At 31.9% G+C, this 72089-nt stretch overlaps 6 protein-coding genes across 10 annotated transcripts; 3 read left to right on the plus strand and 3 right to left on the minus strand.

Moving 5' to 3' along the window:
• Positions 1 to 10866: 10866 nt before the first annotated feature.
• Positions 10867 to 13576, plus strand: LOC105771983 (homeobox protein knotted-1-like 3). 2 transcript variants are annotated; one of them, XM_012593363.2, is made up of 5 exons: positions 10867 to 11932; positions 12307 to 12427; positions 12534 to 12859; positions 12926 to 13062; positions 13130 to 13576. In XM_012593363.2, the coding sequence occupies exons 1-5, from the start codon at positions 11210 to 11212 to the stop codon at positions 13152 to 13154; spliced, it is 1332 nt and encodes a 443-aa protein (XP_012448817.1). In that variant the 5' UTR covers positions 10867 to 11209; the 3' UTR covers positions 13155 to 13576. The 2 variants fall into 2 exon arrangements, with proteins under 2 accessions (XP_012448817.1, XP_012448852.1); XM_012593398.2 differs by having other exon boundaries at positions 10871 to 11932; positions 13138 to 13576.
• Positions 13577 to 19187: 5611 nt separating this feature from the next.
• Positions 19188 to 19556, minus strand: LOC105803306 (uncharacterized). Its single transcript, XM_012635412.1, has one exon. The coding sequence runs from the start codon at positions 19554 to 19556 to the stop codon at positions 19188 to 19190; it is 369 nt and encodes a 122-aa protein (XP_012490866.1).
• Positions 19557 to 27138: 7582 nt separating this feature from the next.
• On the plus strand, positions 27139 to 30255 carry LOC105771913 (hydroxyproline O-arabinosyltransferase 1). The gene is made up of 8 exons (XM_012593307.2): positions 27139 to 27778; positions 27998 to 28065; positions 28160 to 28361; positions 28449 to 28546; positions 28636 to 28705; positions 29120 to 29191; positions 29328 to 29441; positions 29852 to 30255. The coding sequence occupies exons 1-8, from the start codon at positions 27377 to 27379 to the stop codon at positions 29909 to 29911; spliced, it is 1086 nt and encodes a 361-aa protein (XP_012448761.1). The 5' UTR covers positions 27139 to 27376; the 3' UTR covers positions 29912 to 30255.
• Positions 30256 to 34925: 4670 nt separating this feature from the next.
• LOC105771716 (uncharacterized) lies at positions 34926 to 46832 on the minus strand. 4 transcript variants are annotated; one of them, XM_012593180.2, is made up of 21 exons: positions 46654 to 46832; positions 46309 to 46454; positions 44878 to 45541; positions 44696 to 44784; positions 44490 to 44588; positions 43808 to 43956; positions 43260 to 43663; positions 42100 to 43137; positions 41887 to 42001; positions 39821 to 41637; positions 38830 to 38968; positions 38578 to 38698; positions 38420 to 38503; positions 37785 to 38231; positions 37409 to 37504; positions 36915 to 37079; positions 36645 to 36824; positions 36277 to 36390; positions 36016 to 36198; positions 35629 to 35673; positions 34926 to 35281 (listed from the first exon to the last, which is right to left on the minus strand). In XM_012593180.2, the coding sequence occupies exons 2-21, from the start codon at positions 46399 to 46401 to the stop codon at positions 35147 to 35149; spliced, it is 6177 nt and encodes a 2058-aa protein (XP_012448634.1). In that variant the 5' UTR covers positions 46402 to 46454; positions 46654 to 46832; the 3' UTR covers positions 34926 to 35146. The 4 variants fall into 4 exon arrangements, with proteins under 4 accessions (XP_012448634.1, XP_012448678.1, XP_012448597.1 ...); XM_012593224.2 differs by lacking the exon at positions 46654 to 46832 and having other exon boundaries at positions 43260 to 43660; positions 46309 to 46647; XM_012593143.2 differs by lacking the exon at positions 46654 to 46832 and having other exon boundaries at positions 46309 to 46647.
• Positions 46833 to 60626: 13794 nt separating this feature from the next.
• Positions 60627 to 62385, plus strand: LOC105771494 (phosphopantothenoylcysteine decarboxylase subunit VHS3). The gene is made up of 3 exons (XM_012592979.2): positions 60627 to 60966; positions 61681 to 61739; positions 61823 to 62385. Exons 1-3 carry the CDS (start codon positions 60847 to 60849, stop codon positions 62175 to 62177), a joined length of 534 nt encoding a protein of 177 aa, XP_012448433.1. The 5' UTR covers positions 60627 to 60846; the 3' UTR covers positions 62178 to 62385.
• A 1662-nt stretch (positions 62386 to 64047) lies between these two features.
• Positions 64048 to 66693, minus strand: LOC105771446 (ER membrane protein complex subunit 7 homolog). The gene is made up of 7 exons (XM_012592920.2): positions 66557 to 66693; positions 66250 to 66296; positions 65646 to 65754; positions 65296 to 65359; positions 65082 to 65198; positions 64881 to 64989; positions 64048 to 64475 (listed from the first exon to the last, which is right to left on the minus strand). Exons 1-7 carry the CDS (start codon positions 66619 to 66621, stop codon positions 64384 to 64386), a joined length of 603 nt encoding a protein of 200 aa, XP_012448374.1. The 5' UTR covers positions 66622 to 66693; the 3' UTR covers positions 64048 to 64383.
• Positions 66694 to 72089: the final 5396 nt, after the last annotated feature.

Genomic DNA, 72089 nt, shown 5'->3' on the forward strand with positions numbered 1-72089 from the left:
AATTAGATTTTTAGATTTTAAAGGTATTTTCATTTTTTTCTTATTTTCTCATTTTATGAAAAAAGACTACAATTTTCAAAATTTATTGAAAATACCCAAAAAAAACTTTTAATTTTAATTTTTTATGTGCATTTTATTGAAAACACGTATAAGTTGAAGCATATTAGTTGGGCATTCATCGTTTCCAAGAATAGTTTGAATTCAAATTATCATTGTACAAAAGAAACGAGTAAAATTAAATTGATTAAAGTTATAAACGTTGAGATTGAAAAAGTCATTTTACCTTTTATAAGCTAGACTTTTGACTATAGGCTTCACTGTTGATAATGTTTCTTATAAGGAACTCTTGATGAATATGTTCTTATGAAACAACCACTAAGATTTAAGGATTCAAATAATCAAAATCATGTTTTCGATTTATTAAAACAAATTATGGGTTCAATGGTATAAGAAACTCACAAAAGTTTTTTTTCCAAATGAGATTTCATCGGTCTCAATTAGATGCCTCCTTGTTTATCTTTCATATTCATGGTAACTATTTGGATTATGTTGATGACATTGTCATCACTGGTAACAGTCCAATTCTTTTTTGTAATCTCATTTCATCTTTGGAAAGTTTCCTATTAAAGATCTCAGTGAATTAAATTTCTTTTAGGGTATCGAAATCATTCCTATTTTTTATGATTTAATTTTATCACAATGAAAGTATGTTTGTGATATTCTTCAAAATACGAATATGCATGAAATTAAACGTGATCCGGCTCTCATGAGCTCCAACCAAGTTTTGTCCATCAATGATGGCATTGCACCTGTTGCTGGGGCTGAGTTCGGTTGTTGATCAGTGAATAAGTTACCCAAATTCATGCACTATCCTTCACAGTGGATTGCTTTCCTACTTGCAAGCAACAACCTTTGGTCTCCATATCTCTAAACAATGTGATTCTAATCTTTACATGTATAACAATGTCGATTGGGCTAGTGACCTAAACGATCGCATCTCAGCCGCAGGATACATTCTTTTCCATGGTCTCACTCCCATCAACTGGTCTTCAATAAAAAAAGAAAAAGCACTGTTGCGAGATCTTATATCGAGGCAGACTACCGAGTTGTTGCTGTAGCTGCTTATGAAACTTAGCGAGATCTTATGTGCGCTGTCAACATCCTGTTTTACACACCAAAATGAAGCACTTAAAAAGTCGACATACACTTTCACTATTACTGCTATAAATTTCTACAAAAACATCACACGAATCATAAATGAATAATCTCATCTTAGTCATATAAAACACAAATGAAAAATATTCAACAAGAAGTCTCTAAATTCATAATGAATTAATATGGTTTCACCCACACTTTGCACTCTATAAATTATTTGTTTGCCTCGAATTATAGAGTAAAATTTTTAAAATTAAAATACGTACTTAATCTCCATACTGTACATTTAGAATTCAGTTTTCTACTTCTATTTTTAAGAATTAATTAGTACGTTTACTTTTGTAAATCTAAAACGTAGGTCAAACTGTTACCATCGATAAAATTCTTCTCTCAAACTCATTGGTGTGACATTAGAAATTAAAAGTATATATTCATTTGGCAGCCATGTAGCAATAAAAACAATATTGAAAATGTTGATTAAGATATTTTCTTAAAACACTTATTTGAACTCGTCATGAAAATATTGATTAAAATATCTCTCAAAAAGTTTATCAATTAAATTAAGATAAATTAGAAAATTTTGAGATAATTTGAGATTAAAAATATGATCCGATAGAATTAAAACATGATACACTCTTCAATGTACGAATCAATCACTTTATAATATAATTTAAAGATAAAATAACAAATGAAGTGATAAAATATATTTATCTTTATACAATTACTATGTAAGTTATATAAATAACGCTTGAAAAGAATTAAATTATGTCAAAAATTAAATATAGAGATAAAATTTTAAATTTGAGTGAATTATAAGAATTAAAACTAAAATTTGGCCATTGTTTTATAATAATAATAATAAAAAGTAAACGGATCAAAATTAAAATTGGACTATAATCTTATAATATAAAGAGAGAACAACAGAACATGTGTCGCTCGATATCATATTATGTTAAAATTAAATATAAAGATTAAAACTCAAATTTGGAAGTAATATAAAATTGTAAATAAAATTTAATCATTTATTTAATGTCAGCAAAAAAATAGCTTCGTGGTGGGTGTGCCACTTGTCAATGAAAAGAAAGTCACACTTACTTGGTGAAAAATAAAATTATATGATAAATATATATATAAAACATTGACACAAATAACAAATGATGATTTAGTTGGTCAAAAACTCAAAATGCTAAAAATTATAAAAGTTTTAGTTTAAATCTAAAAACGTGTACATATTTTTCTATTTTTATATAAAATATATATTAAAAATAATATTATTAGAAGTTGTGTAACCCGAATCTCGTCATTTGTTGATAAAATAAATATAATGGCAAAATAAGGGATCTGTGGGGGGGGAAAGCCAAAGGTTTTTCAACTCTTAAATAAATATAGTTGAAGCTCCTCTTATACCATTTGTTTTTCAACATTAGTGGACTTCTCTTCTTCTATTCATGATTTTTTTCAAAAGGGTTTTTCACATAAAATCTCTATGTGTATGTGTGTGTGTTTTTTTCTTATTGTTTTGCAATCGTTCTACCTTCATTATCAATATTTACTATAATAAATATTTTTAAAATAATACAATTTACTTCGTAAAGTAAAAATATTATTATTATTTAACTAAATTAATGTGGAATTAATTTGTCCTACCATATGATAATATAGATAAGGAAAGTCTATACAACTGTTGATTGCTTAAATAAAAACGAGTTATTAAAAGTTACTGAAAGGGACACAGTTGAGATAAATAAAATTATGCCTTAATTAATTGATTAAGTCTTCCACTTCCCCTAATTCCACACTTTATTATTAAAAGGATTTTTCGCGGCAAATGCACAGAAGACTACAAGTTTTCAACATTAATTAAATATTCTTCAATTCCACAGTGAAGTCATTCACCTAAACCGACCCCTCAACTACTATTATTTAATTTCTAATAATAATTATGATAATCTATCATAAAACTATTTTTTTTTAAATTATTATAATAATGGTAAACTATATTATTAGTCACTAAATTATGGGTACATTTTCGTTTTAGTCATTAAATTATTCGAAAATTTTTATTTAACTTATTGGGTTGTTAAGTTTTGCTTTTAATAAATTTGCTAGCGAGGTCCATGCAATGATTCGACGATCAGTACGATGAATCAGTACCCATTGACGAGTATAATAACATATCTTAGATCCAAGTAAATCTGATAGTCAATGTCAGAGATAAAAAAAAGTTATTTAAATTTTGGTTCATAGATTCGTGGCATCCAAAACTATTTCATAAAAAAAAACTAAATTATAGAAGAAAATGGAAAAAAAATTGATTAGTGCAAGCAGTACGAATAGAAAAAACTATATAACATCAATTTTAACAATCCGATGACTTAAATGAAAATTTTCGAATAGTTTAATGACCTAATTATAATTATTGTAATTAAATGACCAAAACTAAAATTACTCATAATTTAGTAAAGAATGTAGTTTACCCTAATACTAATTTTTGATTTACCAGACAGAAATCAATTAGAACTGTTATTTGGGAAATTGGTAATGAAATATTTTAACTTCATAATTAAAAAATCGGTCCTATGTTTAATTAATTAAAATTTTATTTTATATACTATTTATTAAGCCTTATCTAAGTTGGTATTAACTTTAATCGGGTCACTAACTCAGTCAAGGAAATTACGAAAATGTCCAATAAAAAATATGCATATGGTGAGTTTTTTTTTTTTAAACATTAATATCATTTTTAAGTTCTTATCATATATGCTCTTTTGATATGATATTTAGAACTATACATAATTCATCCCCAACCTTTAAATAGGAGGATAACCGCTTTAGTGCACTCGAACCCACGCCTTTCTACATTGGTGACAATGTTGATGTCAATCGAGTTATGACTCATTTGGCATTCATACGGTGAGATTTGAACCCACACCAATTTGATTACTAAAGTCTTAAATTCAACACTCAATCAAATCTTCATTTTGATGTATTTTATACATTTTTGTTTTAATATGCACAATTTATTATCTCCATTAGTTGCATATCTATCCATGCTTGCTATCTATTAGGCCCTGACTGAGTTGATATCACCCTCAATTAGGTCGCCAACTTAGTCATGAAATTACGAAAATGTTCTTCCTTAATTTTTTTAAAAAAGTCATATTATTCGAGAGTATTTTAGTCTTCTCATTTTAATAAAAACCAATTAAAATATACATATAACGGAATTTAAGCCCGCACTAATTAGATTACTAAAACATTAAATTCACTGCTCAACCAAAGGTTCATTTTAATGTCTTTTTATACAATTCTATTTTAATATACACAATTTATTATCTCCATCAATTGTATATCTATACTATTTATTAAGCTTTTGACTTAATTAGTGTCACCCTCAACCTGGTCACCAACTTGGCCAAGAAATTAGAAAATATTCTTCCGTAATTTTAAAAATGTTAAATTTTCGAGGGCATTTTAGTATTTTCATTTTAATAAAAATCAATTAAAGCATATATATGGTGAGATTTGAATCGCACCAATTAAATTACTAAAACCTTAAATTCACCATTCAACCAAAGCTTCATTTAAATATATTTTGTACATTTTGTTTTAATATACACACTTTATTATCTCCTTAAATTGTATATATTAATAATATGTTCATTGAGTTAGTATCACAAATCAACTCGACACTAACTCGAGTTGATAAGTAATTGCAGTGCATTTAGTATTGTTTATATGATGTATTTATGTATTTAAATATTGTTTTACTCATAATTTAATCTAATTTTTTATTTTAATATCATACATATTCATGTATTATTATGATTAATTAATTTCAAACCATATGTTTCACTGTTTATTACAAGTTATTTTAAATATACATTTATATTTTAAATTCATAATTTTTACATGCATACGCGTGTGATAATATTTATAATATATATTAATGGTATCTTAATTCTATTTATAAAATAAAATAACTGCATGCTATATAATTATTAATTGAATTATTGTAAATAATATCTCAAGTAGTTTTAAAAAAACACTTAGTAATCATCATCATCTTATCAACCCATATTAACTATTGATTACTGAAAATGTTAATAAATAGGGACACCATTAGGCGAATCCTTGGGTTGCCTGCCTCGTGTTAAACGTGTGGGTCCACGAAACATTTTAATAAGAGTAGCGTGGCAAAATGCCGTTGGTTGTTATTAACTGCCAATTGTACGTTGGCTTACGAACGTAGGTAGCAGATGCTTCTCGAAACCTAGGCTTTCTCGCACCGGAGATTCTTTGCGTTTATACGTTATACAAATCTGGTAGACATCTTTCTCCTCTTTTAAAATTTAAATTTTAGTTTTTATATTTTAATTTTTATGTATAAAGTTTTTATATTTTTTTAAATATAGTATATAGGTTTGTTTACTGTTTGGGATTTATCGTGGACAATTTTGATATGATTCGCAAGTGTTTGAAAATAAAATTTTTAATTCTCTTGTCCCAGGTCTCGAGACATACGACATATGACTCGAGACACAAAAACTTTGAAGGCATAAGTGACAGTATCAGGGTCTTGTCTTGAGACATACACCCATTTGTCTCGAGATATAATAACACATCTAAGCTCTTGTCTCAAGACATATAGACCTAGAACTTAAAATTTTTAGTTGAGCCAAAAAAGACCCGAAACGAGTTTAAAATGAAATTAAACTTTATTGTTAGTTTAATTAAATTCTAAAAAGAGTAATGTGATATTAATAAAGGTCCAAATTATAAGCTCCTTTTATATACATATGGTAAATGGTTTGAAGTTAATTAGCAACCTGGTTAGGTTACTTGTATTTGCAATATAAGGAGTAGCACCGACATTATCTACTATTATTTAAGGTTTATTTCGAGTTAAAATATAATCTAGCATTAATTTAATTGTAGAATTTATATTTATATTAGTAATAAAATTTTTAATTGAGTTGGTATCACGGTTTAATCGGTATTTATTCAGTTAAAAATTACTAAAATATCTTTTGTAATTAAAACAAGTCATATTATTCAAAGCTATTTTAGTCTTTTCATTATAACAAAAAAAAATATACAACAAGATTTAAACCTGCATCAATTGGATCAGTAAAACCTTAAATTTACCACTCAACCAAAGTTTTATTTGAATGTTTTTACATTTTTTTTATTATCTCCCCCAGTTTTATAACGTTCTTAATTGAGTTGGTGTCACAAGTTAACTCAATACTAACTCTGGTATCAATTCACAATTGATGACAAAACCGTTATAAATAATTGTAGTGCCTTTAGTATTGTTTACATGATGTACTTATGTGTTTAAATGCCATTTTACTCATTATTTAATTTAATCTTTATTTTAATATCGTATATATTTCACGTGTTACTATGATTAGTTAGTTTCAAACCATATATTTTATTGTTTATTCTATGTTATTTTCAAACACACATTTATATTCTAATTATTATTTAATCTCTTAACACCAATTCATTTAAAATAAACATACAAAAGTATTTTTACATAAAATATTACTATGGTAAAATTGAACTCGTGACACATTATCTTTAAAAGATTATCTTAACCGTTTTAACCAAAATTTCATTAGTTATGATATAATTTTATATAAATAATTCTTTTTATAGAAGTTTTAGGTTTTCCATCTATATTGAGAGGCGCGACACATTTAAAAAAATTAAAATATTGACCGTCAAATAATCGATTAAATCCATGTCGGATTTTAAAATAAAATTTATGAAATATGTGAGAGTATTTACTTAAACATGAAAAAATCCTATTTAATTAAAAATATTAATATGTCTCATAAAGTGAACCGGCGTCCTGTAAATAAACAATTGTAGGGGATATTAGGAATAAATCTGAAAATGAAATTAGTTCATATTTGATCATGACTCTAACAATAATAATTTGAGTTCATATTTGATAAATACAACTGTAAATTCCGCCGAAAAGAGGAGCCGACAATTTAATGTTGATGTATGATTTAAAATAATAATAATATCAGACACATACATGCGGGTATACGTTGATATTGATGTGATTTTTTTATCACATAATTTATTTATTAATATTCAAATTATAAATTTCAAATAACTGAAATTGATATTATTATTATTATTATTATTATTATTATTATTATTATTTTGGATGAAATTATGAAAACATAAAATCTCATGAGGTAAAAAAATTGAAGGGATGGATAATACTATAGATGTGCTGGGTAAAAGAGATGAAAAAATAGACGGAAAAAGTAATTTATTACTTGGTGGAGTTAAAAAATGGAAGGAAAGAAAATAAAACATTTGAAAAATGTATATTTTTGAACTAGCATGCACATCTCTCTCATTTTCTCTTGTCTCATCGTTCTAGTTTGGAAGAATCGATTTTTATTCATTAAGATGTAAAATGATAATCTCTCTTATTTTCTTTCTTCTCACTTTTCTTTCCAACCAAGCACGCCCTAAAAAATTAAAATAAGTGAATGGATTAAAAGAAATTATGTTTTGAAACGTTTTAGATCCATACAGAGGTTGGGGTGGCCGAAATATAGGTACTGTAGTGGGATTAGAGAATTTAGAGAGTTAAGAGTGTCAGACGAAAGAATGCTTTGACCTTTTGTCCTAATGCACTTGAACTCTTAAGGGGTTGTCTCCGACCATTTTCAAGACGATACATGTTACCTAGGTGTTGGTTTCGGACTTTTTAGGATTTAGTTGACTTGCTAATTTCTTATCCTGGCCTGGTTGTGGACTTAAGGAATGGATGTATATAACATTTGAGTGGTAAAAACTCTATCCTGACCAGGTTGTGGACTCGTAGATCTTCAGCTTGTAAGAGAATTCTTCTTAATTAAGAGCATTGACCTGCAAAGTCTCAAGATCGCAGAAAGAGCTTGCATGGTATATATAGATATATCAATACCCATTTCACATCTATTAACAACAAATTGGAATAAGATTTTGAAGTTAACATTGTTGTAAGAACTTTACTTAAGTATCACTCTTAACATGAACAAAACTAGACTCGAACCACAAAACAAATAAAGAGAATTCTAGTGAAAAAAAAATCCTATTTCAATATATATTTGATAAATTTTTCAACATATTTGTCATGTTATATTGCCAACCCAATGAATGATTTCCTATTCCTTTTTACCTTTACTTATATATATATATATATATATAAAATTCAAAATCGAATAGAAAATAAATTAATTGTGGCATGTAAAGGCGACGATTCCGAAATTCGTCGTAAAAAGTAAATGTTATAATGAAACAAAAAAAAAATTGCGGAATCATTCAAGTCTTGTAAATGTCAATAACTATACTAACTACTTTAATGATGTTCATAAGTTAAACATGGCCTCAATCTTTGATGTGAAATTAGACAAAACTATAAATCTTGTTTCAAACACTATTACTATAATGCCACTTCACCATCTCATTTCTTCTTTTATTTTCCACCCCAACAGTTTTAAAGGTAAAACAAAACTCTTCTCAACCCTTCTCTTCCTTCAAATACATAATATTCATATTTAATTTTTAAAAATTAACAAAGTATTTTTTTATTAGTGACTAAAAAAGGTTGAATAATTTTGTGAACATTTTATGAAAAAAATATTATGGACAATTAAGAAAGGGTACCCTCAAGGAAATAAATAGGGTGGGCCTGAGATGGGAGGGAGAGTGACACAGAATCAGATATTTCCAAAGAAATTGTATACGCGACTCTCTTCCCTTTTTACCCTTACATAGATATTTGTCACCCTGTGACCGCCTTTTGCCAGACGGCAGGTCTATCTCCCACCTATCAAAATATCTGAAAAATCCTGTTTATTTTTTATTTTTAATATTAATTAATGCCATGTGCAGGTTTATTTTCTTAATTTCGGTTAAAAAACTTTATCATGGATGCATTAAATAATTAAATTTATATCAGTAATGTTTTTTAACTTCTCCCACCAGAGATCAGATTTTGTTTTTATATCTAATAACTTACATTAATTTTTTATATTTTTTATTATATCTATTTCCGTAATTAATATAAAATTTTCGATTTTGTTTGTTTATAGATTAACATTATTAATTTTTGAGACCAACTAGGTAGGGGGACCACCTTATAGCTGGACAGTTTGCCATATACAGCAAACAGTACCTTCTCCTTTGAGGGCCCCATTTCCTCTTTTTATTTTTGTTTGGGACCCGCAGCTTCTATACAGTTGGAATTGATTAAGCCGGCGGCTACCAGAGAAGTCAAAATTCCCGGTGCTTCCCAATCTCTCCTCAACCCACGTGTACGGCCCCGATACGCTTCAACCTAAGCGCGTGCTTTTTAGCTGGGGACCCTCTTGTGGTCCTAAGAAACCATCTTTCGACGCGTGTCTACCGCGTCGTTTTCCCGCGAGTGGCGAAGAGAGAAGGGACGTAATTTATGGTCCCCCCTCCCTCCTTCACCGGCATTAGCTTCTTCTTCCTCTTCCTTTTTCTATGTCCTCAACCGCCTATCGCCGGTAACAGTCAGTTGAAACCGTAAAAAAAAAAAAAAAAACTGATAACTTCCACTGCAAGACATTCCAGTTTTTGCAACAGTAATGTATTTGGTTCCCAGTCGGATTTATTTTATTTTATTATTATTTTACAAACTGCTAAATTTTGTTACGCAAAATCAGGTGACGTGGAAAGCACGCTCACAGTTTTAAGGATTAGGTTATTTGGCTTCCCTGTCCTTCATGCGACAATGTACTTTTTGTTGTTCTAACTTCTAACATGCATGGTGCCGGTGGTATTCTACGTAAATATGTTTTTTCACAGTACAAAACAACATCAATGCATTAAATCATCTTTCTTTTTTTTACTTCAGTTAATCTTTTTAACTTCATTTATAATAATAATAATAATAATATATACAGATATTTTCTTATATTAATTACTAAAAACTACTTTATTATTGGTCTGACTGTGAATCCAAGCAAAACCCGCATTTCACGTTTCAACTTAAGAGTCTGGTCCCCCCGTCCCCGCGAGAGAGATCGCCACGGTGACAGATTTGAACCGTCAGATCAAAATCAATCATAAAAGCCTTTCAATCGATCAACGACGCAGGAAGTTCCACGCAAATTCTCCATACCTTTTATTTCTACCCACCTAGTCTTTTCGGATTAGGAAGAAAATGACAAAGCAATACTGTTGGTAGTTTATTTAGCAAAGACTAATATAAAAATTTATTTGTAATTAAAAAAAAAAAGATCACAATCATGTAAACGCTTTGATAATACACACAAAAAGTCAAAATAAGTTTCTATATTGGAAAATCGGTTCTAAATTGTTTGAATTTTACATTTTGGTTGGCAAATAATATTGTCTAATTTTTTTAAAACAAATATTCATATTTTTATAAAATATTTATTTTAAGTCATAAAAATAAAATTAATTATAAATTAAATAAAAATAACATTTAATTCAATTCAAATAATCACAATTTTTTAATATTTATTTCATAAATCATTCAAAGATTTCGATCCGAAATAATTTTTTATTTCTCGAATTTTCTTACTCAACCCTAATAATAATAATAATAATGGTCCCCCACCCCTCCACATAAACCACCAGCATTTTATTCATGATAATAAGCTGATTTCTTCACCTGAAAACCGCTTTTTCTTCAAAACAGCTTGTCCTTCTTCCCTATCTCTCAAACTCTCTATAGCACGTTTCTTACAGTAATTGACTACTAATAATAATCACATATTTTCTTCCTTTCTCTGCCAACATATATCCTCTCTCAAAGCCCTAGCCTTTATTTTTATTTTTATTTTGCTAGACAAAGAGTGTATCTTTTAAGTTAATGAGACTGTAAATTTTTTTTTAAAAGCTGTCTTTGTCATCATTTTCTTCGTTTTTCTCTCTCTCTCTATCAGACCATGAATTCATAATCATCGTCGTCGTCGTCTTCTTCATCGATATATCTCTTTCGAATACGTTTAGAGGAAAAAGGAAAAGGAAACAGGGTACATACATGGCGTTTCACCATAGCAGCACCCACCTTTCTCAAGACCTTCCTCTCCATCACTTTACCGACCAGCAACAGCAACAACCCAACCAAACCCAGCAAGGCGACCAACTTCAGGAAACCGCCGCTCCCAATTGGTTAAACTCCGCCCTTCTCCGTCCCCAACAGCCGCAACCACCGCAACCCCACCCGCACTTCTCCCACCCTAACTTTCTTAACCTTCATACTACTACAACTGCTTCCGACTCCACCGCGGCTTCCCAAGCTCCTAACCCGATGCTCTCCCGTTCATCCTCTTCGCTTCTTCATCGAAACCACAGCAACGTCATCGACGACGCGGCTGCGGCGGCAGCAGCTGCGGTGGCAGCAGCTGCGGTAGGAGGAGGTGTTATGGCCGTGGAATCGGGTGATTTGAAGAACAGCATCAGCGAGACTATGAATAATAATAAGAGCGAAGGCGTGGTGGTGGAGAGTGGAGGAGGAGGAGGCGGAGATGGGATTGTGAATTGGCAAAATGCGAGATACAAGGCAGAGATTCTAGCTCACCCATTTTACGAGCAACTATTGTCAGCACACGTGGCGTGCCTTAGGATCGCCACGCCAGTGGATCAGCTTCCGAGGATCGACGCTCAGCTGGCTCAGTCGCAGCATGTGGTGGCTAAATACTCAGCTCTCGGTGGAGGGTCGCAGGGCTTGGTTAGTGATGACAAAGAACTCGATCAGTTCATGGTATGCCGCCACTATTATTCAAGCTCCTTCCATTCCATTATTATTCCCTCTTCTGGTTTTCGTTTTTATTTGAAATTTAATTCACCTTTACCCTTAGTGGCAATCAATAACTCATTAACTCCATGCCAGGAGAAAAAACACAGACAATTAACTGCTTCTTTGGGTGTCCACTGATTGTTGTTGTTTTTAAGGCTGTCTGAATTTTTCAGCCCTTTTTTAGCCCTTTTTGTTCTTGATTCAACTGATGATGACACTCGTTTTAGCAATTCTGTTGACATTAATGGCGATTGATTCATTGGGTTGGGATGCACCGACAATTCCTTTTTGTGATAAGCAGGACATTTTTTAAAAATTTCGCTTCCTTGGTAATGCAGACGCATTATGTTCTGTTGTTATGTTCGTTTAAAGAACAATTACAACAACATGTTCGTGTCCATGCGATGGAAGCAGTGATGGCTTGCTGGGAGATTGAACAATCCTTACAAAGCTTAACAGGTAATTATGCATTTATGTCTATAATCCTCTGCTTTCATATTTAAATTAAAAACGTGAAACGCTGAATCATGTTATATATAATCTCTGCTGTGATTACGTAAAACAGGTGTTTCCCCAGGGGAAGGAACAGGTGCTACAATGTCTGATGATGATGATGACCAAGTCGACAGTGATGCCAACTTGTTTGATGCAAGTTTGGATGGTACAGATTCAATGGGGTTTGGACCTTTGATCCCAACAGAGAGTGAAAGGTCTTTGATGGAGCGTGTGAGGCATGAACTCAAACATGAACTCAAACAGGGTTACAAGGAGAAGATCGTGGACATAAGGGAGGAAATTTTGCGAAAAAGAAGGGCCGGAAAACTTCCCGGCGATACAACATCGGTTTTAAAAGCTTGGTGGCAGTCACATTCCAAGTGGCCTTACCCTACTGTAAGTGCTGCTTCACCAAGATCTCTTTAATTAAACTCTAAATGTTAACTAATTTTTCTTTTGCAGGAGGAAGATAAGGCAAGGTTGGTTCAAGAAACAGGTTTACAGTTAAAACAGATAAACAATTGGTTCATCAATCAAAGGAAGAGGAACTGGCATAGCAATCCATCGACTTCCACCGTCTCCAAGAGCAAACGTAAAAGGTAATGCTCAACAAAGCACATCTTGGTTTTGAAAGCTTTAGCAACAACCTAAATTTGAAAACAAAAGTAATGCAGGTGAAAACATAAGGTGATCGGTTCGTGTTAAACCAAATCAAAGATTAAACCCAACATTACTTCTTATATAGATCACAAGATATATAGGCTTTTAGTGGAACTGCAGCAGAGGCTTATAAGGCGAGGATCAGATTTTGCTGCAACATGAGAAACCGGCTAACACGGGCGATGAAGCTGATATTAGGCCATTTTGCAGGTATGCGAGATCGGAGGTATTGGTAGGGAAGTTTAGGAAAATTATAACTAGTGTTACTTTTAATTGGATGAAATTGTAGTTGCGTTGGTAGATTATGATTTTTGGTATGTATGTCTCTTTCATATAGATGTGAATAAATTGGGAGTGTACAGTGTAATAAACTTTATACTTGGTTACGGCCATGGTAGATCATTGTAGCCTTTTTGACATTGTAATGCAGAGTAAAATTAGGTCTTTGCTCTCTCTCTTTTACTTCATTCCTTTTTGGCTTTTAGGGTGTAGCAGACTGTGCATGATGATGGCTTATAAGCTTTTTTTCATCAATTTTCCAATGCCATGTCAGACACTTGTATTTCTAAACTCCAATTTAATTCCTAATCTCTTAATTACGCTTCTACTCTTTATACTTTTCTCGCATTTGAAATTTAGTCATTTGTCCATAAAAATTAAATCTTTCCATGGTTCATGGTTTCCGCTATCAATAATGTAGTCTCCAATGTTCGAACACAAGTCCTCCCTTTAAGAATACAATGTGTCTTATTATTTATTATAGTTTCTCTGCCTTTAATCTTAGGAATTTAATCTCTTATTTTTGAATTTAATATTTAAAACTCAATTGATTACCGAACCACGTGGCACTTTTAAAATAATTTTTTATCATGTTACTAATATTACTTAGTGTAGAAAGCAAAAATAAGCAAATAAAATGTTTGAATAAAATATTTTAAGATTTTTGAACTTGAGGTTATAAAATTCTTTTAACACTGTTTTAGAGGAAAAAAGTGAATGTTGATACGTTTATCTAGATGGCTTTAATGCGATTAAATTAAGCACATAAGCTCTCTTTTTTTAATTTTAAAAATCATTAATTTAATTTAACAAAATTCCTTTATTATATTATTTTAGGTAAACTACATAAAAATCATTAAAATTATTAGTAAGTTTATATTCTGTTCACTCAACTTCAAAAAGTTACAAAATTATCACTAAATTATTCGAAGGTTTTCATTTAAGTTATTCAACTATTCAACAGTTTTTATTTAAGTCTTTGAACTGTTGAGATTTTTTTGTTTTAAATTTGTTAGCGAATTCTAAGCGACGATTCAATGATCAATAGGTTGGATTAGTACCCATGAGTCAGTGTTGGAGATTAGAGAAAAAAACTATTTGGATTTTTGGTTCGTAAGTTCATGATATTCGAAATTTTTTCATGAAAAAAAAAACTAGAACTATAGAAGAGAATGAGAAAAATAGCTTTCGACTGATACAAGTTAAAAAGATATTCCCTGTTTATTACAAGCTTTTAATGCAAATTTATTTAGGTGCGTTATTTAGGTGATTCGACTTTTGTGCACTCACTGCATCTTCCGCTTTGATTTCGGTTTATCATCATTTTTGGGCCTATTGGACTTCATTTTGGGCTTTAAACTTATAAACATGCATCCATTATATCACCCTTTTATAACAATTATCATTTATAATACAAATGGACCATCTCACTACTTAAAAATGATAACAATTTTTTTATATTTAAATTTAATTATAAAAATAATATTGATATATTTTTAATTTTTTTTATTATTAAAAACATTAAAATGGGCGAAGCCAAGCTAGCCCAAAGTTAAAAATATAGGTCATAGCCTGCTCCAAAACGAGTCAAGCTAATCAAGTTGGTTGGATTACACGGCTATGAACACTTCTTATTGCTATTTAAGAATTGACTTCTTCTTCTTTCTTCTTTTTTTTTTAATTTTGTAATTTATTTTTTGAAAATTTTAATAATTTTAATTTTTTAAAAATGATTCTTTCAAATATTTATTATTTTAGAATTTTAAAGAGTGTTTTATTTTTCATAATTTTTATTTTTTTATGCTTTTATCTAAAATATGAAGAAAAAAATAGATTTAAAAAATGTAGGTTAAAGAATAAGGACCATTTTTTAACTACTACATTAATAACTTTAACGACAAAAATAGACAGAAGGACCAAGGTTCTTGGATAAAAAAAGTGTAGAGACTCAATGTCTCGAAATCAAAGTATAGAGACTAAATTTCAAGAGAACAACGAGATCTGCAGCCAATTATATTAAAATCTCATTTCAATAAATTATTTGAGTTTCGTATTTATTATAAATTTGAAACATTTGAATCTCATAATTTCATTAATTGATGCAACTGTGATTTGAACCCGAATTGTTTTTGAAGAAAGTGAATGCCTAGCCAATATGACACAACTTGGGGTAAAAGATATCTTTAATAACTTTGTTGATAGCCATTCAATAAAATATTAATATATTTGAAGTTTTTAATTTAAATATTTTTATTTTCTATGAGGTGAAAAATTAAGTAAAAGTTTCAAGTAATTTTCACTTATAACAGTCAAATATGATTTTAAACTTCAAATGTTACTATAATTACAAATTTTTAAAATAATTTTTTAAATTTTAAATTTCAAATGTTGCTATAAATATATAATATATAATTTATGATCATAATTGAAAAACAAAAGCACTTAAAATTCAATGGATTCAATCTTAAAACTTGATTTATAATGGGCTACAGTAAGTTGGATTCGAATACTACTAGAATTTAAAGCCCGCTTAGTAGCTGTTGTTTATAAATTATTTATAATTTTTCACTTAATTAATAATAGATTAAGTTAAATTTTATTAAATAATATAAAATTAGATTTATAAAAAACCATTTATTCTTTTGAAAGATTTAAAATTTTAAATTAATTAATAATAGATTAATTTCAATTTTATTAAATAATATATAAATTAAATTTATAATAAAATTTTATTTATATATCATACCATTCAAATTTATAATATGTATTTGCATTCTAAAATATATTTTAATGTATAATATTATTGATAAATATTAAAATTAATAACAAAAATATTATGTTGTACATATGAAAACTTAATTTCATTCTTAAACAATTTCATTCCCTTTTCAATTATTAAAAAAAAAGTTAAAATTAATAAATAATACATAAAGAAGCTTGAAATGTGTCAAGCTGTAATCCCTTAGGAGTTGAATAACTCTGCATACAAGTTTTGACTGAAATTCTATAATAGATTAAAAGGGATAAATATCAAAGTTGTATATGAATTTTAATTTAGGGTCTGTTTGATTGACGGAATTAATTTTTTGGAAAATCATTTCCAACTTTTTCAGCCTTTGATTGACGGAAAACATTTTCCATTTGGAAAATGAACTCCAAAACAAGGGAAAATGGGTTACATTTTAGGGAAAATGTCTTACCCTTTCAATTTCCGTAAGACATTTTCCGCTCTCCTCTCTATCGCCTCATTCATTCCTTCCTTCATTTCCGTAGAAAACGCTTCATTTATCGATTTTCCAAGAACTTGTTTTTTAATTATTCAATACTTGTTTTTTAACACAATTACAAATAATTTATTTGATATTAGTTTTTTCAATTTATAACGATTAATATTGTAGCTTAATAATTGAATATTATTATAAATAAATCATTGCAATATATGTTAAAACAATTTAAAATATAAAATTTATTAATATATATTAATAAATGTAAAACAACTTTTCCTAAAAATAATTTTGAAATCACAAACAATGTAAAAATATTTTCTAGTAAATCATTTTATAGAAAAGTAAAACATTTTCCGAAATCATTTTACGGAAAACATTTTAATATGTAATGTTTTACATTGATTTTAATTTTGTGTAATTTTATATATAAAAATTTGGTTTGATTCGATTTTCACAAACCACTAACAACATCATTAAACTAGCACAATTTTATGTTGATATATTGTCTACACACAATTATATTAATCCGATCCGAAAATGAATGTATGTATTCATTTCTTTAAATGTGCACAATTGAATCAAAATTAAAATTTTATGTATAAATATGAACCATAATTCAAGTGCATAATTGTATCAAATTGAATATTAGACCAAAATTCATGTATAAATTTAATATTTATACATAAAATAGAATAACCTAATTTTATGATGGGCTAGAATAAGTTGAACTTTAATTCAATCGAATTCCCATGAAGGATTGATATGATTTCTTTTAGCGGTCCACTTCACTAATTGCAAAGTTTATGTAAAAAATATATATTTGCAAAGTTATATATGTGAATTTATTTATTGATAAAACTAAGGCTAAAAGAACTATATTAATGTTGGATGGGTCTTAGTTCGATCAGTATGGGTATTATTGTTAATGCAGGAGGACGTGAGTTCGAGTACGCTGAAGCGTATTATTCTCCTATTTATAGGTTAGGGAGGGGTTATGGATAATTTTAGATATTCTGTTAAAAAAAGCAAATATGATTGGCAGATCAAAGATAGAAAATGGTTTGAAAAATACCATCTTTCTTTTTAGTAGACAAATTCGACCCATTGGTTGATTCGAACAAACGATTTTGTTCTTGGCAATATATTCACAATACAAATATCGAATTGCAGTTGCAACTTTTCATATTATGATCTCTACATAATCCACACGATATGAACGATAGTCAATTTTTTTTTACTATCACACGAGAGATTTTTGAATGAATATCACGTGTTCGAAAAGATAAGAAATTTTAAACGTGATTTTAAAATTTCATTAAAATCTTTAACGTAAATTTGAAATCATATTAATAGGTTAATAGGCCAAATCCATGAAACTAAACCTAAACATTTAACGATCAAAATTTCAAGACTCAAACAATCCTAAGTACATGCTTCAATTTAAACTTTTATGAACGCTAACTAAATCTTGTTTTATCAGGCAATTCTTTTTACCAGTACATAAACTCCATAAAATCTCAAATTCATTCGCAAAAATTCGAGCTCCCTCCTCTCTGATGGATTTTCGACAATGGGGCCGATTAATGGGTGGGGATGATATCTTAGGTAAGTTCAATGCAAGCTAACATATATCCTACTCTAGATTTAACACATGTTTATGCGATGTGGATTCACCTAACAATAGCATGTGAGCCCACATCTTGGGAACCCATGATGTTAAGCAACCTTGATGTGCAAACTTGATACGTAAATAGTGTAAAATCTAACCGAGACCCAATCGAATTATGAGTACGTAATAGTGAGTATGATAACAATTTTTCTTTTCTAAAGACTTTTATGGTTATGAATCATGTAAGAAGAACAAAAACCGAGTTTTCCTCTCTCGAATCTAGTTTTTCAGCAAAAGGGGAAATCAAAAGGATGAAACTACGGCTTCTACTCTTAAAAAAAAAAATGGAACGACAGCTCACAGCACCCAATGGAAAGAAGTCGTGATTTCTTCTTCTCTTCTCTTTTTGGCTATTAAGCCCTTGGGCTAATAGCTTCATAAAGACTCCAAATTTTTCTCTTCTTTCAATCAAGTCCTAGGCTTACACTTTCTCAAATTTCCCTTTTATTTTCTATTCAATCCTTGGCCCAACAATACCCATTATCAAACATTATGGAATGGAAGCTCATAAGCTTGGCAAATATTCTATTTCTTTTGACAAGATTCAGGTTTGGATTCTAGTCCAAGTTGTATTTATGGTTAATAAAATACAACACTGTTTTATCAAAATAAATTACCCCTAGTTTAGAGTAAAATAAAGAAAGCCACGTATGCTATAAAACTCTAATCCAAAGATAGTGCTGAGGTTTAAATTTAAATTCTATCATTTTCCTTTAAACTTCAATTGGCCGTAGAAACTTCACATTTTAATCTTAAAATCTGTGTACATAAATTTGCAGGATGAATTCGGTCACCCTACCGTACTTTACAATCTCTAAAATATCACATAGTTACCAATAGAAATTAGAAATCCAATCTAATCCAGTTATAATTGTTGTATCGCTTTTCCTCAACTGTACGCACAGACTTCCCGCCTTACCGGCACCTGCGTTTCACCTAAGTGCTTGATCGCCGGTAACCGGTCCGGCGTAGATCGGAGTCGGGACGAGAAGTTGACGAAAGGAAGCTCGTCAGCTCGACTCGACTCGTCCTCGAAATTTAGCGCGTAGCTCATGGGATCGTAACTGAAATCAGAGGAGGCGTAGTGCTTGTGCCCTCCTTTCCCGATCCAAGCCATTAGGTTCCTGCATTTTTCCTTAATCAAGTAAGGCGATCTAGGCGTCGACCTCGAGGACTTCACCTCCTCCAACTGCTCAAATTCATCAACGTCTTCGGTATGCGGCACCGTCGAACAAAAGCAACAGATCGACGATCTCATCTTCTCTTTCAATCTCTCTCTTGCCAATGTTGAAATGCAGTTTTCGTTGTAAACTTTGCACTAGATTTGCTTTGCTGGTTTGATCTGATAAATTTGGAAATGGTGATGGGAGAAATGGGGGCGGGGAAGGTGAGTATATATAGGTTGAGCGGAAAAATAAAGAAATAAATAGACGGATAAGACTCCACTCTGGTGGCGAGTATAAAGTAAAGGCAGTTAGCTGGAGAGTGTGACCAAAAAGTATAAAAAACCGTGGGTGGAGCGTGGTACCACTGGCTAGTGGTTTTTTTTTCTTTTCCCGTTTTTTTTTAGGTATCAAAAGTTAAAACCGCGTGAGATTTTCCTGAGGATAAATTGGTAATTATGTATGGATCAAATTGTGATTTTCTCCTATACATTTAAACTTAAAAATTAAATGCTAAAAAAAATAAGTTAAAAAAAAAGAGTATTCAAAATTAAATATGAAATTGCAGATTGTGTTTTAACTCGATTGACATAATCATTATTGTCAGTACAAGAGGACATGAGTTTTAGTACGTTGGAACTCATTATCCTTCTATTTAAAGGTTGGGAAACAGCTATAGGAATATAATTAGATTTTTGATAAAAAAGGTAATACAATTTTAAATAAAATAAAACAAATCATTAAATTTATCCTCTGTTAAGTGATAAGTAGGTCCCTATCTACTTATCATTTTTTACCTTTTTTTTTCAGAAACTTTATCTAATAGTTTTTATTGATGGTTATCAAACATGTTTAAAAACTGGAAATATTAATTTTCAATTAATTGAATTTTTAAATATTTTATCAAACAGGTCTTAGTCTTTATGTTTTAATGGGGATAAATCTAAAAATATACATGAACTTTAGTTTAATGTGTAATTTGATACATAAATTTTGATTTGATATAATTATACACATGAAACTTTGCTTGTGGTTTAAAAGTATATGTGAAACTTTAATTTTGACTTAATCATACACATTTAAAGAAATAAATATATTAATTTATTTTTATATTAGATAAATATAATTATTTATGTATGCAGATATAAACATAAAATTATATTATATTAATAATTATGTTAATAATTTAAAAATTTAAATCAAATTAAAATTTCATATTTAAAATTACATAAAATTAAAATTCATATATAATTTTATGAGATTAATGAAAAGAAGCAACCTTCTTCGTTCAGATCTCCAACTTTTGCACTGTTTTAAATACTAAATTCATGGGTTGTATTTTATATATATAAACTGATTATCCATTTATATGCTTTACCAATAAGGTGGCTCGGTTAATATACAAATTGAATTTTTATGAATTAAATTATTCGAAATGCAATAATTTTAATTGTTAATCAAAATAAAGTTTTTTTAAATATATTAATCGAATTGAAAATTTTGGATGTTTGGTAGGTTAATCGAATTAACCGAATTTTATATGTTTTTATCTTTTGGTTAAAATAAGTATAAAACATATTAAAAATACATTTTAATATTTATTTTCTTTTATTTAATAGTTCAAAAACTTTAAATGGAGGTGAAAACAACAAATAAGATATTAGAAACATTATATGAGTCTTGAAAATAACAGATATTTGGGTTAATTGGTTAATTCGGTTAATTACCTGATTTTAAACCGAATTAATCGATAACTAAAATTTAAAAAATCATTAATTAACTTCGACCACACTAATTTCAGCCACTAATCGATTAATTGAATTAGATTGGTTCAGTCGATTAATTTAATTTTAACCGAATTATAACCACCGTATTTATAAATGTAGGATATTATTACACCACTAAAAGGTATAGATCCTTGATATTGTAATTGTTGATTAATAAATATAGAAATTAAATTAAATTATACTATTTGAACATACACCTGAAGTTTAATGGTTGAAAGTCAAAATTGCCCTTAAAATGTGCTATATTGTCCTCGGCTGAGCGCAGCAATAGGTTAGAAAAAGGAGTCAAAATAGTAAAGTGAAGGAGGAGGTGCTTTTTGATTAACTTATATCCAAGTACTGACTGAAATGAACAAAAGAGGACGTAGGCAATGCGTGGATTGAGGATAAGGATGCGAATGCAATGCGTGGACCGCTGATTTTACTCTCTTTACAGATCATTTAATAAACTAATGAAAGACATAAAAGTGAAAGGTGACTGGATTCTTCGACGACAATAAAAAAAAGGTGAATAGATTCGGGCTTTTTGGATTTTGGTGCCCTTTTTAGGATCACGAGTTTGGGTGGGGAACGTGGCATATGGTCAGGGAATTTGGCATGGATCCGTTGTGAAATAACAGTTACGGTTGAGGTGTGGATGCATGCACACAGCATAGTCGAGGAGGCGAGCCGTACGTGGGGTCTCGATGCCCGCCGTCCACCGATGCTCTATCTCCTTTTCTTTTTGCTTATACATCACCCACCGCTTTTCTTCTTCCAATATTTCCTTCCTCTTTTTTCGCGGATAAGGTAGAAACAGCTGGAAAAAAAAAAAAAAAGAGAAAATGACGAAAGGGAGATATGATTACTACCATAAATCTTAAACCTTAAATTCATTAATTAAATTATTTATTTTGATCTGTCTAGTCTAAATCAAATAAATTATTAAAATTTTATAATAGTTATAAAATTAATATTTTATATTTGGTTATAAAAGAGAGTTGACTTAATTTATATTTGAATTTTGTACAAAATATCAATTAATATTTTAGTTTTTACTCAAACCCAAACTTCCACCCCAAAATGATTTTACTGATTTCGTCCTTCATTTTGAAATTTTTATAATACTAAACTAAATATATGACAAAAAACTAAAATGCATATTATAAAATTTTATAAAGTTGAAAAACTTAATCAAAATATATTTAAATTTAACATATATGTTATAAATTTAGCAGAGCAGGACAAGGGTAAGATACTTTAGGAGATAAGATTTCGACATATGAATGAGCAGTTGATGTGCCGATGCTCATTGATCAACACCCTATCAAGCTTCTTCACAAGATACCTTTCTACGTGAGGATTTGACCAATTGAATAATGACAAATATCCCCTGAAACCATAACTCTTGTAAATTGAAGTCTCCTGTAAGTATTTATAGAATCCTATGTGTTGGTCTGATGATCAAGGTGTTTATTGTCTTAAGTGTTATCTGAGCTCAAGTCGCATTAATTGTGTTTCTTCTCTTATAACTCACTCAAAAAAGAAAAAGAAAAATAATAATAAAACAAGATTAAAAAAGAAAAAGAAAGGAAAGTAAAGAAAAAGAATCTAACCTCTCTTATCTGTTTTATTTTTCAATAATTTTTCTTATTTGGCTAAAGTGTGAAAAGGAAAGGAATTATTTTAATCTTTACATAAATAGTTTATAATAACAAAATTAAATTAAATTAAAAGTTATAGAAAATATCAATATTCTGCATAAAATCGTAGTCTAATGATATTAAGTGAGACATGGTAAATGATTTTGAAATGTGATTGAATAAGAAAAATAAAATGAAATGCTCCGGTAATTAGAATGAAGAAATCCTTTGAATTGGGGTGAGCAGGGAAAGATTATGGGGCCAAATGTAAAAAAAAAAAAAAAACCAAAATAAAGGCCCTCTTTTATAAAGACTATGGGTTGGGGTCCAATTGTAATAAATGAAAAACTTGGATTGAAATGCTGAATGGGCCCAAAAGTATGCACTCCTGTTCGAAAACTGCGCCTCTCACTGCTGGTTTGGGCCTTTCTAGAAAGCAACGGGCAAATTAGAGAGAGACGCCTCCAAAACATTAATCAATACAATTATTTTTATTTTATTTTATTAATAAATAAACATAACATTTGACATGAAAAATTAATTCAAATATAGCATAGCATATGTCAAATTTGATACACTAAAAAAAATCTAATACAAACCCATTCGGAAGGTGGAAGGGTTTGAGAAAAACATAGGCTTGAACAAAAAAAAATAAGGCTCGTTTTATAAACGATTCGAGCCTCGAGTAAGCTTTTTTCCTCGGGCTTGACCCGAATTTATAAAAAATAAAAATTATTGTTGTTTTGTCATAGTCTTGTTGTCATTTTGTTATTATATTTCTACGATTTTGTTGTTATTATTTAGATATTGTATAACTCTTGTTTTATTTCTAATTTTGCTATTATTTTAGAGACATTTGCTTACTAAGTTGCACCTATCTTAGTGTTATTTAAGTATAAATATTTTTTAATTTATTTTCAATTTGTTAAAAAACATATATTTTAATACTTTTAGTGTATTTGATATATTATATTTTTATATAAAAATAAAAATATAAAAAATTTTAATACAAGCCAACTGGGCTCAGATTTTAGTTTTTTTTTTTTATCCTGGCTAAATTTGAGCAAAATATTAGACTCATTTTTTTAGACTGAGTCAGACCTAAACTTAAAAATCAAGACTAAAATTTCACCTCGATCTGAGCAATGAACAAGTCTAGTTTCCATTGTTTTTTTCCCACCAATTTATTTCCCATTTCTTATAATTTTATTATAGCTTTCTTATCCCTGCCTTTCTTTTTTTCTCTAATCACCATTTTAAAGAAAAAAAACACTTATGAATATTTAAGGTTAGTTTATCCACAGTGCTAACATGTTTGTTGTTTTTATATATGTGATACTGATACTAATAAAGGTTAAAATGGGTGAGATCTGATTTTCATTTAACCAAAAAATAAAAATAAATTTTAATGAAACTGATTAACATATAATATATTTATGATAAACTAAGAAAATAGAAGTGTTAGTGAATTTTTTAATCCCATATAGAACAGGTATGGATAAACACTGAATATATATAGTTGGGAATTTGACTTGCTTATTTTTAGTTTAGTTTATTTAAGAGTTGGCATGTGAATTGATTCCTTTACCAAAACCCTACCTCACCTCCCCAATCTAAACCACGTTTCCCCCATAATTAATTTCAAAGATGTCCAAATTATGTATTTGGTCTCTTTCATATGTTAGCATTTACGATTCAGTCCTTAAATTTTAATTTAATAAGAATTATTTTGATTGAAATATTGACGTCTAAAGAATAGCTTATGTTAGCCTTTTAACCAAAATAGTTATAAATGTGAATTAAAGATATAAAGAGACTAAAATCATAATTTTGTTTTTAATAAAGATGTTATAAAGGTCATTGATTGAAGTTGTCCTCCATTTTCTTAAATCCCACCTAATGTTTTAAAACGAGTGGACCGTTCCATTTATCATCATCCTAACTTCCAAACTTACTCCAATTCATTTTACCTTTGGATTATTTGCATCTTTTGTTATGTTTTAAATCAGTCATTAAAACTTCATTTCAAACCTTCAAATCATATTAGTTTAATTTTCAGCTTTAGTATTCGTTATGATACTTGTTATCATCGATTTAATACTAAAATGGGTTCGGCTCAAATGAGTTGGTTTCCATCGATCTCGCGGACCGAGCTTGCATGATGGGTATTTATGTTTTCCTGTGAAGTCATACATGAGATCGCACGTAGGACTGCATAAACACGTATTAAGGTTAGAGTAGGATACATGTTTATATGTATAGAACCTACCTAATAGGTAATATCAATGAACGATACCCATATAATATAAATAGGTAAATACCACCATCTACGGGAGACACAAAAAAAATACTCAATAATATTAAATTAAATATTTTTTTATAAATCCCACATGAAAAAAAAAAAACTAGATGCGAACTCACATTTAATATCAAAATTAACAGCTAAATTGAGTGAAGGGTTAATTGGAATGATATTTTGATTTAAAGGTTTTGATGCAATTAAGCCTTTTAAGTTTACAAAAAATTATTTTAACCCTTTATTTAATATCTGTTAACTTTGTTGAAGTGGTAGTTCATATATATCACTTTAACAATTAATTAAGCATTTTAAATTAAAATATTATTCCTTTTACTTTTTAATAATTTTAATAAATTTTAATTTTACAAAATAATTTTTATAATTTTAATTTTTAAAAAATTAAGTACTTACTAATATTTCATTCACATGACAACCTACATGTATGCCACGTCAAGAAAGTTAACAAATAGTAATTTTACTCATCAATTTTGGATGATTTGATAAAAACAAAAGGAAGAAAAAATTATTTTTTTATAAAATTGTACTTTTAATAAATTATTATGCCAAACAGTTAAATGCTTTTATTAATGATATATTAAAAGTTGTTGTTTGATATAAATTCTAGGGGTTCCAGTAATGTAAAATTTTTTATTAGTAAAATATTTCTATTTAATTTTAATTATATATAAAATATTTAAATAAAAAATTGGATTGATAGATATGTCCGGACCCGGTCTTGAAAGAAAAACCGGATCTGGTCTTTATGAAGCAATTTTGGTGTTTGAAATAGTAGCATGACTTAATAAAACAGGTTTAAGTTTGTTATTAACAATTGAAAATTTTATGTTTAATTAAATAAAGATTTTTAATAATCTTATTGTTTTTCAATTAATATCACTTAAAACGTTGCAAATGTTGAATTAATTTTATTTTTAAAAATAAATTATTTTTATTTTGTAAAACAGTAAGATATTTAAATTATTGTATTTAAATTTTATGACAAACTATACAAAATAAGATAATAATATTAATAAGATTAGATTTAAGAAATAATTAATTTAATAAAATAAGATTAATTTTATCAAACAACGTAATTATTTTTCATACTTAATTTTATCAGTATACCAAAAAACTTTCTAAAATAAATTTAGTAGTTGTAAAATTCAATACAAAAATTTCAACACCTATTTTTTTAGCACTTAATTTTCACCGAACATCTCAGCATGTATTTTTTAATTTGGTTAATTTTAGTTGGCTAAATGCTCAAATTAGTGTTCAACCTTTTAAGAGTTGCTCACATATGCGCCAAACTTTTATGGAAGTAATCAACTAAGGGCTTTTTACACACTTCAACCCAATTTTGTAAAAATTAGGTAAATGATGAAGAATATATGACATTACCTTAAAAAGAAAAGAAAAAAAAAAGAAAATCATAATTTAAATTTGATAACAAGATTTGAAAAGCTCTTATTTGAGCTATTTTGAAAAGGTTTTGCTATTGTTCCGACACTATCGTAAAAGTTTGGCCTTATATGATCATTTTTAACAATTAATTAAAGGTTAAAATATGATGTTAGCCTCTGTACCTTGACAAAATTTGAGATTTGGTCTTTATACTTAAAAAGTTGAAAATTAAATCTTCTTTCTTTTCTGATTTAAAAAATCGTAGTCCAATCACTAACATTGTCAGTATTTCCGGTCAAAGTTTATCAATTTGGCACATTGATTAGGCTATTTTCATATTGTGTGACATTTGGCTGACAGAAAATAAACATGTTATGTTGATAAATTTGACAAAAATTATCAATAACGATGATGATTAGACTAATGTTTTGAAATTGAAAAAAAAAAGAGTAGAGACTAAATCTCAAATTTTACAAAAGTATAAGGACTAATGGCATATTTTGACCTTAAATAAAATTAAAGTCAAAATTTATAAACGAAATCCATAAAAATTTTGGAAGCAAATTGAGCTTAAAAGTATAGAAAAAAGGCTGAACATTTCTTCAACAACTCTACTCTGGCTGGCGGCTTTCAGCAGTCGACACGGTGACTTTCTTCACCAACTCTCTCCCGTGACAGTCTGTCACCTTCCCAAATACCGCCACCGCTTTAGGCGGCTTCCGCCGCTCCATCACTTGCCGAAGCCGCCCTTCACCAAGTGCCATAAACAAAAGAGAGAGGTCATTAAGCAAATAGAGTGAGAAATGGGGTGTGGGAATGTGTTCTTCACGTTGATCATAACATTATCAGTAGCTCTAATCACCTACAACATCCTCATCTCAGCCAATGCTTCTTTAAAGCAAGAGCTTCCTGGGCCTTCTACCTCATCCATCATCGACCCCATAATCCAGATGCCGGTAGAAAAATCCAGAAAGTATGGGTCAAATGCAGAGAAAAGGTTGTTCCACACGGCTGTGACAGCTTCTGACTCGGTTTACAACACTTGGCAGTGTCGAGTTATGTATTACTGGTTCAAGAAGCATAAGAATGGACCCAATTCGGATATGGGCGGGTTTACTAGGATCTTGCACTCTGGTAAACCTGACAACTACATGAATGAGATTCCCACTTTCATTGCTCGGCCTTTACCAGCTGGAATGGATCAGGTATTTCTTTTTGAGGGGCTTAGCTAGTTGACTTTATTCAATTTGTGAAAAGGGCATCTAAGTTTGGAAATTCTCGAGGTTAATCTTCATTCATTGGATTTCTGCTATGCTGATTGAACATTAATTGAACCAATCAAAGTTGTTTTAGATTCAACAAGTATCAGTGAAGTTGATGATTCTTGTTTCTGTATGTATGTATGTATAACTTGTTAATGGCAGGGTTATATAGTCCTGAACAGACCCTGGGCATTTGTGCAATGGCTTCAAAAAGCTGACATCAAAGAAGAGTATGAGATCCCTGATTTCCTTATTTTGTATTTGATTCAATTAACTCCAGATTTGGTTGATTTTACATATCCCATCTTTATTATGTATATGCAGTTACATACTGATGGCAGAGCCAGACCATATTATTGTGAAGCCTATACCAAACTTATCAAAAGATGGGTTGGGTGCTGCATTTCCTTTCTTTTATATAGAACCTAAAAAGTACGAGTTAGTTCTGAGAAAGTACTTCCCTGAGGAAAAGGGTCCAATAACCAACATTGACCCCATAGGAAATTCTCCTGTTATTGTTGGAAAAGTAAGCATTTTGGTGTTTGCTTAGTTTACTATAGCAGCAGCAGCTATTTTGGTTTTGCCTTGGCTTGATCTTTCGTTGATTGTTTAGGATTCTCTCAAAAAAATTGCTCCGACTTGGATGAATGTGTCATTGGCAATGAAGAAAGATCCTGAAACAGATAAAGCTTTTGGTTGGGTGCTTGAAATGTGAGTTTTATCCAGTTTCCTCCATACTTTTACAATGGTTCCTTAGGTATTGTTGACCTTGAGTTTGGCTTCTTGTTCCATAACTGTAGGTACGCTTATGCTGTTTCGTCTGCCTTGCATGGTGTGGGTAACATCTTGTACAAAGATTTCATGATCCAGGTTTGATGAGATTGTCCATTGTTTCCCATAATTTCTTCTTTATAAAACAATAAAAGATGCCACATTTGAGAATTTGGGATGCTAGTTTAAACCCAAGCTTTCGTGCCATTCAAGCTTCTTTTTATTAGGCCAAGAGGCTGTTGGTGGGGATAAGCTCTAGTTTAGGACCCACCTCTGCTATGCTTCTAAGAGCAAAAGCCAAACTGAATAAGCTTTACTTGTCAGTAGAACAGATAGGAAATTTGCAACTTGTCTGTTATGTAACCATAATTTTAGTAGTTTGTGGACAGTGACTTTTCTCCTCCATTCTTATGCATCATATTCCTTAGTTCTTATTATTTTAAGAAAAAAAAAGGGGTAATCAGTCCTGAATTCTCCTTACTAAACACTTGCTTTTTTTGGGATACTTATCAGCCTCCTTGGGATACAGAAATAGGTAACAAGTTCATCATTCACTACACATATGGATGCGACTATAATTTGAAGGTAATCTATTGTACTAAAATCTTAATCATTTTGTTGTAGGAAAATGCTTCTTGGTTATGAACTTTCCAATTATGATCCAACATATCTGTCACCTTTTTACTCAATCAATAGCTGTAAATTTTCTTCCCCATTTCAGGGTAAATTAACCTATGGAAAGATTGGAGAATGGAGGTTCGATAAAAGATCGTTTGATACTGAAGCACCACCAAGAAACCTTCCCCTGCCTCCTCCTGGTGTTCCGGAAAGTGTGGTAAGTTTAACAAGCACCCTTTTATAAGCACACACAAAATGCAAAAGGGGCATGTCTCCCTATATGAAATTTTAGACCATGCAGTACAATTTGGGAGTATGTTAGGTTAAAATTTCAAAGCAGTCCTCCCTACACTATAATCAAAAGATGCGTCGTAGTTTGGTGCCATAGAACTGAATAAGTTAATTAATCCTTTGTACGTTTGATATTAATGTTAACGAAAAACTATCTAATGCTGGCGTGGAGTTCAAAACTTTAGATAGAAGTAAAAGCAGCAAAAGAATTCATTGTATTAAGAACATATCAATTCATACAAGGATTTAGTTTTTCATTAACAATGTAGTAAATTTTACTTGTTAGCAATGACTACCAATATGATGTTGTAATAAAATAGAATGTAATTGTGGCAGGTGATACTGGTGAAAATGGTAAATGAAGCCACTTCAAACATTCCAAATTGGGGTTCATAGAAAAGGGAAAAAGGAAGGTTAGGGGTGCAATTGCAAGATATAGGCAAAAAGGGCTCCCTTCATTTCAGTTGTCAGCTGCAGATATTGGGTTGGTCATGGTGGGGAAGAAAGAAAGGGAGTGTTTGGTTATATGTTGGTGTTTATTCTATGCTGGTAGTTAAGATTGGGATTAAGATACACCCTGAGCCTGAGGAGAATAGAGATAAAAAAAACAAAGTTATATATACAGGCGGTCCTTGTGAGCCCATATGCTTGTTTTAATTAAGATATATAAACTTGTTACTCTTTAACTACGTTTTTTAACTTTTTGTCTTTGGAAAGAATTGGCCTTATTTGTGATTTCATCTTCGGAAAGAATTACTTTAATTTTAAGTGAATCAATCCTCAATAATATTTATACACTAATGCAATTTTAAAATTGTTTTACATATGTTTGTAACTTTTTGTGTAATTAGCCCTGGCTTCTGTTTCTCCCTCTTCACAACCAGCTGCAAGTTCTTCAGAGAAGATGGGCAAAGCATTGATTTCCAAATTGTGAAAGTGGCCTCTTGCATTATCTGCATTATCAATAACATTTATGAAGCCAATATCCTCTTCTCTATGACTGCCAACAGCATCAGTTTCCACCACTTTATAACCAGCGATAGCCACCTCTGGAGGACCAGGAAAACTTTCTGCCACATCCTTACCCATCTCTTTAGCATTTGAAGAATCTTCTATAAGCTTTGACATCAATTCAACGTTCTCCTCCTCAATATTCATATCTATCTCTTTAGTACTTGGAGAATCTTCTATAAGCTTTGATATCAATTCGATGCTCCACTCCTCCATATTATGACCCATCTCTTTAGGACTTGTAGAATCTTCTATAAGGCTTTGGTAACAATTCAATGTTCATCTCCATAGTCTTACCCATCTCTTTAGGACTTGTAGAATCTTCTATAAGATATGGTAGCAATTCAGTGTTCACCTCCATATTCATACATCATACCCATCCTGTTGGCAACTGTAGAACCATCTAAAAGCTTTGGTAGCAATTCAACGCCCCCCTCAGAATTATAAGATACAGGAGATTCTGACAACTGCACCAAGGGTGGAAGCTCGGCATAACTTGGTTGAACATTCAATGCAGCCATTGTATAAAACATACCATGATAAGGAAAGCTGGGAGCAGTAGGATTTTCCAGCTTCAAACGCTTTGGCAAAAGTTGCATGGCTTCTGAACTACCCTATCTGGGCTGCCATAGTCTCCACTACCAGTAACTCTTAGAAGACCTCCTTTTACATGTTCACAGTCAGGATGAAATGTATCGACGATAGCATTATACCGAACAGTGGTGCAAATGCCACATCTAGCATCATGACAGCCGTCATAATGGGATGCAAGTGAGAAGAATTTGGTGCATCTACAGGCATATCGACAGCAGACAGTCGAATGCAAATAGTTTGTAAAATAAGCCGGAGCATCATTCCCCGAAAATGCCGCTGAATTCTTGCACTTGATATAAGCAAGTAAAACCTTCCGTTGGATAGCTCGATTCAACCGATTATTGGCATCTGCCTGCGATTCTTGTAAAAAAAGCGGAGGAAGATAACAATGACTCGCAGCTTGTTCATTTACGGGACAAAATGATAGATTCTGTCCGGCGAAAGGAAACCTAGCATCAGCCATAGACAGAAGCAAAGCCAGAACAATTGTTTGGGTCGAATGAAATTTTAATTTTTTATATTTTCTAAAGGATTAAATTGAATTTTTATAATTATAGGAGAGCCAAAGTACAATTTGACCTTTACCAATTTAAAATTTTAAAAAAAATTAAAGGCCTAAATAGTAATTTTACATTTTAGGGGGCCGGGGCCCCTGCCTGCCTCCTTAGATTCGTCTTTGGCCACAGATGGGTCATAATATGTCGAATTCGACATTCTCGATCCCACGCGAAGCGATGTATTAGGAACCATCTCACTCACAACTTACGGCCCTAGTTGTAGGACTCTTTATTTCCAATCAGAATTCCACCCAAGTGAATATTACCAAAAGTATTAGATATTCATTTATTTAGATTATTGCAAATTGGTAATTAGATAAAAATGAAAACAACAAAAACCTCAATTAACTTAAAGTATAAAAAAATTTACATAAAATCCCAAAAACATCATTTAGAGTTTCAAATAGTGGTGGAGTAAGAACGAAAATAAAAAATCAAATATGAAAGTGAAGTAGATAGCTCGAAATCTCACTACTCAAGTAGAAATCTTCAAGTTATGTTTAGTGTTTCGAAGATTAACTTCTTTACGAGGGAAGGAAAAATTATGAGGGAGAGAAATACGAGGCTAGTTAAATTAAATTTATGTAGTTTATGATTTTATACTAAAATTTGGGGTCATACTTTTTGTATTATAATTTTTTAATAATTAAATAATAATGTAAATATTTTTATAGTTTAATATATTTATATTTGTTAATATGTGATTAAATAATAATTTTTATATTTAATAATTTCAAGAAAAATTATATTTAATAAATAAAATGGCCATCATTTTCCTTTGAGTAAAAGAGTAATAGAGAGGATCTCAGTCCATAAAAAAATCAAGCTTTTTGTAACGATAGTCGTCAAATCATTTAAATTGTTGGGTCTAATTCTAATTAAATTAATTATTTAAAAGTCATAAAAATTAAAAAATAGAGAATTAATTCAATCGGTTTTTAGTCCAACTTAATTGGTTCTGAACAGTTCATTCAAAATCAGGTTCAAATATATATTGGCCCGTTCATTTCGTTACAAGTATATATTATATTTGTAGTATATAAATTTCTATTAAAGGGATAAATCTCAAAACTATACATTAACTTTGGTCTAATGTGCAATTTTAGAAAGGAAATTCTGATTTGATACAATCAGAATTCTACACAAGTGAATATTATCAAAACTATAATATTTTCATTCATTCAGATTATCACAAATCCGTAGTTAGATGAAAGCGAAAACAACAAGAACTCCAATCAACTTAAAGTACAAAAATATTTACACAAAACCCCAAAAACACCATTTAGGGTTTCAAATGGCAATGGAGTAAGCAACGATAAGAAAACGTTTACTCCTCAACTAAGTAACCACAAAGAGAGAAAGTTACAAGCAGAAAAGACGAAAACAAAAAGTCAAATATGAAAGTCAAGCAGATAACTCAAACTCTCATTATTCAAGTAGAATTCCCCAAGTTAAGTTTAGTGTTTTGAAGATTACCTTGTTTAATATGAGGGAAATAAATACGAGAAATTTAAGTAGTTTATGATTTTATATTAAAATTTGGTTGATATTTTTTCATTTAATATTTATTTATATTGTTTTTATGAGGTTACTTTTATAATTATTATTTTTGAATAAATATTTTTATATAATTAAATAATAATGTAAATGTTTTTATAGTTTAGTATGTTTATATTTGTTGCTTTCCAAAAAATGTTTATATTTGTTGCTTTCCAAAAAATGTTTATATTTGTTAATATGTAATTAGATAACAATTTTATATTTAATAATTTCAAAAAAGAAGTTTATATTTAATAATTAAGAATGGTCAATCATTTCCCATTTGGTAAAAGAGTAATGGAGAGGATCTCAATCCGTAAAAGAAATCAAGTTTTTGTAATTGTAGTCTTCGAATCATTTAAATTATTGGTTCCGATTCAATTGATTGATTTGGTTCTAATTAAATTAATTATTTAAAAGTCATAAAAAATAAAAAAAATTAATTCAATCGATTTTTAGTCCAACTTAACTGGTTCTGAACAGTTCATTTAATTGGTTTTTAAAGCTTTGTTCATCGTCTTCACTATCAAAGAGATAAAAAGGAGAAACTTTCAGAGCAACAAAGGAGAAGCTCTCTTTATTGTCGAAGAAAACAGTCCATTATATTCTAATTTTATATTTTTTTTACAATTTAATCTCTAAAATCAAAATTTTTACTATTCTACAATTTAATTCCTCAAAAACAATTTTTCTTATTCTACCGTTCATTCCTAGACCTCGATTTGTACAATTTTGCAAAACAAATTTTCATTGTTTTACTAAACAATGAAAATATAAAACATATTAACTGTATGTCTGTTTCATTGAAAACAACTTTTATAAAATATTTTCAAAAATCTATCAAACAAAAAATATTTTATCTGATTCATCCAAACGCTAGAAAATATTAACTTTTCAAGAAAAACAAGTTATTTTTAAAAATCATTTTCTGAACACTATTTTCAGAGAAACAAAGGAAACCTAAAGATTATACGTAGTTTAAGCATTGTATTAAAAAAATTAACACCACTAAATCTTTTGCATTGATAACAAAGATTGAGACTTTAAATACTGAATGTTTAAGTTTAATTGTCATGTGGATCTCAAATCCAACCATGCAAGTGACAAAAGCGTTCATGGCACAAGCTCGCGTAGATTCAAGTTTTTGACTGACCCAACTTAATTTGCTTTTACAATTTAAAATTAATAAAAATAAATTTAAATAAAATAAAATATTACATTATTTTTTTAAATAGCAACGGGTCAGCCATGCTTGAGCTTGAAAGGTTTTTAGGATTTAGGCCATAAGTTATGCCCAACCCATGAACTTCTAATAAATGTTTTGTGCGATTGAATATTTGTGCTTTATGTTAATTTAATTATACATTATAATTATATTTGTACTTTGCAACGGTATTCAAATCTAGAGGTTTGATAAAAAAATTTCAGTTAACCTTGTCATTTCTTTTGAGAAAGACTGAAACTTGAGAAAAAAATGCACTAACCCTAATTAAATTTCAAAAACTACACGAGTATAATTATTATTATATAAAATTCATTTAGTAAATAAAATCTCACGAGAATTGAGTGATTTTCAAATCACCGTGAAAGGGGAAAATCTCTGTAACCCTTCAATTAATTCATGTATAAGATTTGTGTATTCTACATTTGGTGCTTCCTTCAATGGTTTTTCTTTTGTTGTTGTCAAGACCTAGAAATAGCTTTGGATGTATCAAAACATATGAAAGACACCAAACTTAGCACAGGTAATCTGTACAATCACCACTAAAACAACATCCTATCACACTTGCAACCTTATTCTCTCCCATACTAAAAAATGAAAAAACTTGAACAAAGAGGACAGTATTAGAGGAAACCCCTTGGGAATGACTAATATAATATAATTAAATTAGTATTACAATAAGAAGGGAGTGAGGGTAGTGTGATAGAATCAGTTGAGGAAACGCTTACAATTTTTTGAATTACAAAAGCAAGGGATCTTCTTACCTTCATCCTCATGGTTAAAATGGTAGTCATATGTTATCTCTTCTCCTGGATATATGTCTCTCTCTGCAAAAAACACTACCTGCCACCCACAACAACACTCACTCAATTCGCCATTTCCATCGCAGTTATATTACCTACAACTTTTTGGACAAACTCTAAGCCCCCATGTTTTAACTTGCAATAAATGCAAGTTGATTCCTTGTCAACAAAATTATTTAGATCAAACATTCGATGCACGTAATGCAGCAGCAGCTTGTGTTTGAGATTACTACTGCCATCACAACCTAAATGATATTACCGACGCTCTATTCTATGCAGTGCATATACTTACATATCGATACATATGTATCCGTGCACGCACGTGGTGTCATGTCGCATGTGTTTGAATCTTATTTGCATGTACTCAGTATCAGAATTTGGAATTACCTTCTTTTCATTCTTCACAGAAATCACTTTGGCAACACAATTGGGCTGTCAAAGACATTAAGTCTGATGTCAGAAACGTGGATAATAAAATAGAATGATATTAGAAAAAGAAAAGGTTGAGAAAATATCCAGTAAGCTCAAGTGCCATAGGGGTAACCAGAAAAGAAATACAGTAATATCAGACATGTGTAACGACTTAACACATTCATATTTTGTTTCTAAGCTTTTCAGTAACTGCAATTGAATCACAAAGTCCAATACATTTTTTCCCAACATTCAATAGTCTTCCAGAAGGGTTCCATCAATTTTAATAATGAAAGTGACCCCAGTTCTTAAAAGAAATAACATTTAAACGAATTTAAGCAGAACTCTAGGAGATATAATTACCAGACATGAATGGTTGACAAAACGGGCAATCCCCCCTTTGCGAGTAGCGTCAATGATATGCTCTTTATCTATCCTGAAGAAGTAGCATGCGCTTTTGTACTGGACTTTTCTGCCAGACAGGTATTCAAGTTCCCTTTTATCAGCCACATGTTGCCCCACAATCTCACCAACATACTCAACCACCTAGTAACACCATGATTAATGTCAGGTTTTGCAATTATGAAGAGAATTAGGTTTACTTGATAGGTGAGAAGAACAAACCATTTCACCACGGGAAATGAATCTAGAAGTGTAAAGACCAAGAGCATGTATGCCAGATTTATAAACTACCAAATGCTTCCAACCCTTTGCTTGTTTGTAGCGAGCATATTCTTTCTGTATGTAATGGGAAAGGCAGAACAGTTAGGCTTAAAAGGACTAATTCCGGTATAATCATCTAAAATTATACAGTTAAGCTAGCATATGGAAAAAGTACTACGAATAGATGTCATGGGCACTGGGAAAAACAGAAGTAATCCGTCCACTGCTTGTTAAAGAAAAATATGACCGTGCTAATTACTAGAACCCAACAGAGTAGCGCAAACTGAATCCAAATGAAGGCAACTGTTGAATAAGCAACTTTAATGTACCCGGCAATCATTTTCAATATCTGATTTTGACAGCTTTGGAAGCCTCTGCATGTATGGCTTCTGCCCATTAATGTGAATCCAAGCATTTAACTGCTCTTGAGGAACAAAGCATCCGTTCTTTCTTCTTGACTGACCATAGGGATTGTGCCAAAAGCCATCTTGTTTGCAGCCTTTGAAACCCTACCAGAGTTGCAATCAGATCATAATATGAGTGTCCCATGCTGAGATAACTCAATTAATTCACCCCCACACAGAATATAGAAAAAGTACCTCTGTTCGAGCACAGGTTGATTCCCCTTTCCTAGGAAAACTCAGTTTACCATTGGTGGGATCACTATCAGACTCACATATGGGGTGTAAGGCGTGAAGCATACATCTTCCATAGAAACCAACACTTTCATTATCAAGCCCCTCAACCTCACTTTGTAACAGACCCTGCAGGCAACATAACAGTAATTAGGAAAAACCAAAACCCCTATCAGACAATCAGCAAAATCCATATCCATGATCAGCAACCTTCCCTTACATATTTAATTGAGGAAACACATAGAGATAGAGTTTGGAAAAGTCTTATGAGAAGTGTCAATAAATTATGGCATTCAAAACATTTTGAAAACATAAGGTTGTGACCTGCTCAAAGCTTAGAATATAGAAGGGGAAATTTTGATTGCTTCAGAAACAGCAGAAATTAAACGTAAGATAAAAACAGATTGCCCGTAGAATATAACAGTAGTGCAATTAAATTCAGGTTCTTGAGTAGAAACCTTTTGGTGAGCACACCAAGGATGAAACCGAACTGAACAATCCACAACCCTGCATTGTATGCATGAGCCACCAGATCGGTTACATATAGAGCAAACCTGGAAGAAATAAATTTATGGTCACTTCAAGGAGAAGTTTATCCAAAAATAATGTAAGCCTCTTCACACAAAATCATCTTTGGATGCAAAGGTACGCAAGAACCTCTTTTTTTAAAAAAAATAAAAGGCAAATATGCAAACGGAAACAAAAACAGTTACAGAACATCTAGAAAACAAGAAACAAATCTTCCATGGGACATGCATGACCAAAGATACACGTCAAATTTGCAAGTTCAGGCCTGTTCAGGGTATTCTATATTTGCTAAATCATTAAACTTACCACATTTTCTCTTCCACGAGAAACACCAGATACATCAAAAGCACTCATGGTGTTGACATTTGGGCAACGAGTTCCAGGAGTCCAGAGCCCACAGACCATATGAACCCACTGTTTTACAGATGGATCAAGCACTCCTGCTATTACACTATTGTACACATTTAACTTGCTAACAGAGCAAGGCGAGTTTTGAATATTGTTTAAACTATTCTGCATATCCATTTTCCAAACAGCAGTTCTTGACAGCCCGAGATCTTTACATTGCAAGTTACATAATTCCTTCCCAACAACTAGACTTTGGTCATCAACCATAGTTTCAGCAGACGAAACTGTGTCCTTAGGCCTACACTCTGATTCAATGGTCCAAGCTTTTAGAAGGCCTTTTACAAATGTATGACTTTGTAAAGCCCGAGTCATGGCACCACCACCGTATCCACAGAGAACACACACCTAAGAGATGATAAGAACGAGTGAGTATAACAAACCAAACCACAAGAGAGATATGGAACAAAAAGAATGCACACAAGAAGTACATGACACATTAAAACACAAAGAAGAAAGATTAGCAACTAAACAATGTTGAAACTGAAATGAAATAGCCTCATATGTTAAATACTTAAAGAGTCAAAACTTCTTACAATATCTTTAGAATTTGTTCTGCATGGTCTGCAATACCACTGGCCCTTCGGGACTTTTGAAACACCATAGCAGGCTTGATGCACCTGTGTATTATGAAAACAGAGTTAGAGAATGATACTTTAGTAAGTCAACCACAAACTTGAGATGAGTAAAATACTCTGATTGAACATTGACTACACTCCAATAGGCAATTGAATTCATCCTTGTTTGAGCTTCCACAAACACAGCAGAATGCATCTGAATCAGCGCTAGAAGAGCACCTAAGCTCGTCGATAGCTCTGTAACATAATTTATAATACCATTGCAGTTAGCCTTAACCGAATTCTTGTAATTTTAAAGCTGTACAAGCATCTATAAAAAAAAATAGTGAAATTATCCATAGAAAGTAAGAACTAATTCACAAGCTTACTTTTCAGGATTAATGTCACATGCTCTATGTCCATGACATTCAACATCATCAGCTTTGTTTAAACCTTTCCTCGCTTTCATCCTAGGCATGCACTTTGAGATCTCCACAAGGGGATAACTGTCAGAACGAGACTCTTTACCTGATAATTGAAGGGGGGAAATCAATGATCCTCGACAAAATCAAACATCACAAGTAAAAACGCTGCCAGGCATGTAGATAAACCAGATTCATTGCAGCATGTTCACTAGCAGCATATCCAATATTATTCACTTAAATGCTAAATAGAGATTATATGATGCTCCATGAAGATTTACCACTAGAAGCATATGCAAATTTTATTAAGCACACCAAATGTAACATACTACATATCATGAAGGGAGCACATCATGACTCCATCACATGACACACATAGACATGTGAACTTGGCCTCTCCAGCTAGAAGTTCAAATTTTAAGGTGTTTCCATGATTGTGAACTGTTATGAGTGACAGAAACAACACCAATTGCAGTGTCCACAAAGAAGGAAGAAATCGAATAAGTTCACTCAAATTTCTTTGTGAAGATGGTAGACATAGAGATGTAACCACAGTGAAAAAGCAAGGAGAGAAGGAAAAGGAAGAGACGACAGGATAGATCCGGGTAGGTTATAATTCCATCAAAACAATATAAATAAATCAATTGCAACTTGCATCTAAATTGAAACATACAAATAAGAGTAGAAAATGCAAAACCACTACAATAGGTGTAACAAGTGTACATGTATGCTGAGAGCTAGGTGTTATGGGCATGCAGTGCAAGATAAATGTATTAGTTCTAGCTGAAAGTTTTTGCTTTCCTAAAAATGCCTTGCACTAAAAAAATACACTAATCAAGTTCAAATTTTAAAGACATGTTTGGCCCCATCCTTATTAACACTCATGATATCCTTTGCATCAAAATATGGGGAAAAATATATTTGTTGCAACTATTACAAAATAATTATTAAAATTTACCTTTTCCAGTTAGCTCAGAAAGGCTACGCTTACGACTTTCCTTACACCTTGCATTTGACCAATTACAAGTAATGGCATCAGGAACACAACTTTTCTCACTTCCGTCAGCATTCCCTTCTTCCAAGATGAATGACATGTTATGGAATTGCTTAATTTCTCCCAGACATGTCTTCTTGCCTTCTTCAACAAGACAACCACTTACTTCATCAAAGAATGAAACATGATGTGCTCCATTTTCTTCCTCTTTTTTCAAATCAGAAGATAAATCAAAGTAACCTGTGGTGGTGGCTGTTCTTTTCTTATTTGACATCCTTGAAGTAATTTTGGGTTTACAGCTCTTTCGAAGGTTACGTTGGTCCAAGCTTTTAATAACCCTGCTCAGAGGAACAATTTTTGGAGGCTTAAATTCAGCTGCGGCAGACTTGCAACTGCATATTTCACCATATTCTCCACATACAATGGGCCTAACTTTCTTATCACAAACAGTCTCAAAACATGAAAATGCATTTGTGCAATATACAGAATCACTATTAGAAGTTTTTTCAACGGTTCTAAGAGGCTTTGGTGACCCTAACTTCTCAAAGGAATTATAGGCCAAATTCTGCTTTAACCTTTTTCTACCTGAAACTTCAAGGATATTGTCAGACCTATCATCATCTTTCAGTTTAACCTGATAATCTTCACCATCCTGATCCCTGTACACATCAGACAAATCTCTTTTCCGACATACTATTTTAGCTGAAGCCAACTCTCCCGGTCGAATCAGATGAGTGGGTTCATATGATTCTAAAACTGATGGAATGAGGGTCTGCCAATCCTTGGAAGAACGAGAGGACATGTGATGACTGCCATTACCTTTGGGGCAATGTTGTAAGGAAAGTTTAGGAGCAAAGGACATATCCAGCATCCTAAATTTAGTTGCTCTCTTTCTCTTGCCACCTTTCAAGCCTTTCCTTATTTTCTTCACATGATTGATCCTCTCAATACTAGAAAGGCTCATATAACTCTGATTTTGACTTTTTTTCCATGTCAATGAATCTAGGAGTTTAAGCTCATCAAGCAGACTAAGAGATGACTGCCCATTCGGAATTTTGGATGATCTGTTATTCCTTATCTTATTCCTGCAAGAAACACCAATAAACTCAGCACTTCTTTCACTTTCAAGTTCATCATTTGATGAACATTTATCAATACCAGATCCCTCGTCAACTACAAGATCATTTCTATATTCATTGTCTCCAGCATCGATGGTAGAAGAATCCACATTGTTAACCTCAGTTGACGCCTGGGTGACAGCAGCCCCAGAACATCCAGAAGAAATATTTGACATGCCCTGCCATTTAAGTGAGTCAGCTTCATTTATAGCAGAACCAATACCATGCACACCTGCAGAAGCTCCAAACTGATCTCCAGCACATCCACTAGCATCTAACAACTCAGCTGATAAGTTAATTTGTGTCATTTTACAAGCCTCCTTTTGCTTGCTTGGAACATCTCTCCACTGGGAAGCATGACAGGCAATTCTCATAGGAAGTTGCCCATTCACTTTCCCCCCTTGATCTAATAAATTAGTTCTGTCATTTGGATAGATATGCTCTTTAACAAATTCAGAAGCAACTGGATTATGTGCTTCACAGCATACACCAACTTGTTCCTTGGAGACAACACAAGATCCTTCAAACCTACACTTGGTATATCCTTCTAAGCACTTTGCATGGACTGAGCAGATGCAGTCACCCCGAGAATATGTGCAAGGTACTCTCTGGCAGCATTTTGCATGCCCACTCGATTGTGTGATGCTCTCACCTCTGATGAGCCTAAAACATTGAATGATGAAAATAAAGCTCAGAAGGATAACATCAAGAACTAAATTCACCACCGACTTTGTTGCAATACACATCTAACCAACCAACATGTACTAAATATGATATATTAAGATGTTTGTGTAGCAGTGAGCAGATTCATTAATTAGTAAGGCAGTTGAATATGCCTCATTAGTCATTAATTAAACTTGAAAGCTTCAAATACTGCAAGTTTTATATTCATCTAGCATATTAAAAACTAACCTCAATGTAGAATGATCACAAAAACGGTCATTAGAAAATTGGCATGGCATGTCAATTCTAGAATGTAGTGGAAGCCCTTGTGTCAATTGTGAGAAATCACAGCAACTGCTTAACCCTGGATGATGAAAATAATAAGCATTAAAATATATAATCTAGAGGAAAACCAGGAAACATGAGCAAGTCACATGGAAATTCTTCAACATTATCACTTGCCTGTCATGGGGATTGATTTTTCAGCAGCAGATGGAAATGATGATGAAGCACCTTCAAAAACATCTTGCTTGCTGGGAAGAATAGATCCACACCTTCCTTCCCTAGATTTTGATGATTCAAGAAGAGAATGCTGTATATTAGGATTAGAAGTTCTATCTAATCTTCCTAGCTCATGGCTCATTCCAACTGAAGAAATTGCATGTCGCTTTGACAACTCTGAAATCTGGCTCAACGCAAGCACTCTCATACTATCATCAAGCAAACAAGGGCCCTCTTGTTTTGAGGTGGTAGAAGTTGAACCTGGTACAAAAGTTGAAGTAGCCAACAGAAAGCCCGTTGTAGCAGCGGAGGGTTGAGAAATATGTCGAGAGCCCAAATATGAACTACTCATTGTAAGAAAAGCTTGATCAGTATGTGCATTATTTCCAACAAAGGAAGAGTTCCCAGGAAGGTTCAGACAGCTTCTCTCATCAAATCTACCTGAAGAAACATTAGAGGACTGACACGAGTTCATGTTGTGCACTGATGAAAAACCAGGCATCATGCCAATGGCAATTCTAGAACTTTCCTCCTGCTTATGGATTCTCAATGCTGGATCAATTGCATCGGAAAAGCCAACAGGAAGACATCCCAGACCTGCACCTTTTCCCTTTTCTGTCAATCTGCAGAAACCCAACTCAGGCATATTCAACTGCCTCCCTAAACTATTTCCAATTTTCAGGGGAGCATTTAGTGGGTCACACTTGGTAGTACTAGATCCACAATGAAATATCTTTGGCATGCTAAATTCACTGACCATATTATTAGTACCTTTAGAGCATGCACTCCCTTCCAGTGGTAGCAGTGAATGTGCAGGAACTACTAAATTTTTTGTGGCATCAAGTCGGCTTTCAGGTTTGGTAGCATCCACAAAACTGCTGGCTGCAAATGCATGCTTACTAAAGTTCAATAGGCTCTGTTGACTTCTTGCCATAGTGTTAGAAGAGTCTGCCTCCTGAAGACAATATTGCCTAGTTTCCTCCTTCCCGAAAAACATAGCTGCATTATTCCAGAATCAATCATAATACAATTCTTAGCCACGGTACAAAACCCCAAAAATATACAAACAAAATAACCTATAACATGTATGCAATGAAAAAAGAGCAGACAGATCTACCCACCTCGATCAACCATCTTCTCAGAATGGTATGACTGTGGAGGATCAACAACTGTCTTAAAATGTTTGGGTGCAACAACTGGTAGAGCAGAGTTTCCTATAGGCTGACTTGGCTGATAAGGTTGCCCGAGCTTTAACTCCACATTAGAGGAAGCAGCATCTCGGTCAGAAATTACAATATCACCTGTGATTTTAGCTGCAGTTGCATCATAATTTCGACCCAGGGTTCTTAAATTTTGCAAACTAGAGTGGGCAAGGGATTGGTTTCTAGTCTTCAATATAGAATCAATCCAGGTGGAGACAGACTGACAACCATTAGATGAATCCCTACCACCAAATGTTGACATCGTTGAACTCTTAGAGAAAGCACACTCCATTCTCCGGCCATCAGCAACATCAAGCAAACTGCTTTAGGAAGCACCAAAAAAGCGCTTGAGAAGAAAGTTATTATTACCCTCATTCTTTCGCTCTTGTTTGTTATACAAGAGACTGATAGCAGAATTTTGTTCTGTGTGAACATTACTCAGAATCATGGAATTATTATCCACGCACCTTGACAAAGCTTGCGATGAACCAATTGGATTAGCCACGTGAGAAGTAATAGATATTTTGGGCACGGTTGAACTAGATTTCACCAAACCAGTAGTTGGTAACAATCCTTCAGGCCAGTCCCATCCACTCTGATCTTCAGGAACCCTGATCTAAAGCATCATAAAAACATCACCATCCAGTGTTCTCGTTGCTTCAAAGACATGCCAATAAGAAATAAAGTTTTCAATCCCAAAGGTTAAGAATGTGGAAATCAACAAGATAATTGATAATAGTGGTAGTAAGGTCTATAATACCATTGCAATAAGAAACCCAGTATGCGTTTGCTTTTATGTGCCTTGACCCCCCTTTCCCCCCTTTCCAGAAGCATGCAACTTTCACAACATAATAGCACAAGATTTGCAGGAAAGCATGAAAATTAATACATGGAAGCCATGAAGCATAGCCATACACTATCAAGAAGTTTGATTAATCATCTTATAGAGGTATTATTGATTTTTTAAATTAGTCATATTTTGTAAATATCAAATAGTCCTCAAAGGACAAGGACTAGCTTAAATTCTAAATAACAAACTATTCATATATGGAAATGTAAGCATGAGACACGCATATCTGTGATAATGAAGCAAAAAATCAGGAAATCATTTGAAGTAAACATTGGGAATAAGGGCAATGTAACTCTTACCCCAAACTTCTCAAAGTAGAGTTTCCGCCATCGTGCAATGGTCCCTCCACTTTCCATGTGAACAGCATCCCCAGGGTTCATATCGCATAATCCTGCATGCTGCAACATGACAGCAAGTTGTAAGCATGAACCAACTCCAAATGGGTAATGCAAACATGCATTAGGGCTACAAAACACAGTGAACATAACAGACATGAGCAAGTTACCTCGCAAAATTTGGAAACAGATGTGTGAAAAAAATGACAGGAGCAAAGAATACTGAGAAGTCCTGTATTGCTGAGAAGCAGATACCCACCTTTTCCGTCAAAGTAAAAAGTTAAAACATGTTAGGCCACATCCAATATGGATGACAATTAACCAAAAGCAAGAATTACAGTCATGCACTCACCTGTACCCAAACAGAATACGCGGGGACACCCACTTAAAATAGTTGATGACTGATCAGATATAGAAGAGTTTAATTCCTCAGGTATCTTCATTGACATCCGTATATTTTTGCTATGGGGATTACCAGGTTTTGCAGAGCCAGTACTGTAGCAATCCCCTTTCAGGGTAGCAAAGTCCACTACTTTCTCAGTACCGGGAACCATGTGATGATTGACTACTTCAGCCAGATCTGAAGTCTGAATATTTACGCTAGACGCATGAAAGTTACAAGGCAAAACCGAAACACCACTACTGCTGGAACTCAATTCCAATCTAGATGGAACAGCAGAAAATTTTCCACCATTTTCTGTGTTTTGTTTGCTCCAGTTTTCTGACAGCAATGTCCCATAGGCTCGTGGAGTTTCACTTGCAACATCATTAATATTACCATATCTAGAGGCATTGAATACTTTTCGACTTGACAGCTCCTGAAATTCACACTGTAGAAGTGATGGTGGCCCAGATAGAAGAGCTAGAAACGAATTTGCCAGCTCAGATTGACTTGACTTATGGGAAAATAAGTTTGAATTGTTGGGACGCATAGGATCATGCACTCTTTCATGCAATGTGGAACTTAAATCCTGTGTAGTATGTTGGCGAAAATACTGGCCATAATTCATCTCCATCTGTATTTAATTAAAACAAGAAGCAGGAAGTGAGGGAAGCATCCAAACGCACAAGTCAAAAGTAACAACACATAAGTTAGTTCTCTTTATCAATGATGACTGAATCAGAAAGTAAAATCAGAAATGACATTTGATAATTTTGCAAACCATATGTTTTGAATATATAATACCCAAAAAAAGGAAAATATAAGAAATCATTCGTCTAGAAATAAACAAGGTTGCAGTATTCAGCGTGCAATTTTCCTACTCTACATTGTACATTCATCCATTCAACATATCCCCCTCCCAACAAAATTGGATTCTGAGGGCATCCCTGCTTCTCTCATACCCTTAGGTTGTGACAAGGTGCTTAATAAGACTCCTTCAAGTTTTCTACCAGAGGAAAACTTTGAAATACTTCAGAGCAGCAACGTGCGATTGATAGAGTGTTCCTTCCAAATACTAATTATTTTCCCCTATCCACTGATTTCCACACACAGACAGACCTCAGAAATTGTTGCACAACCACCATACGTTTCAATGACAGAGCTTAAAACATCAAAAAGAACTACTAGCCCTTCAGGAATGTCATATTCCGGATTAAAGTATCCTATCCCGCTGTAGAATCGTCTCACACACCTAATAGAAACGCTCAAACCCCAAGCAGAGGAAAAAACAACTAACATCAAGATTACCTTCACAACAGATCTTTTTTACTGGCAAAAAAGAAAAAAACTACGGCTCTTAACCTTGATTTTGAAACATATGTAAATATAAGCGTTAATTACCTGATCTCGAGGCTCCTGCGATGCCGATGAAGCCATTGAAAGCACCGATGACTGCAATGTAGAATCAAATTTGATCCGCCAAGGGTTATCCATCTCTCAATACTCTATTATCCTAACCCTCCTACATCAAAATCATCAAGAAAACCCTAAAAGAACAGTAGAAACGACTGTCAGCGGCCGAAGAAATCTATAATGTTCCTTCTTAAGACGCTTTACAGCAACCAAACAGTATAAAGCGAACGAAAATCACATGCACAATAAAAAAACACCCAACAATAATAATAAACGAAGAGAGTATTAATGGAGCTCAGAAACTGAGAAAGAACAGGGAAAAAGAGGGTTTACTTTACAGATAGAGCTACAGAGGGCGACGCATCTGAAATGTATTCGTTCGAGACAAGGTTGACTGGACACTGGCATAGTGACGCGTGTAACGCGTGAAATGAATATGAACCGTCGGATATTCGAGTTTGTGATTGGATGGTTGATAGGTGGTGCAGATGGGAGATTGTGGGCCGTCGATTGAGAATACGGCTGGGTTGGGATTTGTTGATTGGGAAGGAGAGGGAGACACTATTATGATGGGAATTTAGGGCATGCGCGCCAAAGTTTGGAGTGGGACCCCCCTAAATATTGGGCCAATGAGATAAGAGATGGAAAAGAAACTGTGGGGCCAATACGGAGGAGGATGAGGCTGACATAAAAACAGTGAAAATTATAGTTTTTAATTCGCTCTCCTCATTTATTTAAGGGTAAATTTTTTATCTCAATAATAAAACAGTGACTTAATTTTTAATTCAATCATTTAATTTTTTAAAAATAATAAATTAATCACCAATATTATTAAAAAGTAATAAACTAGTTATGATTAACATTATCAATTATAGACCTAACGAGACACGCGAGATGACTAATTATTTTATCATGGTGAAACTTAGTTTAAGAACCAAACAAAACAATAAAAGAAAAAATAGTGATGCCGAAACAAAAAAAACCATCAGAGATTCAAACTTTTCCTTCCTCACTGTTTATTCACCCCACTCCCAACTTCTCGTCGCTTAACTCAATAAAGAGAAGCTTCCAATCGATCTGTAAATTTCATTAACAATTCTATAGATTTTCTTAATGATGTTTCGTCTATGAACCAGCCTCAATTTTATAGAATTTCTTAACAATTTTCTATAAATAGTGTTAGGTTCTATTGGGAATTAAGTTTTTATAAATTTATTCTTTTTGTTTTTGGGTTGAGTCATTACAATCAGTTGAAAAATAGTGGAGATGAAGAGGCGGGGGACGAACCTTGGTTGTTACAAGAGAATAACGCCTAAACTTCTTTCTTTCCTTTTGCTTTCTTTCCTTTCTCGTGCCTTCATATTGCCTCCTCACTATTTAGCCTTTCTTTTGTTTTATCTCATCTCAATAAGCTCTTCTTTTTCCTTTCCTGGGTTTCGGTTAGTTGCCTCTGATTTTTTTGTTGCTATATGTTTATATGTCTTAACTTCTTTTACATGTTTTTTTTTTTACGTGCAAAATGACAGCCTTACTAGTGATATGGATGTAAATGCTCCTCTTTATTCTTCAACCTCTAAGGGTTAGTACTTAGTTTTTTTTTTTTTTGCACCTTCTTGATATAATTAAATGATCTTTCATATCACGAAGATTCTCTTCTTTTTATTTTCCTTTTTTTATATTCTTTTTCTTTTACTACTCAGCTAGGGCTATTAAATGACAAGTAAGGATTCTAACGTGACCGATAAAATGACAGGTCACTTTTCTGTTAAGTCTATAATGAAAAATGGTTAATAGAACTGATTTGTTATTTTTTAAAAATTGAATGATTATTTTGTTATTGACATCAAAGTTAAGTAACTGTTGATGTACTTTACCTTTATTTAATTTTATTAAAATTCAATTAGATTATCTTCCATCTTAGGTGAATTGATTAAACAGTCTATTTCGAAAGAATTAATAAAAATATAAAATTGTTTTAATCACAAGTTGAATCGGTTCATAGTAATTAATAAGTTGATTTATTTTTGCCTCTCACTAAATTAATATTTTGTCAATCTGATCCAATTCAAATAAATACAATTCAAATTTTATATGTTAATTATAGAAATAAATAAAAGTTTAAAACTCATAAATCAAATTGATTTAGAGGAATGGAATTTAGCAATTAGATTTTTTATAATCAATATATAAGAATCGTATTTTCTTTTCTTTTTTTTCTAAAATGGATGTTAACCAAAACAGTTATCAGCCTTACTTTTGAGAAAGGAGGATGGGAGAGTGAGGAAGGAGATAGTATAGCATAAGTTTTAAGAAATGTTTTAAAATAATTATGAAAAAAGTTATTTTGAGAAATACTTTTGAAAAATTTGGTTTAAGATAGTGTTTAGTATTTGTCAAAAATGCTTTTAAAAAATAAAATATCTGTTTTAGATATGGTATTATAAAGTAACAAATATACATTTAAATAATGTTTAAATTAGTTAATATTGTAATATTCTAATAAGAATATAAAAATAATCTATTATAATTTTTGTTAATATTTTAATATATGAAATATGATTTCAAATATTTTAAGTAATTAATATTAATTATTTATAAAATTTAATTCAATATATAAACTATATTTAAAATATTAAAATATAACAAAAATTAAATATATAATATTATATATTTAAAATAAATTTCAAAAGGAACATATCTAATATAAATATTATATAAAATATTTTATAAAAATTAAAATTATCATTTATTTCTAAAAGCATTTTATCAAAATTAAAAATTAAAAAATATTATTTTTACTTTCGAGTTCAAAAGCACTTCTATTTAATATTACTTATGACTTCAAAAACAATAAATAATCCATTATCCAACCTTTGTGGTGGAGAAGTCAACCTTTTCCTTGTTAGATGAATGCCCTTTTGTGGGTTTTACTTTTCCTTTTAGTCCAAAATCATAAATAAAAAATATTTTTTACTTTTATAAATATGACTAAAATGCTACTTTTATTAATCATATTATATCATGTATATTATAATATTACAAAATTTCAAATTTACAACCAACGTGAATTGTATATTTTATTACTGCATGGACTATCTAATTTATTAATATGTGAAATTAGTTTTTTTATGTAAAATTGATTTAAAAATAATAAAGAAGATAGAATCTTATACGAGTTTATAAATTATAATTTTTAACCATTTTAAATTTAAATAAATAAAACTAAAACAATCAAAACTTTAATTTTAAAATTCAAATTTTTTATTTTACATGATAAATATTTTCTTCTTGAAATTTATTTTTTTGGGAATCAACTTTACTGGCCTAAATCAAAAGGCAAGCTTGGTATCCGACAAGCACAATTATTGAACAAAGCCTTGCTTTGCAAACAAAGATCCTTACACAACCTCACACACTAGCACACTCACTCTTACTAACAAAATATTGGTCGTCCACAATTTTTTTACAAGTTCAGGCACACTTAAATGATTCATGGGTATGGAAGTGTCACGGGCTAAAGTGTAAAGCCTATGATCATGGTACATGATGCATCCCATAGAGGTCTATCGATTAAATGGAGATCATTTAGCCAACGAGATCTGACCTGATTCTAATAATTGTTAGAGAAGCCTGTCAGATTGAAGCCTAGTTGGCTCGATAATGAAGATATGACAACATAGGTTATTTTTAGTAAATATGATAATCATATATTGTAGATTTGATTTGATATGATGTAATATTGTAAATCCCTAAAATCAATGGATAGACTAATCTCGTCCGTCGATGTAATTTGATCTTCACCGTCGGTTTTGGGGGAGCTTAACTATAAATAGAGAGTCTCCCCTCATTTGTATCTTATTCATTGTAAGTTGAATTATTAAAAGTAATAGAATTATTTGAGTATTTACTCAAACACTCTGTGTGCGTCCTTTCTGTGGCTTTTTGTTGTTCTTTTGAAGCTTCTTTTAGCATAATTGCTTCCGCTAGACAAATTGGTGCTTAGAGGAATTCTAAAGGAATCCTCAATTTTGGGAGTAAAGGCTGACTTAGGCGAGTTTGGAGTGAACAGATCGCCTAAGGCCACACAGATCGCGAGACGAAAGATCTAACCCCGTGACAAATGGTACCAGAGCTATTGGTTTGAAGGCACCGTTGGGATGCCAAAAGAAGTTGTTGATCAGAATGAGCCAATGCAGACCCGTGGGAGGGCTAGAAAAGCAAGTTGCTCGAGGGACATACTGACAACTTTGGAAAATCGAGTGGGTAATCTCGAGGAGTCCGTAGGGAACATGAATGAGACGCTTGAGTTAGTCGAGGGATGCATAGATGGGTTTGACTCAATGGAAGAGCAATTCAAAGAATTTGTGTTGGATTCTCTCGATGCCAATGCGGAAAAGGTGAATGAATTAGTCAATTCCACTACGAAAAAGCTAGCAGAGAGGGATGAGACTCTCGAGGATATGATGTTAGCCATGAATAAGGAAATTGAAGAGCTTAAGGGGGAGCTCATGATTTACAAAGTTACTTTGAGTAATGGGATGTTGTCTTCAAGGTTGAAGCAACAAGCAATAGATGTTCCCAAACCGGAGAAGTTCAAGGGTGCAAGGTCCGCAAGGGATGTGGACAACTTTTTGTGAGAAATAGAGCAATACTTCCGAGTGATAGACATCGAGGATGATGTCATTAAGGTAAACATTGCTTCAATCTATTTTACTGATGTGACTCTCTTATGGTGGCGTCGTAGGTCTATGCATGGGAAACGTGGTGGAAACGTAATTGAGACTTAGGAGGAGTTCCAAAGAGAGTTGAAGAAGCAGTTTTACCCATAGTATGCCGAGAAGAAGACTCGAGCTAAGTTACACCGTCTCACGCAAAAATGCACTATTTGAGAGTATGTTCAAGCATTTAGCGAGTTGATTATAATATCCCAAAAATCACTATTGTAATACCCCGAAAATTACTACAGTAAGAAAGTAGGTATCCTTAATATAATAAAATGAGGAAAAAAAGTGACAAAAAGGGAAATTTTGAGTTATGGCAACATTGGGAAGTATATTATGATATATTAATTCAAGAAAGGATTAAATCGCAAAAGTGAGAAAGTTTTGTTGATTAAGAGTAAATACTCAAAATTTGAGGGGTAAAGTGTAAATATGAAAAAGTTGAAGGACCAATGGTGCAAATATTTTAAGGGTGGAATAATCTAGAAACTAAGGAAAATGGATGAATTAGGACCAAATTGAAAAGGTGAAGAATTTTGAGGGACTAAATCGTAATTTTACTAAATTAAGTGATGACTCAATGATAGAATTTTTAAATATTATAAAGGGCAAAATGGTCAATTATAAGAGAGAGAAATCTAGAAGGCAATGATGATGTTGGAGATATTTTAATTAATTAAATAAATATTAGTTTATTAATATTTTAATTTAATTTTTAAATATTATTTTATTATTATTTTATTTAGTGTATATATAAGAAAAGGAAGATGAATAATCACCATCCCACAATTTTTTCCCATGCACCAACGTGAAAAGAAGAGAGAAAGTTTTGCTTTCTTTACAAATTGGTCATTCTACCAAAAATTCACCATTTTCACCTAGAAATCAAATGAATTTCTATATCCATCAAGAAAGAAAGATAATAAGGAGACTATGGGGAGTTAGAATATCAAGTTAGATTCAAGAAAGAGGAGCTGGAGGAGAGAGAAAATCAAGTTAAAGGTTGAAACTAATAAGACAAGGTAAGAACATCAAGATTTCAATATATTTTTAAGTTTGATATTATTGAAAAAGCATAGAAATGATGTTATAGTAGAGTTTTATTATATAAGGTCTTATGTTCTTGATATATTAGTGAAGAGAAATAAGTGAAAGTGATGAGAAATATTATAGAGAAAGGGAATAAGGAGTTATAAACTTAGTAATCAACATCTTGCACTAAAACAGTTTTGGACAGTAGTAGTTTAACTTTGAAAAATCACCATAAATTGTGGAGATCGAATTAGAGGATGAACAAGATATGAAATTAAAGCTTATTAAGTCTAGTTTCTCATAGAAGAAATGATGTAAGTAATGGAATTGTAAATCATGAGATATAATAAATTATGTGAGACAATGTCAGAATGAATTTAGATTCCCCTGTTCTGAATTTGGAAAATCATCAAAAATTTGAGAAAAATAATTAGGGGATTAAAATTATATTTAAATTTTTAATGATTCTATTTTCAATCGAAACAAACGGTAACATCATCCGAATCTCGTACAATCAGATAATTAATTTTTAGTGAAGAAGGGTCGAAACTGTCAAACAGCAGAACAAGGATGACTTTAAAGAATAAACTGCACTTATTGGTTAAACCATAAATTCTGAAAATTCTATGGTAAGAAGATATGTGAGTCTAATTTCATATGAATTTAGTGGATCTTAATTCGGAGTTCCATAGCTCAAGATATAAATAATTTAGTGACTATGACTCAAGTGGACAACTTTGAATGAACATATAAATAAATGGTGAAATTATAGATAATGTTACATATAAGCATGTTATATACATTACGGATGTAGAATGGAGAGGAGGAGGATGAAAATATGTGATTATTCAACTAGCATGAGATTTCATTAAAATGGCTAATTTGCATGTTTTAGTTTTAGGGACTAAATTGAATAAAAGTAAAATTTTAAGGGTAAATTTGTAAAAAGTCAAAAGTGACCAAATTGCATGAAATGAATTGTTTTATTATTTAAATTAATAAATTTAATGAAATATTAATTTAGATCAAGATTGGATGGAAATTGAGAAAATAGAAAATTACCAATATGTCTTTGAATTTTGGTATTTACGCAATTTAGCTTGATAAGTTCGTATGAACTATATTCGTATAATTTTAATTAAAGTGAATGTTATTTGGTGATGAATATTATATAAATATGTGTTTTATTATTGGAATTGATTTATTATTGGTAATATGTCTAATTATTAGATGCATTGAAATGATTATCGGAAGCTCGATTGGGTTGGAAGCTTATCGGAGATATATTACACTATCCATTGGTTCTATCGATAATTTTGGATGATTTGATTCTGGTTATAATGACATGTATAAGTTAAATTAGTCAACGTTAGCTCATTAATATTTTGATTTTGATTGATTATAAATATGAATGCTTGATGAAATGAAATGCATGTAAATTAATTTGTAAAACTCTGGTAATGCTCTATAACCTTATTCTGGCGATGGATATGGGTTAGGGGTGTTACATTGATGCTTCAAATCTCTGACTTGAGCGAGAAATAAATGTTCTATTGGTTTGAGGATGGGTTAAAGCACTGGGCAAAGCATGAGTTACATAGGCAATGAATCACCGAACTTATTATAGCCATGGCCGAAACAGAGGCCTTTGTTGAACTTGGTCCAATGAAAGACGAGTTCAAGTTGTCTAAGCCTAATATAAAGGGCAATGGTGAAAGAAACCATGAGGAAGATAAAGAGGGACATAACGATTATAACAACAGTATCGATAGCACAAGTGGCAATAAGAAACCACAAGATGCGAAGCGAGGATCCAACAACACAAGGGACAATGTGAAAAGGATAAAATGCTTCATTTGTCAAGGACCACATATGGCACGAAAATATCCGAAGAAATCGATGATTTCGGCTATAAAAAAGAAAGGTGAGTCGAAGGAAGAGGCGAAGCCTATTGAGAAAAATACATCGAGGGTCAATTCAATAGTGCTCATTCCTAAGGAAATGAATGGTGGAGAAGGGTTGATGTTTGTATACATCAATATTGCAGGTCAAAAGAGGAGTGCTCTTGTCGATACGAAAGCATTAGACTTGTTTATATCGGAAAAGGCTGTGGAGAAACTTAGTCACTCAATTAATAAATCAAATAAAAATATCAAGACGATAAATTCTGCTGAGGCCTAACTGTGGGAGTAGTTCGTAATATGGAGCTACAAATCGACAAATGGAATGGCAATGAAGACTTTGAGGTAATCAAATTAGATGATTACAATTATATATTTGGCTTAAACTTCCTTGACAGGATCCAGACAGTTCTGTATCCATGGGCCGATCAAATTCATATTGTCATTGGTCCGTTATCAAAGATTATTGTGTCGGTGCATCGGGATATGAAGGTTAGGACCAAGGTGTTGTCATCAATCCAACTAGTCGAAGATGTTTCGTATGGGAGAAACATTAACTCGATAGAACGAAATGCTACGAAAGCCCATTCAGAAAAGTTAGTGGAGCATGAGACCGATATGAGGCCTGTGAAGTCGACTGTGGAGTCGCCACCTTTGGGAAAGGTGGGTTGTCTACCGGACTTCGATGGGAAAGAAGCTATGCAAAAGCAATCGAAATGACTAAATGCTGCGAGTAAGGTACATTGCAAACACTCCGATAGTGTTTGAATTCTGACTTGTTAGCTTGGCAAGGTTGTAGGGGCCCTTTCAAAGTTCTTAAGCAATGAGGCCGAAGGTCTATGGGTAGTACGAATCCAATATGCGAGAATCAAGGGGATTCCAATAGGAACAAGTCAAAATTAGGGCAAGTTAGAGCGGAGTCTTCTTGCTAACGAGATATACCAACGAGTGTAACAGTTCAAGTTAAGAGGCGACAGAAGCCGAGGCAAAGGTTCCGAAAGAAGGGACAATTTGATCGTAAGACAAGTCGAGAAGAGGCCAATGCAATGAAAGATTTTCAAGGTAAATTAAGTTAGTGTGATTCGAAAGTCGTAATGAAGGCGTTGCGAGAATGAGTGGGGGAGAATGTCACGGGCCAAAATGTAAAGCCCGTGACCATGGCACAAGATGCGCCCCATGGAGGTCTATCGATTAGATGATGATCATTTAGCCTATGAGAACTGGCCCGATTCCAAAAGCTGTTAGAAAAGCCTGTCAGATTGAAGTCTGGTTGGCTCGATAATAAAGAAATGACAACATAGGTTATTTTTAGTAAATATGGGAATCATATCATGTAGTTTTGATTTGATATGATGTAATCTTGTAAATCCCTAAAATTAAGGGATAGGTTAATCTCTTCCATCGATGTAATTTGATCTTGACCGTCAATTTTGGGGGAGCTTAACTATAAATTGAGAGCCTCTCCTCATTTTTACATCATCCATTGTAAGTTGAATTACTAAGAGTAATAGAATTCTTTGAGCATTTACTCAAACACTTGTGTGCGTTCTTTCTGTGGCTTTCTGTTGTTCTTTTGAAGCTTATTTTGGCACAATTGCTTCCGCTATACAAATTGGTGCCTTAAAGGAATTCTAAAGGAATCCATACTTTTGGGAGTAAAGGCTGACTTAGGTGAGTTCGAACGGATCGCCTAAGACCGCACGGATTGTAAGACGAAAAATCTAGTCCCGTGACAGAAGAGCATTCTCAATTTGACGGGACATCTACCTACAGAGGGCCTTGACGTTCAGATTTGAGAGGGGCACAATGTTTCGATATTTAATAACAAATTACCACTTCGACACCACCCAAACCAACAATTACTAGGGATTAAAGCCGAATATGTTGCTGACCAGACATGTGGAAAGTGGAAACAGGAAGTCATCCAAAACCAATTGGGCAATGTCTGGACAATAGAGTTGAGTACTCGAGACTTTTCCATAAATCAAGGATTCGACAAATATGTATGGAAACATGACTTTTTACGAAGATTCTCGATTAAAGGGGTATACCAAATGCTATTGCTCCGTTAACAACAACACTAAGCCTCTTTCTCTCTAAAAATAACAATCTAGTGGAAATACCTCTTCCCTCTAAGATTCTCACTTTCTTATGGAAGTATGTTCCAACGCATTGCCCTTTCGAGTCGAACTTCAAGTTAGACATATTCAGTGGCGGAGCCACTAAGAGACCCAAAGGCCATGGCCCCTTTAAAATGATAGATTTTTAATTTAGGTCCTTTATAATTTATAAAATTTTAAATTAGTAATGGTAAAATTATACTTCACCCTTAAAAAATGATAAAAATTTTATTTAAAATTTTAAATATTATAAAAAAAATATAGACTATTAAAATGATGAAATTACATTTTTACTATCGTAAAAGTATAAATTTAATTTCGGCCCCCCAAAATGAATTTTTTGACTCTGCCACTGGACATATTCTTATGCAACCAATGTGTCCCATAAGTGAGGAAGTGCAAGAAACCTCAAATCACCTATTCCGCTCGTGCTCCATGTAACAGCCTGACTTTTAGTGATGTCGAAAACAGTGGTTCGAGGCCACTAAATTCGACGAGTAAGCTCGTAAATTTTATTATTTAATATTTACGAGTCAAATATGGTTTAAAAAAATTTTGAATTGGTAATTTATGTCTTATAATGAATTATTAGATTCGAGTGATAAAACCCTAGTTCAAGTGGTTTTAGAAAATGAGGTATCGGGACATCGTTTCTATAAATCGAGCCGTAAAGATTTTTATAAATATTTACGAAGTGTCATTAATGTAATATTCAATTTTTGTTGAAAATTTTTAACGTTTGACAGTTAATTAATTAAAAGAACTAAATTGAAAATGGTGTAAAACTTACTAATTATAATAATAAAATGACTAAATGACTTGATTAATAAATAAAGAAATACCTAAATAGCAATTATGCCTAAATGAAAAGATGAGGCGGCATAACATGGAAAAATATAATAAAATAAAGCCATTAATGGCAAATTTGTAATTAAATTGAAATTAAAATAAAATAAAAGTGAAATTAGAAAGTTTCTAGGCAATTCTTTATTCTTCTCCCAATTTTCGGTTCAAAAACAAACATGGGAGAGCTCGTTGAGCTGGTTCTTCAATTTTTCTTCATGTGAGTTCAATTCTTACTCGTTTCTTGTAATTTTTATGTTTTTGAGATTGTTACAATTAGGTCCAACTAAATCTTACTCTAGTTTTTTATTTTGTTAAAGATTTTGAATGTTTCCATCGATGAATATATATGATTTTAGTTATTAAATGATGAATTTGATATGTTGGTTGATATTTAAAAGTATTTTGTTAAGTAATTTTGATGAATTTTTTATTAGGGACTAATTTGTTAAAATAGTAAAAATATAAGGGTTTGTTGTAAAATTATTGAAAAATTAGGCTGTATTGAATGCCATTAATATTCTTCTAGCATGGGTTTGCATTAAAAATGGTTAATTTGCATGATTTGGGCCCAGGGACTAAATTAAATAAAAGCAAAATTTTAAGGGCAATTTTGTAAAAATTTCAAAAATGACCAAATTGCATGAAATGAATTGTTTGATAATTTAAATTAATAACTTGAATGAAATATTAATTTAGATCAAGATCGGGTGAAAAATCGAAGGAAATTGAAAATTACCAAAATGCCTATGTATCTTGGTATTTCTGTAATTTAGCCGGTAAGTGTAACACCCCAAACCTGGTCTAAACGTTATGACCGAATCTAGCGATGTCACATTGTAACACCCCTTACCCGTATTCGACGCCGGAATAGGGTACGAGGTGTTACAATGTGACATCGCTAGATTCAGTCATAACGTTTGGACCGGGTTTGGGGTGTTACAGTAAGTTCGTATGAACTATATTCTATATAATTTTGATTAAACTGAATGTTATTTGGTGATGGATATTATACATATGCGTGTGTTCTATTGTTAGAATTGAATTATTATTGGAAATAGATTATCGAATTTAATACTCAATTTGGATTGAACGCGGGATTGAGTACAATCATTTTGTGGTAAAGGATGAATTGACGGATAAGACCATAACTGGGTTATGACACTATGAACGTAAGACCATGGTTGGACCATGGTAGTGTTTATATGTAAGACCATAGCTGGGCTATGGCATTCTGATGATAAGACCAAACTGGGTTATGGCACTATGAACGTAAGGCCATATTTGGACCATGACAATGTTTATATGTAAGACCATAGCTGGGTTATGGCGTTCTGATGATAAGACCATAACTGGGTTATGACATTATGAATGTAAATGATGAATTGACGGAAAATGTAAAGGATAAATTGACGACAAATTACCAAAGTAAATCGAGGTTCAGCATTTGTTGCGAACTTTCGTGTTTACTTTCTGTTTAGCTCTCATGAGCTTCTGTTCAGCCTTCGGGCTTCTAAAAACGATGTACTCATATCCTTAAGTCATTCTTCGAATGGTAAAATAACATGAGTTGTTTTTGGATGATATATGCATATGAAGAAACAATAAGAGAATGATATGTGTCATGATATGTATATATATCAATATCTTGATATGTTGATACATGGAAATTATGTAAGTTGTGATGAGTAATAAACTCAAGTGTGATATGTTGATAAAATAAGTTTATCAATGTTGAATTTATATGAAATATGTTCAAGTATGCTAACAAGTGTTGTTGTTGACGTTTAGACAAGTGCCAAGTTACTAGTTAAATGGTAATATGTTTAATATATGAGGCGTTGAAAGGGTAATTACTCAAATGAAAATATACTTGTGCTCATGAAAGAGTGGTAAGTTTTTAGCTATGCAATTTCTTATAAAATGAATTATCGTGTGATTAATTCGAAAAAGGTCTATGTTTAAATGCACTATCTTGTATCTATGGTTGAATGATATGCTTATGACTGGTGTGTTATGCATATGGAATGAGCGTGGAAAGTAAAGAAACGCAAGTGAAAATAAATAAATTTTGGAAGAGTTAAAGTTGTTTAAAATCATACTATGCTAGGAATATTATGTATAAGTGATACTGTATATTTATTCACTTAGTGAGTTGTTAAATATAACTTCATGAGTATTGTTGTAACAATATTAGATTATTTTTTATAAGTATAAATTTTATATTTGAAAATGAAGTATTATGATTAAAGTTTATACGAGCTTACTAAACATTCATTGCTTGTGTATTTGTTTTCTTCTATTTTTCAGATTATCGGAAGCTTGATTGGGTTGGAAGCTTGTCGGAGATATATCACACTATCCATTGGTTCTATCGGTATTTTTGAATGTTTTGATTTTGGTTATAATGGCATGTATAAGCTTTTTGTTTAATGATGGCTTATATGTAGTGTGTTGAGTTTAGCCACTTATTTTGGCTTGTATTGAATGTCTAATTATGGCTTGTTAATATATGTAGTGTTGATTGTAGATAGACATGAAATTGAGTGAGAAATATGGCTTGTAAAATGGCTTATTTTCGTTCACACGGGCAGAGACACGGGCATGTGTTCCTTATTTCTAATAAAATTTTTAAAATTTTAGGAAAAATTCCCTGAGTATCCGGTTTAGTCCCAATTCACTTCTAAGGTGAACATTGGGCTTCGAAGGTCCATTTAAGGGACAATATGAGTGTTATATAATTGATTTTTAATATGTGTAACAAAAGTTGGGAAATGTCCGTATTTAATTTGTAAAGTTTGGTAATGCTTCGTAACCCTGTTCCAGTAACGGATGAGGGTTAGGGGTGTTACACTTCATCACGAGGGCAGTGTGGTTTGCCATCCCACGGGCATTACATTTGGAAATAAGGGTGAATGCAAACATACATGCATGTGGCACCTGGCATATTCACTACTTCTCTCCCACTCCTTTCATAAACCTCATGGCCCTGGCATACAACAACGAAATGGAAGTTTGTGGGGCTGCAATGGCACCAGAGGGTTACATCAACTAACCTGTTTTTAAGATCATACACTACAAAAGCATTTCTGCAATCCATAGCAAAAAACTCTTAACTCGCCGGATCTTACGTAAATTGCACTCTTACGAATGCAACATGCTTGCTTTATATAACATAATCAACAATGGAACTCAATCCTAACAAGCAAGGCCAGGGTCCACTGGAAACTAGGACCTATCCTTGCAAACATTCAGAAGTTGGGTGCTGCACTATAAATTTCTGTTGTGCAACATTCACACCATCTCACTCATACAACACATAGATTGGCAAGAGGGGTGACCACGAGACAACTTGCACAGGATTAGGAACCCTAATTAATTACTGTACTACATCTGAATTTGTTTCTAAAAAGAAAATTGACCTGATGTGTTTTAATAGTATCACTTGACAACCTTGATTTTATCTTTTTAACATAGTGGATCAATTTAAATAATAGAAGATAATTTAATCTTTCTGAGATAAAAAAGTTTAGGTATCAAAATAACAAAACATGTATAGTTGAGAGGCCAAATTTAGCATTAAGTAAATATTCTTTTCATTAGAAATCACATAGATCATGGATAAAGACAAACCTAACAAATCAGACGGTGTGAATTCTAACAGTCATCCGTTCCCCCAAAACCGACTGTCACATTATCTCTGACATCAAACCTTCTTTTGATATTTTCTTCTACGACCAAAGTACTCCAGCGATACCTACTGATTATAGCTTCTTCAAAACCTAACATAAAACCCTAATTCTCAATCGTTAACATTCTCTTTCAATTGGGTTCTCTTTCCTTTTGCTACTTACCCCTCTTTTGATTTTCCGCTCCTTTCCTGTCTAAGCTCTGCCATACGCAACGAAAATGGAAATTCCACTTCCAAACGGTGTCATGTTGGACAGTTCCGTGGGCTTTGCACTGCAAGCTATGGTTGTCGAGACCGCCATTGTTGTTACAAATTCAGTCGCTTGGTTGCTGATGATGGTATAATTTTCTTTCCTTTTTTGCCTTTTAGTTCTCCTTGAGCCACTGGTTTCTTCTGCTCTTTGTTTTATGAGGGTTCTCCCTCTCTCTCTCTCTCTCTCTTTAATTTAATGTGAAATTGACAAATTTTCTGTGAAGATTTGATTCCATTGTTCTAAAATCTTGAAGTTTGAAATTTTGCTAAACTTTTTTTCCTATTTTTTTATGCTGGGGATTTTGTTGCTTTGCCTAATAGGTTGTCTAGAATATTTAATTTTCATAGAATTTAGTAGGACTAAGTTACTCAGACTTGGGTATGATTGTGGGATAGAGTATGCATCCTCGAATCCATGTGTCGTACATGAGTATTTAAAGAAAAATGAGGAGTCCGAGTACTAGTAGTAGTAGGATGTCAAGGAAGAACTTAATTAAGATGTTTAGTTGCATTGTTTGATTCAACCCCTTACTTTTAGGATTTAAGAACAGTTTTATTTTGTTAATTGTCTTATTTTTCTATGTGATTTGCTGTAAATGCTTGTTTATTTCTTTGTTCTTTGCTCTAAGATACTATTTTTCACTCACATGACAACCAAATAATTTCGAGTTCTCCTTGTTCTAAAGTTGCGTCGTCTGATTTGGGGAAATGCTTGTTTATTTATTTGTTACACATTGCTCACAAACTGCACTTGGAAGAACACTTGTTTTATCCTCAGCACGAGTTTGGTGTTTTTCCAGATGGGAACTATGCCTAATGGAATTGATGTCCTCATCAAAGAGCCTGAAGCATATGCAGGGTTAGTTGCATAAATCATTTTGCCTAACTTGTTCTTGTTCTTCTTCCATGGAATGGGGAAAACCGTTCGATTTGCTTTTGCAGGTTTCTGCTTGCTCTTCTTGCAGTGAGAAAGCCTGGTCTGGAGAACAAGGATGCTGGTGACACTGAGGATGATGACAATGATGATGAGGAAGATGAAGCAGCAGGTGATCAAGATGAAGATGCAGGTGAGGAGGAAGATGGATCAGGTGAAGACGGTGAAGATGAAGGGGATCCAGAAGATGAACCTGATGCCAATGGAGATGGGGCCAGTGGAGAAGAGGACGAAGATGATGACGACGATGACGACGACGACGACGACGACGATGATGGCGAGGAAGGTGAAGAAGAAGAGGAAGAGGAGGAAGAAGATGAAGAAGAGGAAGAGCTTCAGCCACCGGCTAAAAAGCGAAAATGACCTAAGATGTTTCTTGTTTAGTCTTTGCTGAGTTTGGGGGTATGAGCTAAGATGTTAGAGATTGTGACAATTTGGAAATCAGACATGTTTGGTATTTCCTAACATACACTCATTGTATCATTATATAACTTCTGCTTCACTCTTCACTCATCTACTCCTTTGTATGACTTTCTCCTTTGAGGGTTAATGTATCACAACCTTTAAAACAGATTGGTCTGCTCTTTCTCCCTTGAGGTTTTGGATTAGTTTGAAAACCGTAATCTGGATTTTTGTTCATGTAGAGGGACTGAAATGCAATCTTTTAAGTTTTATTGATTAAACTCAGGTAGGATATAAGAGCCTCATATTTAAGCATTTATTGTTCTAACTACAAACTAAATGGAATTGTTTTCAACAGGGGTCAACCATGGATCCAGAAGGAAACATAATAAAGTGAGGATCCCAGGCATAGGCGAAACTAACTGAAGCGAAACCGTTCAAAGCATTGCCGTTGATAACGAGGCAATTGTTGCCTTGTTTCTGAAAAATATTAGGATCCACAGTTTCTCGAGATTGGAATCGCAAGAAAGCGTTAGTTTATGTTGAGCGCATTTGCAGTTGTTGATAATTGTCACTTTCCATTCAGCCATACCTTGTACCTGTACTCCTGTTCTCACTGTACCAACAATGATGTCGTTCAAGGAGCAAACACAAAACCCTGCATTTATATTACCAAAAAAAAAACACCCTCGAGACCAACTAGTCTGAAACAATCTTGATCGCTACATGAACAAAATCTTGGTAACTATACTAGACAAGGTAGCTTACCTTGGCCGACAAGACCCAGAACAAGAATTGCTACAAGACCCTACTGGAAGAAGCCATTGTTTTGATTAAGGTTTGTGATGTTGGTAAGGGTACATCTGTGTCGACTAATATAATTTTGGAGCAAACCATGGCTTTAAATTTCCCTTGGCGATGCATCTTCTATTTAATGTTTTTTTTTTCTTTTCTAACAATTGGACCAATTGTTCAAACTTTTTTAAGATGGGAAGATTTTGCGAATCTTCAATCTGTAAAGATAAGTGGACCAGTATTAAGAGCAGAATTTGCACATTGAAAGCCATTTAATTTGAGATTTTGTGGCATCTTTAATATATATACATATATTTGTCATTATGTTCTAAATTAATATAAAAATTAGAAGGTGCTTTGTATAGTGAGAGACACAACAAATTAGTAAATTTGGGCGTTATTGAGAGACTGTGAAAAGGAAAATCAAATTAGTCATGAAGAAGACGACTGTGGTGAATGTGCTGCATGTAAATTTATATAGTGGGAGTACAGGTGAGTGTTTGATCAAATTGAGTGAAATTTTTTTAAGTTAGTTGAGTTAATGAGTTTTATTTTATCATTCTATCTCATATTTAATTTTTTTTCAATCTAAGTTAAGTGAAATAAAATTTGAGTCTGTATATGCCCTCAAGATCATTATATAAGAATTTTAAAATATATATATATTCTTCACAAGTTTTCTTAAAATAAATTTTTATAATTTTTAATTTTTATGAAATTTTATAATTTTTTATAATGTACTCATTTCAAATTGATGACAAAATAAAATATTTACACCAATATGTAATTTGAATTGTAAATTCAATTTAACTCAAACTCGAAAAACCGAATTACTTATTCAAATTGACTAAAAAAATTGAATAATCCGATTCAATTAACTCAAAATTTAAAAAACATATTGATTTTTTTGATTAGGGAGAAAAGTTACACTTGCAAATAATGAGAGAAATTGGCAAAGATAGTGAAAGGAAAGGTTACGTGATCATAACATTTGCAAAGAGTGCACTATTTGTTCAATGGGATGATGGAACTCGTGTTATAACGAAAGGCTAAGAAGCGGACTGCTTAATAGATGGATAATGTCTATAACAATAAATTTTCAACTCTTCTTTGTTTATGACATCAAAGCATCACAACAATGAATAGATGTTATAACAAGTTAAATCCCATGATAAGTTCTGAAAATCTGCAACTATCAAGTAAAACACCACTTAACCTTTGAGATGCCCCCAGGAATTCAAAAGGTATCATCCCTTCTTTCTGCAATCAAAAGATGAATATCAGGGTAGAAGACCAATCCAGCTCGACATTTGAACCTCCCCTTGATTTTGCCAAACCATTATCTCGGAGTTCCTGCTCCTCAGTTAAACACTTAATTCCTCCCACCTCCTGGTAACAAACTAGCTAAGGAGGGAACTCCTTGGTTTCTCATTTCTTCTTGTGCTCGTCTCATTTCTTCAGGATCTGTTGCAACAGACAGCAGATTGATGAAATTAGCAAAAACGAAATTCCTAGCCATCCTTTATATATATCATCTCATATGTGGAGAGGGGCAAGAGCATGTAGAAGCACATGAAAGAGAAAGTTGTATCTGTAAAACTAAGGATAAAAAGTTGCCAAAATTGTAGAATTAGAAAAGAATAAATTGTTAAAAATGTAATGTTTGGGAAAAATGAATAGCAGCTCAAATATTATACATACGATTAAAAGAATAGGTAACATAGAAGATTTTATCCTGATCAAGAAAGAACAATTGCAAGCAAGTAATCAAATAGCGTATTTTCCACAAAAATCAACTCTTTAAAATCTACTGCAAGTCGGAACTTCAAGAAAACTACCAAGTTATGAACTAATAGTAGAGTACTTTACCCATGTTTTCCACTAATTTGGGCATTAAAAACACCACCACCAGCATAAATCCCACCATGAGACCCATTGGGCTTTTCACAACCGACATTATGGAGAAGGGTTCCCTAATCTGCAATAAAGTAGGATAAACATGAAGCAAAAGAAAGATAATAACTGAAAACAAAAGGAAACATAAACACAAATAGAATAATGTTCCTTAACCTCGTAATATTGTTCATCTCTCAACGGCTCTAAAACCAATTCACTGAGACCCCTCCTGTTCTCTGTCAATGCAGCCTGTACCTTGCCTGGGTTTCTAGCACTAACATCAACTCTAACCTAAGCAAGTTCGAAAGTCATTATCGTTAATTACAAAAAGTCAAATTCATTTAATGACTACAAGTCAAGAGACTCAGGCAAGAAATAAAAATCTTACAGGAGAAAAGAAATAGCCAATAGCAGCCACTTCAATCAAATGAGTCCCTGCTGGTATGTTCTGACTGTAGGCAATTTATATTAAGGAATTATAATACTCCAGTGTGAGGTTTACTACCACCAATTTTATAATGTATCACATTATTTACTAACAGAAAAACAGTCTACAAAGAACAAAAGAAAAGAATAAATAGCTAAAATATTTGGATTTTCCACCAGAGCTATGCATAAGAATTGCCAACAACTTCTTGGCCTAAATGGCCGGAGGTTTGTGAAGAATGAAAGCTTCGGGTTCAAACCTTAGCAACCCTACCCTCAATTTTTTTTAACAATTGATAAATAGTAGGATACAATGAAAAATATCCATCAGGTCTCAGATAAGTAACAATTTGGCCACCATTGAGTATAACTTTGACATTTGACGTTTTTCCAGGCAAAGCAAACCCTTTTGTACCCAGACCTGCCAAATAAAGTGATCAATCATCTACATCAAATTAAATAAAAGATAAAATAACACAAAAGAACATGAACCAAGGTTAATTTCTCAAATGTATATTCTGCACTGATGTTTAAAGATTCTATTGGATGAATTCATGTTTTCCCAAAACCTATAATGGGATTGTGTAATGATTTAAAGATCTTGCTTGTCAAAAGTCTTACACAAGTAGCCCTAATCAAAATTCAAAAAACAAATTCACAGATATCTAATCATTTATACGAAGACTGCTTTGGTTAATAAACCACCGTTTATTTACACAATGGAAATCAGCATAAAGACCAATAGTATATACTTCAATTTTAAAACTGAGATAAAAACTGTCACATAAAAACACTAAATTAGAATGTAGCTAAGATCCAAAACAACCGAAATCACTAGATAACAGTATAATTTGCAAAATACCAGTATAATCTAATCAAATACAAAAACTAAAAAAAGAGGGGAGGGGGGAATTACCTTGGGGGATCTTCACTCGACCATTGATGGTGTACCCATCCCCAGACCTGACAAAACAGGTAAATAAACAAGTTGAAAACCTAATAAAAGATCCAAATACGATAGAGCAATTAATTAAGAAACGAAACAAATTTACTTGACGTTAGGTTGAGATGAACCAGGTGACTACCGTGATAAAGTCAATAACTGAATTTCTAAATTAAAACAAAAAATCTAAACTTCAAAAGAATTCAATGGCGGTGAGGTTTTTTTTTTTCAAAGCGATCTAAAAAGAAAATTAGAGAGTATGAAAGAGAAGGGAGTTAACCCTGATGAAATCGTGAGTGCAGTTGGGAGAAGCGCGAGCAAAAGTAACCGTGCGATGGGTGCCATAGCAGCCGAGATTTGAGAGCTTCCACAATTGATGAAAACTAGAAAGAGTACAGAGTTCTTGGTTTTCCCAGCCTTTTAGAATTTGTTGAATTTTTATTTGTATGCTTCTCACTTGAATCTGGGCCTCTCATCAACGTTCAGTGGGCCTTGAATTGGGCTTATTTGGTTACGGGCTGTCTTATTTTCTGTTAATAAAGCTCAGCGTTTTAGTGTTTAAGTTTTAACGGTGAGTTTTGGGTAGAGAACAATACGGTGCGTTTTGATGAGTGGGGATGGGTAATAGTCGTTAAGTGAAATGGAGCGTTTCACGAGTACAACTATTGACATAATAGATAATAGGCAGCTGAGTAGAAAGAGAAACGAATTAAAAAACAAGGCATCCATATGCAAACAAATTACAAAGTGGAACTATTATCAGATCAATAAATGATGGAAGTAACTATTAATGAAGATAAGTTACCATTAAAGCAATTCAATGACGTGAAAGAAACAATTAATTCAACTATACAATATGAAAAAAACCATGTTCATGATAAATACAAGATTCTTATCAACAAACTGTGCGGGATTCAAAAAAGAATTAAATAGAGTTTTGTAATTGTATTATAAATAGAGGAGGAAAGAGCCTAAAGAAGGCATCGATTGTAATATTAGCTTTCTTTACTTTTCATAGATAGATAATAAAAAGTTTTCCTTTACTCTTGTAGAACTCTTAAAGATTTCCGCAACAATCCCTTGTGACCTTAAAATGTTGCTCAAGGAGGAATATATTTAGATTTAACTAATATTCCTATATCAGACTATGAAAAAACATAGATGATTGGGCACAATCTATGACTATTGTTGTAAACAATAACAATACGTGGTCAAAGGAAAAAATTTTAAATTATTTTGTTGGAACATTTCAAGGAGATGTTCTACAATTTCTCGGACGATGGGAAGAATCTGAGAAAGGAAAAAAACAAAAAGGGCAGTTAATCAACCAAATAGGAACTCTCAACGATATTTTAAAAGGATTAAATTTTATTCTAAAAATAGAATTTTGTGGTTGTTTTTGACAAAAAGATCAAGATAATATATCTAGTTATATTCATCAAAAATTAAATTATGCGATATTAGATATCTAGAAGAATTTTCTAAAAATTTCTTCATGAATATCAAAACTAAAAATGAAAATATAGAATTTTGTAAAAATCAATATTTTCATAAATTACCACCACCATGGGATGAGATATATATAAAAATATGTCTCTTATCTAGATAAACATAGTAAAATAGCTGGAGTACCACCAGAAAATATAGACTCTATAGGAAATATGATAAATTTTGCAAAAGAGAGAATAACTCTACATTGTTTGCAAAGTAAAGTTGCTAAATAAGTTATGTAACAGCCCAATTTTCAGTAGTGTCAGAACAATGATTTGAGATCACTAAATTCGATGAAAAAGTTAGAAATATTTTTGAATCAGTGAATTTTGTGATTTAAAAGAAATTATTAGGTAAATTGGGTCAAAAACGAGGTATCGAGACCTCGATATCATAAACTGAGCCGTAAATATTTTTATAAATATTTACAGAGTGTCAATAGGATAATAGTAAAGTTTCGTTAAGAAATTTTAACGTTTCGATAGTTAATTATGAAAAAGATTAAATTGCAATAGGGATAAAAGTTTAATTATAGATTAAAGAAAAGTTAAAAGGATCAAATAGGCAATTATGCCTTTTTCCAAAGTTGAGGCGGCATAAGTATAAAAATATGAGATTTTTATGTGTTAAAAATATTATTATATTATAGTAATGATTATGTTTTTATATTATATTATTATTAATATATTATATTATATTATATATATATATATATATATATCAAAAGAAAGAATAGAAATGAGAAAGAAAGAAACAGAGAGCAAAACGAAACAGAGAAGGAGAAAGAAGAAAAGAAAGAGAGCGACGGTTCAGGGGTTTCAAAACTTCTAAATTCAATTGGTAAGTCAATTTAGTCCCTTTTTCTTATGGTTTTGATATTTTTGGAATCCTAGAACAAAATACTACTTGATTTAAGTTGAAATTTTGGAAGTTAGTAAATTTTAGATGTTGTTCATGTTGAATTAATTGATGAATTAGAGGTTAAAATGATTGAATTTTAAGTTAGAAGTTAGTAGAAGGTTGATTTGTAAAATAAAACATAAGTTTTGAATTAATAGGGACTAAATTGAGAGAATTTCGAAATTAGGGATTTATGATGAAAATGAAGAATTAAAATGAGTATATAGTGAGAATTAAGAGAGAATATGGAGTTAAATTAGGAAAAATAAAATTAGTATTGATAAGGGATTAAATTAGAGTTTATGTAAAGTTTAGGTATAAATGGAAATATTTTAATGGAATTGTGTATTAATAATTTTAATTGTTTAATTACGTAGCTAATGTCGTGCAAGAGTCATTGTCCGAGAAATGAAAGGAGAAGGTGGACAAGGATTGACTCGAGAGAAATTTCGTTAGTATTACTATAATTCAAATTTAATTATTAATTGTTAAAATTTAAATTAATATACATGATAAGCAAATTGAGGTAAGAATCATGATTGAATTAAATGAAAATACGTATTGGTATTGAAATTATAAATAGCAATTGTTGAATTTTGAATAATATGTTTAGTAAATAAAAATAAGGTGAATATTGATATTGAATTGTATGTGAATTGAATGGAAATTACTAGTGATATGATTTGAATTAAAAGAATTAATGCGATATTGAATTGTATGTTGATTGAAAAGTAATTAGTGATTTGAATTTCATTAAATAAATAAATAAATAAAATATAAAATATGAATTGAATAAAAGTGAATTAAAATATGAAAAAGTGTGAATACATGAATCGAAGTATGATTACATGTGAATGTCGGGAATATCTATTGGTAGATTAGAAAGTGGAAAGTAAATTTGAATTGAAATGTGATTATTGAATAGAAATTGAAATGGTTTGAATTGAATTATTGAATTGAACTGGAATATTGAAATTGGTGATTGATATAGATTTTATTAGAATTGAAATTGAGAATGTGGAGATTGATATGTGAAACTGATACTGAACTGAATTATGGAATACTTAATATTGTTATGTGTACTGCATTGAACTGTGAAAATACTGAAGCAATGAATTACTGCAATACTGTGAAACTGATTGGAATAATGAATTTATAATTGATACTGAACTAATATGGAAATTTTACTGGAAAGTAAATTAAATACCCTATTAACTAGTCGGGCTAGTCGGATATAGTTGGCATGCCATAGGATATGGAAGAGTACGGGTTATTGCCGGCCATCGATCGAGCACTTATGCGCCGACTCATCATTATCATATCGATTCGATACTTTGTGTGTCGAATATTGTTATTATATCTTATCTTTATCGCCATCTAATTATGTTCTTGATCGGTACTATGTATCGTATTAGGCACTATGTGCCGTATTGGTGTGATTGGTTGGAACTGTATCCGTCAAAGTCCGAGTCAAGTTAATAGGGTAAATGAATAATTTTGATAATATAAATTTTATTGCATGATCTTGAATATGAATTGAAATAACACATTAAATTGAGGTATTGAAATGAAATGTATGAACAATGGGTTCAAGAAATAGATAATGATATAGTTCATGAAATAGTTTTGGTAATATGAGATGATGTAAAATATAAGCAAAGAGAAGCAAACTGAAATAGCCATTGTTGAGAAATGAGAAATGAAAAATAAAAATAAAATGATTTGAAATAGTGAAATAATATGTGAATTTAATTGAATACAAGTTATTGAAATTTATTTATGGATTTAATGTATAAATTGAGTGTTAGAAGATTATAAGTGTAAATTGATTATAAATGAACGAATCGAACTAAAAATAGTTGTTATTATTATTGTTGTTGAAACAAGTTGATTTAATATATTAAATGTTTATTAAAAGATTAAAAGTATAAATTGAATATAAATAGAAATGATAATGAATGAGTTGATAAATTGATTGGATTTGTATGAACTGGAATGAGTTATTAGAATGAGATGTGGAAAAATCTAATAAATTTTTTTATAGTGAAATAAGTTCTGAATACACTTAAATATAAGACTGAAATATTGCTTATTGTTATTAATGATCAAGTTGATTTAAAGTATGGGATAATTAATGAATAATTGTAGACATAAATTAAATGTATATAATTTATCCATTAATGTTATTAATTTGAATTATGGTAATACCACTGAGTATTCCCATACTCAGCGTACGGTTGTTTCCGTGCGCAGGTTAGTAGGAAGCCAGTGCTCGGTCCAGCATCCAGAGTAATCCCGACCTCAGAGAAATTTTGGTGATGTACTTTTGTTTTGATAATGTGGCATGTACCTAAGTGATATATAGGTTAAGTATAAGAGTTTTGTGATTGTGGTTTTAGAACGATGTTTAAATTGGTTATAAGTATGAAATGGAACTAATATGACATATTTGATTAAAGTATGCTATGTCTGTTATTTATTTGTGAATTAGTTATAAGTTATCCGATATGTCCGGTAATACTCTATAACCCTGTTCCGGTGACGGTTTAGGGTTAGGGGGTGTTACAAGTTAAGCATAATTTAAGTACTAAATATTGTACAAAAATCCTAGAAAACGAATGGGAATTTGGATGTAGACAAATACGTCCTAAGACTTATAAAAAATATAAAAAGAAAAACAGAAGGTATAAACTAGTTAAATGGAAACCAGAAAATAAAAGATATCTTGGTAAAAGAAAAAATTTGTTAGAAGAAAAACTTCTAAAAGTCTAAAAACAAATTTGTAAATGTTTTATATGTGATGAATAATGTCACATAGCACCAAATTGTCCTAATAAAGGAAAAAGTGCAAAGAAAATGATAAAAACACTTGAATAACAAGAATTAGAAATATGTTATGAAGAGGAAGTAAATCTTGAAGAGATATTATATGAATTAATATCGAAACAAAATCGATCTGAGATGAAGAATATATATTTATGTTTAATATAGGAAGTAGTTCTAATAATCAATTAGAAGAAATTCCTAGTAGCGAACAACAAGATATAAAATTAGGAAATTTAATTGGAGAAGAAAAGACTTTTCGATGAAATGATAGAAAATAAATAAAATCATATTTCTAAAGAAGAAATATATAAAATATCTAAATTCAAAATATGGAGTCAAAGACATATAGAGAAAATAAGTGGAAATACGCGGTAGCAAATGATACTAGAGGTGGATTAATATAAATCCCATTATTTACTAAAGATAAAATTAAGAGGATTAAAAGAAATACCCTCAAGTTAGATATATACATTTAGGAATAATAATGATAACTATTAGAGTTTTATTTAGAAAAGGTCATGATATACTTATAGTAGCGTTACATTAGATAAAAGATTTGAAAATCTAATAAAAAGTACTTATTTGATGAATTCAAT

Source organism: Gossypium raimondii, chromosome 7 (assembly GCF_025698545.1).
Source record: "Gossypium raimondii isolate GPD5lz chromosome 7, ASM2569854v1, whole genome shotgun sequence".
NCBI classification, from domain to species: domain Eukaryota; kingdom Viridiplantae; phylum Streptophyta; class Magnoliopsida; order Malvales; family Malvaceae; genus Gossypium; species Gossypium raimondii.

Coding starts and splice junctions, on each gene's coding strand:
- LOC105771983 (XM_012593363.2), top strand. CDS start 11,210: ATGGCGTTTCACCATAGCAGCACCCACCTTTCTCAAGACCTTCCTCTC. Junction 12,428..12,533: donor ATCCTTACAAAGCTTAACAG/GTAATTATGCAT, acceptor TACGTAAAACAG/GTGTTTCCCCAGGGGAAGGA. Junction 13,063..13,129: donor TCCAAGAGCAAACGTAAAAG/GTAATGCTCAAC, acceptor TGAAAACAAAAG/TAATGCAGGTGAAAACATAA.
- LOC105803306 (XM_012635412.1), bottom strand. CDS start 19,556: ATGAGATCGTCGATCTGTTGCTTTTGTTCGACGGTGCCGCATACCGAA.
- LOC105771913 (XM_012593307.2), top strand. CDS start 27,377: ATGGGGTGTGGGAATGTGTTCTTCACGTTGATCATAACATTATCAGTA. Junction 27,779..27,997: donor TACCAGCTGGAATGGATCAG/GTATTTCTTTTT, acceptor TGTTAATGGCAG/GGTTATATAGTCCTGAACAG. Junction 28,362..28,448: donor CTCCTGTTATTGTTGGAAAA/GTAAGCATTTTG, acceptor TTGATTGTTTAG/GATTCTCTCAAAAAAATTGC.
- LOC105771716 (XM_012593180.2), bottom strand. CDS start 46,401: ATGGATAACCCTTGGCGGATCAAATTTGATTCTACATTGCAGTCATCG. Junction 41,638..41,886: donor TGTGATCATTCTACATTGAG/GTTAGTTTTTAA, acceptor TCAATGTTTTAG/GCTCATCAGAGGTGAGAGCA. Junction 37,505..37,784: donor CTCGTGGAAGAGAAAATGTG/GTAAGTTTAATG, acceptor TATTTCTTCCAG/GTTTGCTCTATATGTAACCG.
- LOC105771494 (XM_012592979.2), top strand. CDS start 60,847: ATGGAAATTCCACTTCCAAACGGTGTCATGTTGGACAGTTCCGTGGGC. Junction 60,967..61,680: donor TCGCTTGGTTGCTGATGATG/GTATAATTTTCT, acceptor GTGTTTTTCCAG/ATGGGAACTATGCCTAATGG. Junction 61,740..61,822: donor GAGCCTGAAGCATATGCAGG/GTTAGTTGCATA, acceptor TTGCTTTTGCAG/GTTTCTGCTTGCTCTTCTTG.
- LOC105771446 (XM_012592920.2), bottom strand. CDS start 66,621: ATGGCACCCATCGCACGGTTACTTTTGCTCGCGCTTCTCCCAACTGCA. Junction 66,297..66,556: donor GCACTCACGATTTCATCAGG/GTTAACTCCCTT, acceptor CTGTTTTGTCAG/GTCTGGGGATGGGTACACCA. Junction 65,199..65,295: donor TTGGCTATTTCTTTTCTCCT/GTAAGATTTTTA, acceptor GAACTTGCTTAG/GTTAGAGTTGATGTTAGTGC.